This window comes from Vitis riparia, chromosome 12 (genome assembly GCF_004353265.1).
Source record: "Vitis riparia cultivar Riparia Gloire de Montpellier isolate 1030 chromosome 12, EGFV_Vit.rip_1.0, whole genome shotgun sequence".
In the NCBI taxonomy this organism is placed as follows: Eukaryota; Viridiplantae; Streptophyta; class Magnoliopsida; order Vitales; family Vitaceae; genus Vitis; species Vitis riparia.
Genome location: NC_048442.1, coordinates 8,607,003 through 8,673,197, shown reverse-complemented (window position 1 = coordinate 8,673,197; position 66,195 = coordinate 8,607,003). Strand labels below are relative to the sequence as shown.

Below are 66,195 nucleotides of genomic sequence, written 5' to 3'. Positions count from 1 at the left end.
ATACCATTTGTCACAGACTTAGTCGTTTCCTAAGCTCGTGCAACACTTAGATAAGTCAAGACGTTTGATCTTGCTAAGTTAGCCTTACTCCCAACGCTTAGCTTGCTAGGCTAAGATGCTCACGACTCGGAAGCTTGAGAAGGCGTAGTAGGCAACTCTTAAGGAATGGAAGCTTTTATTACTCAAGGAAGCCTTTACAAGTGCTTTAGGAACTCACTTGCTTGGTGCCTTGGCCAAATGAGACCCTCACCTATTTATAGGAACCAATGGAACTCTTTGGAACCTTGGAGGGTTCCTTACAATTCAAGAATATTCTAGAACACCCTACACCATTCTATGTACAAACCTATGTACAAGAATATACAAGAGACCTCTGGAATTCTCTAGAAAGATTTGGACTTCTCTCATGCTTTCCACCATAGTGTAGAGTTGTGTGGACTTCTCTAGGCATCTCTAGAACCTTCCACACTCTTCCCACTAATGGCTAAGTGTAGGAGTCTCCAGAAGTTTCTTGGGCTCTATATAAACCCATGGGGAAACTCATTTGAAACATCCTGTGACAATGGGCACCGTATGGGCCAATGTAGACATTTGAAACATCTGGTTGAAAGCATGATCTAGACTAGAAAGTTAGCATAGTGCATATAAAAAACAAGCATAAAGTTTGCTCAAGAAGCACTTGACAACGTAGCCCAAAACACAGTTGAGCAATGACTGGTTATCAATGTTATTTTTGGGAGAAAACCTGAGCATCCTTCAAGTGAGCGAAAAGATCATGTTTGGAGTGGGGTCTCTAATATCATTCCTCGATCATTGGTATCCAGTATCCAATACACTTTCACAACTAATAGCATCAAACTTCGATGCTATGTACCATTAGAACTCCGCATGAAGATGCTTTGGTTTTAGCTCTAACAATAGGAGGACATACAGTACAACACATTCTCGTCGATCCAAGAAGCTTTGTAGATTTGTTGCATTTCCCCGCACTTATCTAAATGAGATTCAAAGCTAACGTCCTTTATTCTTTAAGAAGAATACTAACTGGCTTCAATGGGTCCGAAACTATTTCCTTAGGGAAAATCGTCCTATCTATTACAACAAGCCTGGTTACTATGTTCATTTTGTTTTGTGTAGTAAGTGACCCATTCTCATTTAATGTCATACTTGGGTGAATGTGAATCCATAAAATGAAGGTCATTTTATCTACTTATTATTAGTAGATAAGCTTTCTAAAAAGAGAGAGTACAAATCGATCTATTTGGCAATAAGAAAACCTCACGAGAATGTTACAACATAGCACAAAAAGGTTCGGAAAGACGAGAGAGGACCCCCGTAAATAAAGCCAAATAGAAATTACAAAATGGAGTTTGGGATGGCCTAGAAAACGAGTCTCATATGGCCGAACCTTTACCCCCTCACTAGCTATTTGACTCAAATCAGAATATGCAAGTACTACTTGGCTCTCATCTATCAAATTTTGAAGTAGCTTTGTTTTTTTCTTTCCTTCGTAATAATTTGGATGTATTTTCTTGGCAACACTCTGACATGGTGGGGGTCGACCCTTTGGTTTCTGAGCATCGATTAAGCATAAAATCGAGCAGTTGACCTGTGCGACAAAAGATAAGGAGATTTCATCCTCAACGATAGGAAATAATTCGAGAAGAAGTTAAACGACTCCTTAATGTCGAATTCATTTGGGAAATACAATACCTTGAGTGGATTTCAAATGTTGTGGTGGTACCAAAGAAGAATGGTAAATGAAGGGTTTGTGCAGATTATTCAGATCTAAACGATTCTTGTCCCAAAGACTATTTTTCTCTACCTCGAATCAACCAAATTGTGGACGCGACATCCAGTCATGATCTGCTGTCCTTTATGGATGCGTACTAAGGTATAACCAAATCCCCTTGCATCCCCCTAATTCAGAGAAAACAACATTCATTACAACAAATAAAATCTACTGCTATAATGTTATGCCATTCAGTTTGAAGAACGTGAGTGCAACCTATCAACACATGGCAAATCTTTTAATCCTTAATTGACAAAATAATATAAGTGTACATAGACGATATGTTGGTAAAGTCGTAGAAACAAGAAGAACATTTGAGCCATTTGCACGAATCTTTCGAACTCCTTCGAAAATACAAGCTAAAATTGAACCCTTTAAAGTGTGCCTTTAGAGTCCAGTAAGGAAAATTCTTAGGCTTTCTAGTGACGAAATGAGGTATTGAGGCAAACATCGAACAACTTTAGACTATCTTAAATATGCTTTCACCTACCACGAAGAAGGAAATCTAGGCACTCACAAGGCGACTTGCTGCACTCAATTGATTCATCTCATGATCTTCAGATAAGCTGCGCTCCTTCTTCATGATACTTAAAGGATCCTCGAGTAAAGGATGGTCGAAACAATGTGAGTAAGCCTTCATGGCCATAAAAAAAAAAGTACTTAACCACCCACCTATACTAAGTTAGCCAGTGCCTGGTGATGATCTGTTCATGTATTTGCCTATTTCTTCATTCTTGATAAGTGTAGTCTTGCTCAAACAATAAGATAGACATCAGAAGCCCATCTATTTCATCAATAAAACCTTGGTAGAACATGAGACACGTTACATGAGCCTTGAAAATTTGGTCTTAGCTTTGCATAGTGCCAAAAAATAGTTACGTCCATATTTCCAGGCCCATCTGGTAAACGTCCTCACAGATCAACCTATATGGTCTGTGTTGCATAAACTTGACATCTTGGGGCGAATGATGAAGTGGGCTATTGAATGGGAGAGTGTGGAATCCTTTATTAAAGTCGAATTTCTTTAAAGGGGCAAGTATTAGCTCACTTCATCTCTGAATTCTGCTATAACAGAGAATCTCCTAAGGATGGCTTGTTAACACCATGGATTATGTTCATTGATGGATATGTTAGGAAGGAAAATGGTGGTATTTAAGTCATGCTGAGATCACCCGAACAAATTGAAGTCCTACAAGCAATTCAATTTGGATATCCGATTTCAAATAACGAAGTCTAATATAAAGCATTGATAATTGACTACTCCTAACTTTGAGCCTATCTGCCACACGACTACATGTCCACAACGATTCTCAACTAGTGGTATCTCAAGTAAGAGGCATCTTCGAGGTAAAAGATGAGAGAAAAGTTGGTCGGATCCCTGGTTGCTCGATTTAGCAAATTCGAAATCATCCAGGTCCTTAGGACAGAAAACGGGGTGGCCAATTCACTTGTCAGTCTGGCATCTTCACTTCCCCAATTACGAGCCAAATCTCTCTCGATGTACTCTTACAATCATTTGTCACGTTTAGCTCGATCGATCAAGTAAGCTCAATTGAAGAGATCGATAGTTGGATGGCTCCCATACAGCAATACGTTGGCTCGGGAACCTTGCCCTTAGATAGTAAAGAAGTAGCAAAAGTTCGTTCATGTGTCATAAGATGTGTTGGTTGGGAATGAACTATACAGACGATCCTATATGGGACCTTATTTAAAATGCCTCACAACTGAACAAGCAACACCTTATTGCAAGAAATTCATGAAGGGGTGTGCGAAAACCACTCCGAATGATGATCCTTATCTCATAGAATCACCACTCAAGGATTTTATTGGCCCACCATGAAACAAGATTCCAAACAGTATGTCAGGAAATGTGAGAAATGCTAGAAATTTGAAAATATCATTCATATTCCTGTTAGGGAACTAAACCCAATAAGTAGTCCTTGGCCCTTTTCCATGTAGGAAATCAATATAGTCGGGCCACTACCAACTACCCCTTCTCAGAAGAAGTTTTTACTAGTGGTTACTGATTATTTTACCAAGTGGGTTGAAACGAAAGCCTATGCTCAAGTTATAGTAAGCGACCTTGTAAAATTTGTGTGGAAAAATATGTTGTGTCATTTTGGTATCCTAAAAGCTATCGTATCCGATAATGGTCATCAGTTAGCTAAGGAAGCCTTCTAGCAGTTCTGCGCCAAGTACAACATCCATAATTCATTTGTCTCTCCTCGTTACCCCCAGAGTAATGGACAAGCAAAAGCCTTTAACAAGACATTGTTGTCTTACTTAAAACTGAAGCTGGGTTCAAGCAAAGGAAAGTGGGTAGATGAGCTACCAGTCGTCCTTTGGGCTTATCGAACAACACCACGACATCTTACTGGAGAAACTCTGTTTGCCATGACCTATGGAATTGAGACAGTAATCCCAATTGAACTTGGACTTCACTCATAGCAAGAGGAATCCTTAGAAACGGCAAAAAGAGAGGCCCTAGACTAGCTAGAAAAAAAAAATACTCTAGCATCTATGAACATAGAAGCTTATCAACAGCAAGCAATTGCTCAGTAGCATAAAAGAGTAAAAAATTGTATTTTTCGACCAAGCAACCTGGCCCTGTGTAGAACCTTTGATGACGGGAAACTTAAACCAAACTAGGAAGGGCCATACAAAATAGCATCTATTGGACCCAACAGAGCTTATTACATACAAAATTTGTATGGGGTTATGGAACCCCACCGATGAAATGTTTTTCATTTGAAAATTTATTATTATTGAGTAAAAAGATTGTACAAGGAAAAATGCCTACTTAGGCAAAATACTCACTTAGGTGAAATGCCCATGAAATGCTTAGACAAAACAAAATATGACAAACAAATAGGCAAAGTAAACATAAGGATCAAATTGATTGATATAAATGAAATCCAAAAAGTAGATTAGAGGAAAGAGAAAGCTAGTAAATGGTGTATATGACATAAAAAAAAACTAGTAAAATTGTCTATAGTAAAATAAGGATCAAGTCTAATTGTTCACTTGAATCACAACATCTATCACATCCTTCTTGGATCCATGTGCATTCGCTTATTCTTTGTCCACGGTAGTATGATTGGTAGTCGGGACCTTTCCAACCCTATCCTCTTCATCATCATCCTCATTTTCTGCTTCACCAGTCTTGATTTTATTCTTTTTCAAAACACTTGTATATCCAAGGTTGAAAGCTTTTTTGGTTTGAGTTTGCATCTCTGCAATGTACTTAGCTTTTAGATCCAATGGTGCTTTCATTTTTTCTCGACTAGCAAAATCGGTCAGTTCGCGAGGGTTATAATTAATGTACACTTATCAAATTTATATTTTTTATTGACACGTACAATATTATATATATATAAAAATTTATTAAAAAAATAATTTTAAAATGCATATATACTTTTAATTTCATTTGTAAGAGTTTTATTCTATATTTTTATAAGTTTTGATCAATTTTAGGTTTACCGATATTTTTTTTCTTTCCTTAATATTTTCCGGAAACCAAACATAACCTAAATGATTTGGTTTGATTCGGTTTTCTTGATTCAAATTTATATCTCATATAAATTGATTATATTGGTTTGATTGATTTTTTGGTCCAAAATTGACCAAGCCGATTTTATATATACTTCTAATAAATGATGCCTTTTTAGGATAAACCGATATGATGTGATGTGAAATGATATAAAAGGTTGTGCATCCACACTTACAAATAATTGATTTTAACACGTATAAATAATTAATTTTGAAGTAAAATGGTGTCCAAGAGGGTCATGGTGAGTCATCGGAGTCTCGTGTTGGGCAGAGTTTGATGGCTTCCTACCCGCACCAATTGATTTTTACATGAGAAGATCAAAACCCCAAATTTGTACTCATCTTTTGAATTTTGATTGCAGTGAGAGCTTTGAATTCTATATTTCAACATTGGGGAATCTCAGCATCAAACCAATGGAACACAAGTGGGGAACCATGCACCGGAGCTGCCATTGACTCAACCAGCATTGATAGCTCTGACTATAATCCCGGAATCAAATGTGATTGTTCCTACGACAATGCCTCTGCTTGCCATATCACTCAACTGAATGTTCATGTTTTTGTGCTTGGATTGTTGAATATTACTCAGTTTGATTTTGAACATTTTTGGTATATTTCCTATAAATGCAATCTTTCTGCTTGATATTTGGTTTGAGTGGTAATTTCCCAAGTGACATTGAGGCTCAATCTGATGCTTAGACCACTGCATCCAAGTTGGTTCCCTTAAACCAACACTTCAAATCTATATTCCATGTCTGGGTCTTTTTCATCTTCTTAGAGCTTCTTAAGCTTAGACTTCATTTAATGATTCTTTACAGGAAAGTTTATGCATTGGACGTCGTTGGTGTAATCCCAGATGAGCTACGGAATTTGACTTTCCTCACTAATCTGTATGAGTTCATATCTCATTTATTCGTTGCTTGTAGTTATGGTTGTGCATTTTTATCTCTTCATTTTCTTTGATATTATTAATGCAGAAAATCAACCCATTGAAATATTTTACTAGGGTTCCAATTGCGTTTTGTGTTGTTGTTAGTAACACTACTTTTCTCCATTTTTTTTACAGGAATTTGGGTCAAAATTATTTGACAGGTCCCCTGTCTGCATCCATTGGCAATCTAACCAGAATGCAGTACTTGTAAGCCCATCACTAGAAAATTTTATTTGAAATTCCTAGTACACTGAAATTTATTGTTGTTTTTTTGGTGTTTAATTTCATGTTGTTAGGAGCATGGGAATTAATGCACTATCAGGGGAGCTTCCTAAGGAACTTGGACAGCTTACTGATTTACGATCATTGTAAGTTTTCCATACTCTTACTTTGTATAGATACTATGTTTCTTTTGTAATCTTCAGGTACTATTCTTCAATCCAAATTTCCCTGTTCAACACCATATAACTTTCGATTTAGGAAGATGCTAGTCTTACCAACTCTTTTACTTGCCCCCCATCCAAGAATTTTTTTTTGCTTCCATTTGACATGTTGATTGGCTTGGTGCCACCATGTCAGAACAAGTTGTTACTTTGTCAAGTTTTAGCAACCATGTTCATGTACTTTTTCCTGATGACATGGACTTATAAGAAGATAATCTTTAAAATATTATCAATTGGAGTTAACCTGATGCTATTTACTTGTTGAATTTGCAGTGCCTTTGGGACAAACAACTTCTCTGGTTCTCTGCCGTCTGAGCTTGGGAATTTGGTGAAGTTAGAACAACTGTAAGTTCTAATATAATTTTGATTTTTTATCATCTGTCTATGAAACATGCTGAAAATCTTGTTAGGTTACATTAGTTATTTGGTCTTACATTATGGAAATGGTTCTTGAGAATTTCTAGTGATATTGTTTCTAGCCGAAGATGATAACCCTTTGTGACAACTGTAATTTAGCATCAAACTAATATATTGTCATGATCGACAGCATAAAACAGGCATAAGCTATTTGGTAGGGTTACAAGGGCATTTGTAGTCATAATGTAGCAATGTACATGCTTGTCTTGGGGGCATGGGGAATAGGAGTCCTAGGGATATAGAACCTATACATAGGCTTTCAGACAAGCAAGATCAAAACAAGGTATGAGGAATACCATTTTTGTGGTAAGGAGTGGAAATGAGATAATAATGAAGATGGGTACCCAAAATATATCAAGGAATGGCCATTTTTTAATCCTAGTAAGATTTAAGGAAGGATGATAAAGATAGGAATTTGCCTATGGATTTATAGGGCTATAGTTGAACTGGAGAGATTTCTCTTTTTTTTGATAGTCTAATGCAATTTTTTCAGACCTACTATCAAATTAAGGCTAAAGAGGATTTGTGATAAAAGGATGTATTGTAAATTGATCATGTTCAGTCAGATGGGTAGCACCAACCACCTATTGTGGGGAAGATTAGATAACGTTGGTTGAGATGGTTGTTCATGTGAAACATAGACCAGGAAGAACAATAATAGTAGAGACATGTTTGGTTTGAATTGAAAGGACTATGAGGTGAAGGGAAGGATAGAAAAATGGACATGGTTTGAATTAATAAGCACATAGATGACAACCTATGATATAGAAAAACAAAACGAATGCTGTAGATAGGGTGACATAGCTTAATAGGATCTCAGTAGTGTAGCTCATACAAATGTTCAGGATATGTTATTATTGTTTAACCAATCAATGGTTTCACTATGGTAATGTTTTCAAAATTTGGGAAAGGGTTGAAGCATTCTTCTTCTAAGATGACATACTCACTTTGTTTCGTTTTAGGTTTTTCCTTACGCATGATTATCAAATCAATTGAACCTGGTGGTTTTGGCACTTATAAATTTTGTCTTTCAATGATCGCAGTCTGGAACTTCCTTCTCTTTTTGCCCTCTGTTTTTCCATATGTATCTCCTCACCAAATGCTAGAAAGGTAAAAATTATAGGCCACATTTTGTTAGCTATAACTGTTGAAGTTCTTGCACCTGTTATGAGATTTTAAAGTTTAATAAATGCTCGGTTCACACCATAATTTGGTAACAAGTTTGGGAAACAATTGCAGCTGTTTGAACTAATAGAAGTTCCTTCTGAATTAGGTCAGGTAGAGGATGGGTAACTATTTCTATCATTTCCACCTAATTTGAGTGGTTTATTATTATATGTTGAGATTGATCAACTGATGAATAGATCTCTTTCTATCATATGGCTGATTTTGAAGGTGTATTATTGGTTTATTGATCCCTTAGTACAACATAAAGGCAAATAGTAGTACAATTCTAAAAGAGGAGTACAAACAAATATCGAGATTTGCTCCACAGAAAATGCAAAAGTAAACTTGATTTTATGTTATTTTAACATACCTCCTTGGTTTTTGTTGGTAGATTTCTCTACACATGCATGGGTATCAAATTTGAGTTGTTTCTAGGGCACACTGATCATGTTTTATTAACTTCTTCCAATAAGAAGGTGGTACCTGCTTTTTCATCAGTTACAAATCTATTAGATTTTTTTTTTTTTTTTCCTCAAGTTCCCCTAGGACAGAATTTTAGTTCTGAGGTCTATTCTTTTGTTTGATTTGGTTTTTCCCCCTCTCAATGCAGAATCATTCCCTATTTCTTGATTTCAATGGTGGAACATATTATTAGGTATTATGGCATGAAAAGAAGAAAAATCTACTATGGTATCAGTGTCACCAAAAAGAATACTGTCAATATTGGAAACTGTGTTTTGCATTTCTATAAACTTGTATGAGCTAGGAATAGGAAAATCCTTTCTTTACTTGTGTGCCCAGTTTAATGCAGACTGGGCAAGTCATGCTGGTGGTTGGTGTTCTTGCCTTAGGTTTTGTTCTTTCTCCAGGACATGTTTATTGAGGTTTGTTTCTTGTGAGTCAAGAGATATGATTAGTTAGGTCGAGGGAGAGCCTTGTAATAGATATCATAGCACAAGTTTCTCCTTTGGTGGAAAATTCACAGGTCATCAATTTGAGGGGTGAATTGGGATGAGAGAGTTGTAAAATGATATCATGAAGTATATATCAAATGTCAGAATTTTTTTTGGAATCACCACTCAAACAGATATGAAGGTTTGCTGCTGATTCATGTCAGTTTTGAGCATTGAAAAATGACTTTATGCATCCTTCAAGTATGAATTATTTCTTTAATCGTAAATATTCTTGAGCATAACCATTTGAAAACAAAAAGATAGAGATGAGTTTAACTTTCAATTGAAAAAATCAATTCACTTCTTTAATTTTGATAAGTGCTGCTTTTTATATTGGTGTAGAGATTACGACTTCGCAATCAAATGTGGTGGTCCTCAGATTACTTCTTCTGATCAGATTGTGTTTGAGAGGGACGATGAAACTCTTGGTCCAGCTACATACTATGTGATTGCCACAAATAGGTGGGCAGTTAGCAATATTGGATTGTTTTCTGGAAGCAACAATCCTCAGTACACGAGCACGTCTTCATCTCAATTCACAAATACTTTAGACTCAGAGCTGTTCCACACAGCAAGGATCTCTGCTGGATCATTAAGATACTATGGCTTAGGCCTTGAGAATGGAAACTATAATTTTATCCTCCAATTTGCAGAGACAGCAATTGTTAATTCAAATTCTTGGAAGAGTCTTGGAAGGCGTGTCTTCGATGTTTATATCCAGGTTAGTATTGAAATAAGGACTTGCACAAGAAACTGTGTTTTGACTGTTCTTTGTTAAACTCAAGCTTCAGAGTAACCAACATTGTGTTTATTTCCTAGTAGTAGGTTATGATTCATCATTACTTTGAATCAATTTGTAATTATTTTGAAAATTTTCGACAGATCTTGATATTGCAATTTATTTTTATTTATTTATTTATTTATTTTGGTGATTTATTGATTCAGTGGGTACTTAAAGTACCAGAATATTGAGAATAACTCCTAAAAGTTTTCTTAACAATTATAGAATGAAAATTCCAGCTTCTTTCTTATACAAAATATGTTGCCTCAACCATCAATATCCTGATTCCTTCATGATATGATCTCAGGTTCTGGCATAATGAATGAAACTTAAATGAATTCTTCTATTCCCAAATTCCTAGGAAGACATTCTCCAATATGTTTCCCTTTTTTTTATCTAAGTTTTAATTCATTTATTCCAGGGAGATTTGATTTTAAAAGATTTTGACATAAGAAAGGAGGCAGGAGGGGTCTCTTTCCAAGCTGTTAAGAAAGAATTCAGGGCTCAGGCATTGGAAAATTACATTGAAATCCATCTCTTTTGGGCTGGAAAAGGGACTTGCTGTTAGAAGCCCAAAACCAAACTTTTCTATATTGTGATTGCCTTGACAGCTGCTACAATGCTGCAATACTTAGACAACTCAAACAAAAGGAATGAAAGAGAGGTGGAGACAAGGAGAGAAGGGCGCCTTCAGATGGATCAGTGGTAGCATTGGCTTGAATGGTTTGAGCAGCAGCTGTATGAAAGAGCCCAATCACATAAACACCACACAAGGCAACAAAGACCCAGCTGGCTGATTGAGCTCGGGCCTCCGGGCATCAACTTCATCATCAACCAATGATAACCAATAACGGAGAGCGGTAGAGAAAAAGCACCTCCCGCAGACAAGCCCAGGCCCCACGCCAAAAAGACTTTGGGGGAATCATGAAAGTCGTACCATTACAAAATTTGATAGAGACCACATTTTGGATGAATTGAAAACTTAAAAAGAGTGAGTTTGACAGAGAGCATATTTTGGGGAAAATAATCCCTATATAAATAGTAATTTTAGGCATTTTTTACATGGACACTGGGAAGAGAAAAAACACTTTCTTATTATAATAATTATCTGTAACGTTTCAGATATAGACACCTCCCGCAAACAAGCCCGGCCCCCACGCCCAATTAAACAAAGAAATTAATTATGAACACAGTGTTGAGACGGACGGGGACGGCTGTTACAGGCTATAGCATCCGCACTGGATTGGTTACTCTTTTGACGGGCGTGGGGGCGGGGGCGAAGGAGGGTGAGGATCAATGTTCAGAAAAAGCGTCGCCCAGGGTCCTCTTTGGCGGCACTCGTGTTGTTGGCCCAGGATTACTTTTTCCAAAACTTTTGACGCACGTCTTCTCTTGTTGTCTTTCACTCTCCTGTGATTGTACGCATTTTGGGTGGTTTCCTTTAAGGACCACTTATACATCAAAAGTAACGTGTAAGTTGAGTTTGGAAAAAGTATTCCTTCTTTAACGGCGTCAACTTTTATTTTATTATTATTTTTAATGATAAAACCACAATTAAAACCACACCACCAATTATGGTTTTGTCATTAAAAAAAAAAAAAAAAAAAAACTCTGATGTGACATAGTCGGTGGCGTTTGTTTTTTTTACTTAATTCTAATTAATAGAATCTTAATATTTAATAATATTAAATATTAGGTTATTTATTTTTATAGTATTTTATTTTTATTAAGTATTAAAAAATAAAGAAAATCTAATATATTATTTTTTTATGTAAAAAAAGTTACATATTTTGACTTTTTTTATTTAGTAAAAAAACTATAATAAGTCATAAAAAAAGTAGAAAAATAAACAACATAAATTCTAAAAATAAATTATTTTCAACAAAAAAAACCAAAAAAACAAACACGTGACGAATATTTTGAAAATAAGCCTAGATTATTTTTTCACTCACCGGGAGCAATAATAGCCGATTAGAGTGTTGATATGACATAGATGTAGTACTTTAAAACAAATCTAGATTATTTTTGGGAGAATTGTATTTTGGGCCCAGTTGGGTCCAAAAATTAACATTTGATCCATATATAATACATATTTAAACCCAAGACCCAAACAAAATATGAAAACTAAGATGAAGGATATTGTTTTTCATTAATCCCGAAAATGCCCTTAACCTTTACATAGGCACAAGTGAGTGTGAATTTCAATTTTTTTGTATTTTTTTTCCCATTTTCTATTCCCTATTAAGTATTACTCATTTCTAACTTTTTTTTTTCCTTTCAATCTATATTTCTATTTTATGTCAAATAAAAAACAATAATGTTCTTTTGTTTTTCATTTTTAAAGATATTGAATATTTTTGCTCTTATGATAAGCAATGATAAAAATTTTGGGATTTTTCATCCAAATATTTTTTATCTTTTTGTATTTATCTTTTAGTTTAATTTTCATTTTTTATTTTAAATTTATATTACCCTTTCAGAAATTAAATTTCAGATAAAATATATTATATAAAATTTTATCTAAAAATGATTGAAAATGGTATTTAATTTTTTTTATTGACTTTCAAACTTATCTAATTTTTTACTTGAAAGGTAATAGAACATGTTGAACATGATTTTTAGTCATAAGTTAATTTTTTTTTTTTAATGATTTGAATTAATTGAAAATTTATTAAAATAAGAAAAAGAAAAAAGAAATAAAGAGGATGGATGGGGAGTTTTTATTTTAAGTACTCAATTAAAATGTTTTCATATGACCTAATTTTAGAAGTTGATTATATCTATACATAGTAGAAATTGAATTTTTCTTATATAAAAGGTGTTAGGAATATTAGGCTAATCCAACCTATGGTAATCACCTTGGGGGGGTTGAATAGGGTGATAGTCTCTTTTCGCAAATTTAAACAAGTGAACATAAGAGAAAATTATATGCAAGTAAATAATAAGTAATATAAAAACAATTGCATATAAATTAAAGAGTAGGGAAGAGAGAATGCAAACCCAAGAGTTTATAGTGGTTCGGAGCAACCCGACCTACATCCACTCTCCTCTAGCTTCAATCCCAAGCTTGAGGTTCCATTAGTTCAAGGCTTCCAAACCAAACCTTCAAGCAATACAATTGGATTATGGTTCCAATACACCCTCTTGAACTTTTGGCTCCAAGCACCCTTTACACTTCTCAAGAGATACTACACTCTTAAAAAACTTATTCTCAAAGGTTTACAAATAAATGATCTCACAAAAATCCTAACACAAGAATTTTAAGCTCAAACGATACAAGAAAACTAGGATTGAATGGTGCACTAAGGATATGCAAGTTTTAAAACAATGGTGCACTCAAAAATACTCTTCCAAGGCTCAAATATAATCAAGAAAGATTTGGGAAGGTTAAGCTTTTTAAACAATGAAGATTTGAGCCTTTTTATAGAAGAAAAAAGCCAAACTAGCCGTTGGGGGTTCGACCGGTTGACTAGCCGTTAGCATTTAATGCTTGGCAGGTGACCGTTGAACCTAGACAGGACCTCAACCGGACCTCGACCAGTTGAGATTCAACCTTGACCGGTTGAACAATCGTTTTGGAAGAAAGAGAAAGTTTTTTGCACCTTCGACCGGTTGAGCTGAGGGTCTATCCGGGCCTCGACCGGTTGAGCTATGGGTCGACCCGAACCTCGACCAGTTGAGCTGGGGGTCAACTTGGATCTCGATCAGTTGAGCTGGGGGTCGACCCGGACCTTGACCAGTTGAGCTTGCGGTCGACCGATTGCTCATCCGGTTCAACCGATTGAGCCGTTTTTTGGCTCAACAACCAACTTTTTCAACTTAAAACCTTTTAAAACAAGTTTGAAAAACATGAAATCATCAAATTCTTAAAATATTTAAAACAAAGTAACTCTTGGATGATTTTGGTGCATAAGTAAAGAATGTAATGCATGAAAATTCTAGTACACCAACAACCTTACAAAGAGATCTTATGAATCTTGGATCTTGAAAAACACTTTTCTTTGAGGTGGTCTTCTTTTTCATGATTTCTCATTGGCTTGATTTGTCTTTGTGATTGTCATTTTGGAAATCATCTTGCCTAATCACATTTGAAATATGATCATTAGTTCTAAACCTTGTTTTATTATCATCAAAATCAAGATTAACCATACCTTGGTTTCACAAAAGGGTTGAAAGGTATATTTACTTATTTTAGATAAAAACAAGTAACTAAAAATTATATAGATTATATAGATTATATTTGAGTTTGGTTTTAAAATATTTTTCTAGTTTTTTTTTTATTTTAAAAATAATAATTTTATTTTCTATATTGTCTCTTTTTGAAAATACGTTTAATTAAAAAATGAAAACTATTTTTAAAAATGAAAATTGAAAACCTTGTTTATTACTATTTTTTTTATATGAAAAAAAAATATTTATTCATTTATTGCACCACTGTACAATTGTATTACAGTAACTGTACAAGGAAAATGTACTAAGTGTACAAAGGCATACAAGGCTACCATTTGTGAAAGATTATAATAGATTATGAGTCATTCCTTTATTTTTCTTATCACTCATGAATTGTGCATATATGTCATGCACTTTATTTATTTCCCGCATGGAAATTCCAATACTTTCTCCAATAATTATATTTGGGGAAATTTTTTTTCACATTAAGTCATCCACCATCTTCTCAATTAAACCATTGGAAATATGGTTAAACACTCCTACGTGGACATGAACAAATAACTTAGGAGGGATATGAAATTTGTACCATTGTACAAGGGTATTACACTAACTATACAAGGGAAATGTACTAATTGTACAAAGGTGTACAAGATTACCCTTTGTGAATTATTTTAATCAATTCTAAACCACTTTTTTATTTCCCTTGTCACCCAAGGATTGTATGCCTATGTCATTCATTTTATTTAACTCTCATGTGGAAATTCTAATATTTTCCCCAATTTGGGGAAAAAAAAATTGGTCCTAAGCCATCCACAATTTTCTTAACCAAACCATTGAAAATATTATTAATACACCTACATGAACATACAACTTATGAGAAATATGAAATTTGTGTCATTGTATAAGAGTATTACACTAACTGTACAAGGGTGTACAGGGCTCCTAATAGGTTTTGTACAATTTTTAAACAACTTAAATTTGACATTAAGACGATTATTGATAGTTTTTTTTTTTTTTCTTTTTTTTACCAAACTATGTCATTAAGACATTCCCTACAAAAATTAACACTTAGGAAATAAAATTAAAATCAATCATGTCTGAATTGTTCATTATAAGTAAACTAAATGAAATATATATATATATATATTTGCTAGTTTACCTTTATAAATATAATTTCATTGTTATCAACAGAGATTAAAAAAATCACATTTAAATGGAATTAAAAATAAAAAAAAATTATTTTTATAACATTTTTTTAAATCATTAATTTAAATTATGAAATTAGTTTTTAAATTAAAAATATTTGTTGTAATTATAGTTTTGAAGATTTCATGATTTTTATCTTATTACTTTGAAAAAAAATGCTTTAATAAGAAAATATTTATTTTAATGATTTTAAATATTTAAATCTTTATTAAAAAATATTTAGGATTAGTGTAGAGAGAAATTAGGTAATTTTGGAATGGAGAAATTTTGAATATTTTGAAGACTTTAATTAGGCCAATTACCCTATTTACACTTTCAAAATTATTGGAAGGTTGGTAAATTAGTATTAAAAATATTGTCTTCTTGATTAATATATATATATAGTGTTTGCATTATTTTCAAAATAATAAACACCATGTGTCTAATTTGCAAGTTAGAAAAAAAAATATTTTATGAGGTATTTAAAAAGTATTTATTATATGTTAGAACAAACAAATAATAGTAATATTTTAAAACAAATTTGTAACATTTCATATAACTTATTACTAAAAGTCATGTTCAAAAAGTTATTAAAATAAGAAAGAAAGAAGGTTAAAAAAAAAATTAAACTTTTTATTTTATAATAGTAAAAAAAAACTTTAAAATACTTTTTAGTATAAAAAAAATTAAAATAGTGAATATATTTATTTTAAATGGTATTTTAATCATTAAATTATTTTCTTCTAAAATGTAAAAGATAAAAATAAATGTAAAAGATAATTTTTATTTATTTAAATTAATATTTTTTTAGAAAGTATTTTCCAAAATAGTCTTTGAATCATTAATATAATTTTTGTTTATTTATAATTTTAAAATAAAAATAATGTTAAATTTTCAATTATTTATAAAAGAGTTTAAAAAAATAATGAAAAATCCAAAAATAGTTAAATAAAAAAAGAATAGTGACAAGTAGTAGAATAAAGACAAAAATGAGTCAAGTGGGTATTTTTGTCAATTACTATCCCATATCCTTATCATCAATTATGGGTGGTTGGAGGATCTTATCTTAATTATGAACCCTATATGGATTGAAAACACAATTTTCTCGTTATTTTTTAACTCATTGGCATAGCTGGCTAGAGTGAAAGCAATAGGAGGAGTCTTAACCTTTGTTATTGTGGAAAAAAACCCTAATTTGATTATTTTATTGGCAAATTTTCTATCTTAAATCATGAATGAAACTATAATTATGAAAATCATTATAATTTTTTCTTAATATAAGAGTCTTAACCTTTGTTATTGTGGAAAAAAACCCAAAAACTCTAAGGCTATGTTTGGTTCCCGGAAAATGATAAGGAAAGGAAAATTATTTTCTTTAGTTTGGATGACATGGAAAATATGATGGAAAAAAAAACCATGAAGGAAAATATTAAAGAAAATATTGTAATATTTTCCCTACTATTTTCTAGGGGATGACTTTTTCAAAAGAAAAATTATGATTTGTAATTTTTCAAAGAAAGACTTTGGTGGTGATTGTTTGTTTGCTTGTTTTGTTTTGTTTTTTGTTTTTTTTTTTTAAATTTCTCTAAATAAAATTTAAGACTAAACAATGTTTGATAGTATTGACTATTAAGTTGTTTGTTTTTTAATATTGTATTTCTATTAAGTATTAAGAAGTAAAAAAAATAAAAAATAAAAAATTAACAAGTTGATCGTGGTTATGGTAGTTCACTTTTAGCATTGAGAAAAAAGCCAAATATTTTACTTTTTTTCATTCAATAAAAAAAAAAAAAAGAAATAAGTAATAAGTTAAGAAAAAGTAGAAAAATAAACTACTTAAAGTTCAAAAGCAAATTGCATTTAGTAAAAAGTTAAAAAAATAAATACTCTGTTGATGTCCTCTTTATATTTCTATATATATAGTGACAATTTATGAGTAATTATAAAACTCTTGCTTCCCTTTTTTTTTTTTAATTTATTGGGTCAAGTCACTATGGCATTCAACTCATTTCCAACATCTTCCACCCACACAAGATAGACTAAAATAGCCCAATCAACACATCCAAGTTATCACATTTCACTTTTGAAGGTCATTCATATATATTTCATATTTTGAAAGTCATTCATATAAACAAATGTTTCATGCAATCACACGAGTGCATTTGCAATTTGGGAGCTATGAATGTATGTATGTGTTATAAATACATAAGAGTGTAACCTCAAAATTTAAGAGCAAATAATAAAAATCATATCTCAATCTACACCCAAACTTATTTTGTTACAATTTTAATATATACACTTGATCCCTCAACATTATAAATGTATTCATATTATATCAAGTACAACAATGATATAATACGTTGATTGTAAATATAATTTCTTCATGTTGAGCTCATATGTGTGAGATTCAAATTAATCATTTATTAAGTATGTTAAAGGATAGTCAAAATTAAGGATGAAAATTTCTCGAAATATTATGAAAATTTTAAAGGAATTTTGTGTGTCAACCATTGCCAATACTATCAAATGGTGGAGAAATATCCACCAAACCCTTTCAATCAATTTTTCTATGGGTTCCATAATTTTGGATTTTCATCAAAATTTGGTGATTTTCCGATTTGACTGATCAAAGTCAAAGTTAATAAAACTTCACAAATGAGAGGATTTGAACTTGAACATATGGTTATCCCAGAAAAGAAAATGAGTTAATATATACGTGATTGTAAGACAAAAATGGTAGCAAAATTGCTAAAGAAAGAGGAATTGCAGTGTGATAGTTGGAAGAAAATGAGGCTAGGGTCAAGATATTTATATAAATGGAATTGATGTAATTAATTAGAAAAATGTGAATAACAACGTAAAACCATACTGTATCCACGATGTAACCATCTAAACCCATTCTTAAGGGGTGTTTAGTAAAATTTAATACTTATTACTTAATGACTTAAGTTGACTTTAAGTTAAATTATATTTATTAGAAAAATTGGGTTAATCCAATCTATGGTAATCACCCTAGAGGGAGAATGAATAAGATGATGGTCTCTTTTTGAAAATTTAAATTATGTGAAAGTAAAAGACAATTATATGCAAATATATAATGAAACAATATAAAGACAATATAAAGACAATTACATATAAAGTAAAAGAGTAGGGAAGAGAAAATGCAAACACAAAATTTTTATAGTGGTTCGGCTCAACCTGACCTACGTCCACTTTCCTCTAGCTTCAATCCTAAGCTTCCACTAATTCAAGGCTTCCAAACCAAGCCTTTAAGCAATACAATTGGATTATGATTCCAATCCACCCTCTTGGACTTTTGGCTTCTAGCACTCTTTACAATCTTCAAGGGATACTTTACTCTTGAATAACCCTTCAAGTAATACCCCACACTTGAGAATCCCTAAGTGATATCTCATACTTAGATTTTTCCTCTCAAAGATTCACAAATGAAGATAAGAAATAATATCACAAAATCTTAGTACAAAAATTTAGGCTCAAATGATACAAGAAAACTAGGATTGAATGGTATACTAATGATATGCAAGTTTTAGAACAATGGTGCATTAAAAAACACTCTCCCAAGACTCAAATATATTCAAGAAATGTTTAGGAAGGTTAAAATCTTGAAAAAATGAAGATTAAAGTCTTTTTATAGAGGAAAAAAAATGTTAAACTAGTCGTTGGGGGTTCATTTAGTCGAGTTCCGGTTCGACTGATTCACTAGCAGTTAGCATTTAATGTTTATAAGGTGATCGTTGGACCTCGACCGCCCCTTGACCGGTTGAGGTTCAACCTTAACCAGTTGAACAAGCATTCTAGAAGAAAGAGAAGAGTTTTTGCACCCCTCAACTGGTTGAGCTAAACAGGTCGACTGGTTCTCAATCCGGTTCAACTAGTTGAATTGTTTTTGGCTCAACAACCATCCTTTTCAACTTAAAACCTTTTAAACAAGTTCGCATATCATTTAACATAAGGTTTTAGTTGAAAATATGAAATCATCAAATTTTAAAAGATTTAAAACAAAATAACTCTTAGATGATTTTGATGCATAAATAAAGAATGTAATGCATGAAAAACCTAGTGCATCAACAACCTTACAAAGAGATTCTATGAAGCTTAGGTCTTGAAAAACACTTTAACTGCAAAATAGGAAGATCTCTTGCATCTTTTAACACAACATTCAAACTTTCAGCAATCCCTATGGTCATAATGTTATATCTTTTTTTGGTAGAATGTGAATGTGCCCATCGCTCAACATTTGCATCTATTATATATGTTGCCGCTCTTGGAGAAATCATTTGTAGTTGCCCAAATATAACATTGAATTCTGACAAGCGGTATGTATAAGCAGCATTATGTAACAACTTATGGATTTCGACATTTTTAAACTTTGTTTTGAGGTTTTGCTTCATGTGATAAGTACATACATCATGGCTTTATGAGGAAAAACTTTTGGCACAACTTTTTCAATGTTGTTGTGATGATCTAAAATCACCACGAGATCATCAACATGGCCAATTGCTCCATGCAATTTTTTTAGGAACCATTCCCAAGAAGGATCATTTTCAGAATCATCAATTCTGAAACATAAAGGGTATGTATGATTGTTTGCAAATTCTCTAGCTTTCCATGCCTTATCATAGATTATCCCCACACCGTACTTGTTTCGAATATTGACTATTATGTCTTTTGGTCGATATTGACGACCAACCCCTTGTGATATTTCTCTTATGCTTTCACCAATCAACAACAAGTGTGTGTTGAATGATATTTCCTTATTCGAAATAGATCAAAATTTTCCAATTTGATTGCACGAAGTCGCTACTTGCATTCTTTATCGTCACATCCAACATATAATAACTTGGTCGAAGATTTTAATGTTTTGAACTGAAACTTTCTTTTCAAAGCAATCATGCACAACCTTTTCTGCAATTCTTTCTTGTTGGAGTATATTTTGTGCTCTTCCATGTAGTCATCACCAGTTTCACTATAACCAACTATAAATGGTTCCTCTATGCTTTCTTTTGCATGACTTTCATATTCCATTACTGCCTTTTCCATTACATCAATTTGCATTACTTGGCTATCCTTGTTCGGGTTGACATTCATTCCACCATTTTCATCATTCTCGTTCATATTCAAGTTATGAGAATCAAAACAATTAAGTGGATCATAGCTTAACTTTGTTCTATTTTCATCATCAAAACCACTCAAAGATTCACTACTATTTATGAATATTGGGTCCATATTGATTTCTTTCTCAACCCCAGATAAAGTTTGAGAGCCAAAATCAGTGTTCATGATTGATTCATACCCATGATTGCTACTTCTTTTCTCTATTGTGATACATAATGAAACTGACGACTTACCATTAGTACAATTTAAACAAATGAAAATTTTTACATCTCCATCATCTCTTAGCTATATAGGAGTGGATGGTATATTGCCATCAAATACATACTTCATCGAAAGATTGTGCTCTGTTGGGTCTGCTTTCAAAATGTGACAACAATCTTAAATAATTATTCATATGTTGTACTCTTCTTAAGTTCAACACCTTTACCTTAGCAACCTTCAAAGTAGTACATGTTTCCATTTTGCACCCAATCTCCTTCATTTAAAAGCATTATTCCTACTTCATCAATCACTGTTACAAAAATAAATAAATAAATAAATTGAATTATTGATACAAAAAAACAATATTAAAATAGTAGTTATTTGGATAAGTAACTCAATCCTGCAAAGTTGTCAATTAACATGTTGAACTGTACTCAACTATCTTCAAGTTTTATATATAAAGAACTTAACACTAGTTATGTCGAGTTTTTACATGTTAAATACAAACTTTACTCTTTTCATACAAATCTTTTTAACAAAAAATTTCACTCATGTTTACTCTAAAAATTTCATTTTTTTATCCTACAACCAAATAATGTTGAGAATAGCAAAACTAAGGTAATTTTTTTTTTTCCCAAATGGGTTTACATACCTTCATTCGACCTCACCATATGTTTTTTTTAAATCTACTTTGCTTCTATTACCTCAATTTTGATTGTGGGTTGCAGTAATGGTGTATAGGGACATACTCACAATGTTAGTGAGAGATATGTAGTACTGATGACAAAGGTAAAACTAAAATATTTTGCTTTTGAAGAGATATCATGTCTTTGGTGGGGGATCTTACTCTTCTCTGTTTCTCTACTCTTTTTTGCTTCTTTTCACTCAGTTTTATTGGTGGGTTATAGAGATGGTGTATAGAGATGTACTTATAGTGTTGGTGAGAGAGATGTAGTAACGATGAAAGAGCTAAAACTAAAGTTTTATGCTTTTGGAGGGATATTATGTCTTTGGTGGGGATCTTATGTGTTTTTGAAGGAAAATAAATAAGGGTAAAAATGTTCAAATTAGATAATCTCTCAAAACAATTAACTGGTGATGTTACTTTTACAATTTTATCTTTATTTTGAGTCACCTGTCCAAATAACCCCTTTTTTTTTAATGTAAAATGATCCTTGAGAGCCTATAGGCAATTTTAAAGGCCGAAGATGACATCCACTGGTGGGAACTTAGGCGGTTTTTAATTGAAAGAAAGATAACAACATTTTATTGGCGTGAATAGGGGCTTGGGCGGTGGTAGCAGCAAGTGAATTTGGAGAGAAGAAACGACAAAAAATTGATTGTTTGGTTTCTCAAGAATGAGAAAAGAATGGTTGTTTGCCGTCTTTATAATGGGGATGGACCCCACCACCCCCTAACTATGTCTGAGTCTTAAACAAAAGAAAGAATCAGTCCAAGAGAATTGACACTGAATCAGTCCGTGTAAAAGTCTGCGGGGTGGACCTTGTCTGCGGGAGATGTCTATAATTGAAAAGTTGCAGAGATATTATTATAATAAGAGAGCTTCATCAGGCTTTCAGCTTCTGTGTCTGATTGTGCCTCTCTTTTTCTCTTTCCTTCTCGGTTATCGGTTGCCATTGGTCGATCATGAAGTTGGTACCCGTAGCTCATTCAGTCAGCTGCGTCTTTGTTGCCTTGTGTGGTGTCTATGTGATTGGGCTTTTTCATATAGCTGCTGCTCAAACCACTGAAGCCAATGCTACCACTGATCCGTCTGAAGGTGCCCTTCTGTCAGTCTTACACCTCTCTCTCTTAGTTTTTTCTCCTGTGGTCTCACCTCTCTCTCATAGCTTTTGATTAAAAATCTCAAAACTTGATTAATGATAAGCATTCTAGGAGCTGTTATACTGTTATGCTGTTAGCCGTTAGATTGTTTAATAACTCGAATTAGGACGGACTTAATCAAATTAATTATATATATATATTCAACTTGACAGCTTGACGTGTATATTTATGTAATTTTTTAGGTGACAAACTATAGGAGTGTTAGTCAAATATTCAAACTAGATCAAAAATAAATTAATATTGATCAAATTGGTTTGTTTTTAGATTGTGAAAATGTTTAGTTTGGTTTGATGAAATGCAAAATCGATTACGTCAATTTGATTAACTAAACCTAAATAAATAGACAAACTCAAAATAAAATAAATCCGTTTTAAAATTTAATTGGGCCTAAATCCCAACATGAGTTTTGTTGTTAAGCCAAAAACTAATAAAAAATATCTAATCAGACAAACCTTAAAAGATTCGGTTTGATTCGGTTTTCCATTAAAATAATGGCTAATTTATATTGATTTTATTGATTTTTTTGTTCCAAAATTGACCAAGCCGGGTTTATATCTACCTCTAATAAATGATGGCTTTTTGGATAAACTTACATGATGTGATGTGAAATGATATAAAAGGTTGGTGCATCCAAGGAAGAAAATATCGCCGAAACTAGGCGATATTTCGGCGAAATATCGGTGTGTCGGTGGGTGCCGACACGACATATGCTAAGGATATATCGTCGGTCAACCCTTGGTCAACGCAGGCTCAAAATTGAGCCTTTTTTATCCTGCTGCTGTTGGGGGGATTCGAACCCCCAACAAAAGGTTTCAAATGCAGCTCCACTTCCACTAGGGCAAACGTGCCCTTTGATAAATATTATGCACTATATAAATATATATCAAAACTTAGGATATAAATAAAATATTAAAAAAACACTTTAAATAATAAATTAATTATAACTATTTTATAATTAAATGAAAATTTTTCATTTAATTGATTAGTAAAAAATATCATAATTTTATTCATGGTGTTTTTAATATTATTAATATATTAAAAATTTATATATTAATCATCATTTATTTTATAATATATCATAATTTTAATATTAAATAGATTTTAAAATTAAACATATTATAATCACAATATTATCATCAAATAATATTTTATATAATTAAATAATCAATATACACTTATCAAATTTATATTTTTTATTAACATATATATATATATATATCAATTTATTTGAAAAAAATAACTTTAAAATGTCTATTATGTTTTTAACTTCATTTCTAAAAGTTTTATTTTATATTTTTATAAGTTTTGATCAATTTTAGGTTTATAGATTTTTTGTGTTAAAATATCCATCGAAATATATTATAATCAAATATCACAATATAATGATGAAATAATATTTAATATAATTTAATAATCAATATATACTTATCAAATTTATATTTTTTATTGACACGTACAATATTATATATATACATTAATTTATTTAATAAAATAACTTAAAAATATCTATTATACTTTAATTTCATTTCTAAAAGTTTTATTTTATATTTTTATAAATTTTGGTCAATTTTAGGTCTACCGATATATCTCCGATATATCCGAATATATCTCCGATATATCCGATATATCCGTAAAATCGAAATACCGATATATCCGTAATTACCGACATTTTCATCCTTGGGTGCATCCACACTTATAAATAATTGATTTTGAAGTAAAATGGTGTGCAACAGGGTCATGGTGAGTCATTGGAGTCTCATGTTGGGAACGGTTTGATGGCTTCCTACCCGCACCAATTGATTTTTACATGAGAAAGATCAAAACCCCAAATTTGTACTTAGCTTTTGAATTTTGATTGCAGTGAGAGTTTTGAATTCTATATTTCAACAATGGGGAATCTCAGCATCGAACCAATGGAACACAAGTGGGGAACCATGCACCGGCGCTGCCATTGACTCAACCAGCATTGATAGCTCTGACTATAATCCTGGAATCAAATGTGATTGTTCCTACGACAATGCCTCTACTTGCCATATCACTCAACTGTATGTACATGTTTTTGTGCTTGGATTGTTGAATATTACTCAGTTTGATTTTGAACATTGTCGGTATATTTCCTATAAATGCAATCCTTCTGCTTGATATTTGGTTTGAGTGGTCATTGCCCAAGTGACATTGAGGCTCAATCTGATGCTTAGACCACTGCATCCAAGTTGGTTCTCTTAAACCAACACTTCAAATCTATATTCCATGTCTGGGTCTTTTTCATCTTCTAGAGCTTCTTAAGCTTTTACTATATCCTAAAAGACTTGATTTAATGATTCTTTTACAGGAAAGTTTATGCATTGGACGTCGTTGGTGTAATCCCAGATGAGCTATGGAATTTGACTTTCCTCACCAATCTGTATGACTTCATATTTCACTTATTCGTTGCTTGTAGTTATGGTTGTGCATTTTTATCTCTTCATTTTCTTCGATATTATTAATGCAGAAATCAACCCATTGAAATGTTTTACTAGGGTGCCAATTGCATTCTGTGTTATTTGTAACACTACTTTTCTCCAATTTTTTTATCAGGGATTTGCGTCAAAATTATTTGACAGGTCCCCTGTCTGCATCCATTGGCAATCTAACAAGCATGCAGTACATGTAAGTCCATCACTAGAATTTTTTATTTGAAATTTCCTAGTACACTGAAATTTATTGGTGTGTTTTTTGGTGTTTAATTTCATTTTGTTAGGAGCGTGGGAATTAATGCACTATCAGGGGAGCTTCCTAAGGAACTTGGACAGCTGACTGATTTACGTTCATTGTAAGTTTTCCATCCTCTTACTTTGTATAGATACTAGGTTTCTTTAGTAATCCTCAGGTACTATTCTTCAATCCAAATTTCCCTGTTCAACACCATATAACTTTCGTTTTAGGAAGATGCTAGTCTTACCAACTCTTTTACATGCCCCCCCACTTTTTTTTTTCTTTCTATTTCACATGTTGATTGGCTTGGTGCCACCATGTCAGAACAAGGTGTTGCTTTGTCAAGTTACAAAAACCATGTTCATGTACTTTTTGCTGATGATATGAACCTATATGAAGATAATCTTTAAAATATTACCAATCGGAGTTAACTTGAAGCTATTTATTTGTTGAATTTGCAGAGCTTTTGGGACAAACAACTTCTCTGGTTCTCTGCCTTCTGAGATTGGGAATTTGGTGAAGTTAGAGCAATTGTAAGTTCTAATATAATTTTGATTTTTTATCATGTGTCTATCATACATGCTGAAAATCTTGTTAGGTTACATTAGTTATTTGGTCTCACATTTTGGAAATGGTTCTTGAGAGTTTCCGGTGCTATTGTTTCTAGCCAAAGAAGATAACCCTTTGTGACAACTGTAATTTAGCATCAAACTAATATATTGTCATGATCAACAGCATAATACCAGCATATGATATTTGGTAGGGTTAGCAGGGGATTTTTAGTCATAATGTAGTAATGCACATGCTTGTCTTGGGGGCATGGGGGATAGGGGTCCTAGGGATATAGAACTATATATAGGCTTTCAGACAAGCAAGATCAAAACAAGGTATGAGGAATACCGTTTTTGTGGTAAGGAGTGGAAATGAGGTAATAATGAAGATTGGTATTCAAAATATATCTTAGATGCAAGGAAGGATGATAAAGATAGGAATTTGCCTATGGATTTATAGGCTATAGTTGAACAGGAGATATTTCTCTTTTTTGGTCTAATGCAATTTTTTCAGACCTACCACCAAATTTGTGATAAAAGGATGTATGATAAATTGATCATATTCAGTCAGATGGGTAGCACCAACTACCTACTGGGGAGAAGATCAGATAAAGTTGGTTGAGATGGTTGTTTGTGTGAAATATAGACCTGAAGAACAATAGTAGTAGAGACATGTTCAGTTTGAATTGAAAGGGCTATGAGGTGAAGGGAAGGATAACAAAATGGACATGGTTCGAACTAATAAGCACATAGATGACAACCTATGATATAGAAAAATAAAACAGCTGCTATAGATAGGGTGACAGCTTAATAGGATCTTAGTAGTGTAGCTTACACAAATGTCCAGGATATGTTATTATTGTTTAACCAATCCAATGGTTCACTATGGTAATGTTTTCAAAATTTGGGAAAGGGATGAAGCATTCTTCTTCTATGAGACATACTTTGTTTCGTTTTAGGTTTTTCCATACGCATGATTATCAAGTCAATTGAACCTGGTGGTTTTGGCACTAATAAATTTGGTCTTTCAATGATCCCGGTCTGGAACTTCCTTTTCTTTTTGCTCTCTGTTTTTCCATATACAGCTCTTCACCAAAAGCTAGGAAGGGAAAAATTGTAGGCCACATTTTGTTAGCTATAACTGCTGAAGTGCTTGCACCTGTTTTGAGATTTTAAAAGTTAATAAATGCTCGGTTCACACCATAATTTGGTAAGAAGTTTGGGAAACAATTGCACCAGTTTGAACTAATAGAAGTTCCTTCTGATATAGGTCAGGTAGAGGATGGGTAACTATTTCCATCATTTCCACCTAATTTGAGTGGTTTATTATTATAGGTTTAGATTGATTCAGATGCAACTGATGAATAGATCTCTTTCTATCATATGGGAGATTTTGAAGGTGTATTATTGGTTTGTTGATCACTTAGTACAACACAAAGGCTAAAAGTAGTATAATTCTAAAAGAGGAGTACAAACAAATATTGAGATATGCTTCACAGAAAAAGCAAAAGATCCTTGGTTCTATCATATGGGAGATTTTGAAGGTGTATTATTGGTTTGTTGATCACTTAGTACAACACAAAGGCTAAAAGTAGTATAATTCTAAAAGAGGAGTACAAACAAAAATTGAGATATGCTTCACAGAAAAAGCTAAAGTTCCTTGGTTTTTATTGGTAGATTTGTCTACACATGCATGGGTACAAAATTTGAGTTGTTTCTAGGGCACACTGATCATGTTTCATTAACTTGACTGATCATCTTTGAAGAAAAGTTTTTGCTGGTATTAAGGAAAAGAAATTCGATATTGTTTAAATTAATGAATGCTCTTTACCTCAACAGTTACTTTGATAGCTCTGGGGTAAGTGGTGAGATTCCTTCAACATTTGCTAATCTACAGAGCCTGACTACAGTGTAAGAGTTTTCTTGGCCTTCTGTCTGCACATTTTGGGATTGTTGTACTATATCTTGATGAGAAAAGGTCTCTTCATATAATTTTCTAAAAGAATTTTTGGGGCTCTCAGGTGGGCATCAGATAATGAACTCACAGGAAACATACCTGATTTCATTGGGAATTGGTCAAAGCTCACTGCTTTGTAAGACAACGTTATCAGTTTTTTAATCATTATTTTCCTTCACTTATGCTTAGATTACATGTCTGAATTTACTTTATGCTATAAACTCAAAGTAAATGTACATCTTTTAAGGGATGTGAACCTTTCATATTTACCATGATATTCAGCTTTATAGAGTACTTCCACATATTTATAATCTGCTTCTTCAAACTGTTTCTGTAGGAGGCTTCAGGGGAACTCTTTTGAAGGTGCCATCCCCTCATCATTTTCCAATTTAACCTCTTTGACCGATTTGTAAGTGTAGAGTCTGTCAGTTATTTCCATTCATATGTAGCAGATCTGTATGATTAACCTTTTCTCGTGCTATATAAAATCCAGGATGGTAAGTGATATATCTAATGCAAGCTCTTCTTCACTGGAATTTATAAAGGATATGAAGTTGCTAAGCATCTTGTAAGGCAACATGCTTCTAGCTTATAAAACAGTTGGATTTTATTTTTTCCTTTTGCTCTTAACCTTCTGATATGGGATTTCAATATAACAAGATGGTTGTTGTTTGCAGAGTACTAAGGAATAATAATATCTCTGATTCCATTCCATCAAATATTGGAGAATATGGAAGTTTGACTCAGCTGTAAGTTATTCACGATTATGGTTGTTGCTTTTGTGCATGAACAACATGTCAGGTTAAATTTTGGATTGGCTCCAAAACATCCAACTTTCTGGAGCACAACTCATTTTATAGTCACCTGGAACCAACCCAACAATCCATCTTTAATACAAAGTTAATTTTGGTAAATTCTAAATGGGTAAATACTTGCCAAGTAGGTTTATCTGGGGTCTAAGTGGAGCTCAGCATGTTTGCGATTGCATTAAAAAAAAGTTAGCCATCAACCTAAGCCCATTTTTCATGGTTTGATTCAGCTGAGCTGATGGGTTTGGGGTAGATTTGATTAGTTTTAGCCACATGAAGATCATTTTTCTTATCTATATTTATTTTTTCATTGTCAGATACTCCGTCTTTTATTTATGTTATAGCCTTTGGATTATTTTTGCAGGGATTTGAGTTTCAACAATCTAAGTGGACAACTTCCAGAATCACTCTTCAATTTGAGTCAACTCTCTCGCTTGTAATGGTTCCTGCCTCCTTAGTTCTTTCATATGCATCCGAGAGATATTCCTTTGCATTGTGAAGCATGTATTGTTGTCTTTTTTATCAGGTTCCTTGGAAATAATCAGTTAACTGGTACTCTACCTTCACTGAAAAGTACATCTCTTCTCAGAATGTAAGTAAATTCAACATATTTATGTTCGTAATCATTAAAATGTATTCCAAATCGATGTATCTAGCAAATATCTTCATTCCTTATTTCACTATTATGCTAAGTCTAGGGACTAGGGCTATGAATTCTGGTGAATGGCAAGTTTCATTTCTAAAATATTTTATGTGAGACAATGAAGATCTATATATTGTAGGCCCCAAAAATCATTTAGTACTTCTCCTAAAATAGAAGTTTACATATGGAAGAAAGGGTTATAAATTCCGATGTGCACTAAGAACTAGTCTAGCTGCTGATATGTGATAATACAAAAATAAGAATCAGGATCCTACAAGCTGCTGATATATATTGTTTGTATTGTGATGTGGAAGCAAGTTTGGAGAAGAAAAAAAAAAAAAAAAACTCTGCTTCAATTATATGTGGTATCTTATTTTATGTCTTTGAAATTAAACAATGAAGGTGAAAAATTTAAAGCTACTTCTTCCAATAAGAAGGTAGTACCTACTTTTTCATCAGTTACAAATCTATTAGAAAATTTCTTTTCCTCAAGTTCCCCTAGGACAGAATTTTAGTCCTGAGGTCTATCCTTTTGTTTGATTTGGTTTTTCCCCCTCTCAAAAGTATGAGCGTTCATATCTTGTTCTGTATGTAACGTAGCATTATATAGGTTTAGGTGTCATTTTTGCTAGTTTGAAAGAATTATGGTGCATACAGATGGTTATCAGGGGTCACGATGTGGGCAACAGATCAAAGACCAAGCCCAGAAGAATAGTACAGTACCATTGTTTTCATTTAAATATTTTATGCATATGAAAAAAAATGGAGAAACATACATGAGGATTCTGGATTGAGATTATTGTAGTGTGAAAAAATCACTTCTTTAAGCTCAATTTGACCAATCTTATATAGTTCCACTGACTAAATTAACATTTTCCAATATCTAAATTTAAGACTGACCACAATTTTGGCTATCAGTTGGTGGACTACATACTTAACATTCCCATTATGTTATGCCTGCAGTGACTTGTCATACAATGGACTATCAGGGAGCTTTCCTTCTTGGGTTGATGAAGAGAATTTACAACTGTATGTTTGAAAATCCTATTCTTCCTAATTTTTATTTTATTTTAATTTTTTTTCCAAAATTTTGTAGCTCAAAAGTTTCTAGTTTGATATTCAAATTGCAATGCTGTAAAGCCTGTAATATTTTAACCAACCAGCTTTCAGGTTTGGCATATTTCATTGCTTCTTCAATGATCATATGAAACTTGCATTTTGTAGCATGAGCTATGTTCTGTATCAATTGATATTGAAACTAACATTGTACTTTATGATTCTCTATGGGGTTGAATATGCAGTAATTTGGTCGCCAACAACTTCACACTAGACAGTTCAAACAGCAGGTGATTTTTTTCAATTCCATATTTTAACCCATGAAGATATGCTTATTCATTAAAAATATGCAAATGTTTTCTCTCAATGCTTAATGTCTGAAAATTGCAGAATATTCTAAAATAGTGAATGTATGGTGCTCCAATAATTTCATTACATTTCTGGCTTAACTAAGTATGTTCTTCTTCTTGTGTTTACAGTGTTCTTCCTTCAGGATTGAACTGCCTTCAACAAAATTTTCCTTGCAATAGAGGTTCCGGAATTTGTAAGTTCAATGCAGAACCATTCCCTTTTTCATGATTTCAGTGGTGGAACATATTATTAGGTATTATGGCATGAAAAGGAGAGAAATATACTATAGTATCAGTGTCACCAAAAAGAATACAGTCAATATTGTAAACTGTATCTCTCATTTCTATAAACTTGTATGAGTTAAGAATAGGAAAATCGTTTCTTTACTTGAGTGCCCATTTTAATCTAGACAGGCAAGTCATGCTAGTGATTGGTGTTCTTGCTTTAGGTTTTATTCTTTCTCCAGGACACATTTGTTCAAAGACTCAAGAAAGGGAAACTAATGAGGTTTGTTTCTTGTGGGTCAAGACATTTGATTAGTTAGGTCCAGGGAGAGCCTTGTAATAGATATCATAGCACAAGTTTCTCCTTGGGTGGAAAATTCACAGGTCATCAATTTGAGGGGTGAATTGGGATGAGAGAATTGTAAAATGATATTATGAAGTATATATCAAATGTCAGAATTTTTTTTGGAATTACCACTCAAACAGATATGAAGGTTTGCTGCTGATTCATGTCAGTTTTGAGCATTGAAAAATGACTTTATGCATCCTTCAAGTATGAATTATTTCTTTAATCGTAAATATTCTTGAGTATAACCATTTGAAAACAAAAAGATAGAGATGAGTTTAACTTTTCAATTGAAAAAATCAATTCACTTCTTTAATTTTGATAAATGCTGCTTTTTATATTGGTGTACAGATTACAACTTTGCAATCAAGTGTGGTGGTCCTCAGATTACTTCTTCTGATCAGATTGTGTTTGAGAGGGACAATGAAACTCTTGGTCCAGCTACATACTATGTGACTGACACAAACAGGTGGGCAGTTAGCAATGTTGGATTGTTTTCTGGAAGCAACAATCCTCAGTCCACAAGCACGTCTTCATCTCAATTCACAAATACTTTAGACTCAGAGCTGTTCCAAACAGCAAGGATCTCTGCTGGATCGCTAAGATACTATGGTTTAGGCCTTGAGAATGGAAACTATAATTTGACCCTCCAATTTGCCGAGACAGCAATTGTTAATTCAAATTCTTGGAAGAGTCTTGGAAGGCGTGTCTTCGATATTTATATCCAGGTTAGTATTGAAACAAGGACTTGTGCAAGAAACTGTGTTTTGACTGTTCTTTGTTAAACTCAAGCTTCAGAGTAACCAACATTGTGTTTATTTCCTAGTAGTAGGTTATAATTCATCATTACTTTGAATCAAGTTGTAATTATTTTGAAAAATTTCGACAGATCTTGAAATTGCAATATATTTTTATTTATTTTTTTTTTTTGGTGATTTATTGATTCAATAGGTACTTAAAGTACCAGAATATTGAGAATAACTCCCAAAAGTTTTCTTAACAATTATAGAATGAAAATTCCGGCTTCTTTCTCATACAAAATATGTTGCCTCAACCATCAATATCCTGATTCCTTCATGATATAATCTCAGGTTCTGGCATAGTGAATGAAACTTAGATGAATTCTTCTATTCCCAAATTCCTAAGAAGACATTGTCCAATATGTTTCCTCTTTTTTTATCTAAGTTTTAATTTGTTTATTCTAGGGAGATTTGGTTTTAAAAGATTTTGACATAAGAAAGGAGGCAGGAGGGGTCTCTTTCCAAGCTGTTAAGAAAGAATTCACGGCTCAAGTATTGGAAATTACATTGAAATCCATCTCTTTTGGGCTGGAAAAGGGACTTGCTGTGTACCTGCTCAAGGGACGTATGGACCTTCTATTTCAGCAATCAGTGCTACCCCAAGTAATGCAATTAGAAACTATTTGATGCAAATCAGTAACTAAAATGTTGATCCACTTTCATACTGATACTGAGTGATTGCTAAATTTACACAGATTTTGAGCCTACTGTGCCTAACACTGCTCCAAATGGGAAGAAGAATTGGACTGGTTTGATAGTGGGAATTGCTGTTGCCCTTGGACTTGTGTGCTTTCTAGCTGTTTTCTCTGTTTATTATTTCGTTCTAAGAAGAAAAAAGCCATATGAAAACCAAGACGAAGGTAATGCAAAAGGTTATGTTGTGTTCATATTGTTAGTGCTCTGACTTCTGAATTGGGTTTCAGAGCCCACTTTGACATTATTTGCAAGTACTTTTTCTTGTTTTCCCTGGTGTTGGTGTATAGATGCCCGTTATTTGCAAGTGCTTTTTCATGTTTTCACTGGTGTTGGTGTATAGATGCTTGCTTAGGACATTTAACATCTAGTGTGTACCTATGTTTTTTTTTTTCTTTTTCTAATTATTGTTTTAGATATAAAACAGAGGTGTAAACCACTGCTGTCTTTGTGGAACATGTTTTTTTTTTTTTTACCAAAAGTCGGAGATAAAAGGCTGTTCAAAGAACCCACTTGTTTTTTGACAATTAGAGAGGGACATTAGTTACTTCTATCTATTTATCTCCTATTGAACTACATTTAAGCTAAAGACCAGTTCTAGAATTAAAATATTTTGCAATAACGTGTATTCTGATGCATGTTAAAAAGAGGCATCCAAACATCTTGCCAAAGAATATACAAGTTCTTGCAGATCAACATCCAGTTGTCAAAGATAATTTTGCATTTGCAAAGACATGTTGTTGATTAGGTAAGAAATCAGTGAACAGATTCACAATTGATTGTGCTTTGTTTGGAATTTGCAGAGCTCCTAGGTATGGATGCTAGGCCATACACTTTCAGTTATGCTGAACTAAAAAATGCCACTGGAGACTTCAGTCCTTCTAATAAGCTTGGAGAGGGTGGATTTGGACCTGTCTATAAGGTAGGTCATTATCCTATCGAGCTTATATATTTTTTTATGATTATGAGTATGATTACAAACATGGGATTTTTCTCAATCATTCCTTTTTTTTTTTTTTCTGGTAATAATTTTATATCCAATTCGTTAGGGGACACTTTCTGATGGAAGAGTTGTTGCTGTAAAGCAACTATCTGTATCATCACACCAAGGAAAGAATCAGTTTGTAACAGAGATTGCAACCATATCAGCTGTGCAACATCGTAACCTTGTGAAATTGTATGGGTGCTGCATTGAAGGAGTAAACCGATCACTTGTCTATGAGTATCTTGAAAACAAGAGCCTTGATCAAGCACTATTTGGTAAGAGTTAGCACCTTAGCAGCTCTAGCAATCGTGACATTTTCTTAAGAAAACAAAATGAATACAGTTATGCTTGTTATTCATGAACAGGAGAGGGAAATTTGGACCTTGTTTGGCCAACCCGTTATGATATATGCTTGGGTGTAGCCAGGGGTCTAGCCTATCTTCATGAGGAATCGCGACTTCGCATTGTACACAGAGATGTGAAGGCCAGCAATATTCTGCTTGACTATTATCTCAACCCTAAGATTTCAGATTTTGGTTTGGCCAAACTGTATGATGACACGAAGACTCACATAAGCACCCGTGTTGCAGGCACAATGTAAGATCCTTGAGAGTCAAGGCCCTTAGTCCCTTTTTTGTTCTGTTTTTTTTTTTTTTTGGATTTTTTTTTTCAGGTATCATCAAAGTTTTAAAACTGAGATTTTATGCTACTGATGTAGTGGGTATCTTGCACCGGAGTATGCCATGCGTGGTCACCTCACAGAAAAGGCCGATGTGTTTGGTTTTGGTGTTGTAGCTCTAGAGATTGTCAGTGGAAGGCCAAATTCTGATACAAGCTTGGAAGAAGAAAAGACTTATCTTCTTGAATGGGTATGATATTTTTACCCCTTGGACTCTGTTTTATCTTATGAAATGTCTTCATACCAGTAATCGTTATGGTACTCATAGTGATTAGGGGCTCTACCATACTTAAGCATACATGTTCTGATTCCCTGATAATTTATAAAGAAAATTAGGCTTCATTAGATCTCTTGGACATGTTAAGGTCATTTCTAGACAGATTGTGGAAATTGGATCTTTCCATTTTGGTTCAGAGATCATTTGAATTTAGTCCCTTTTCAAATTTAATAGGATCTAAGAAATAGTTCTTTTCCTTATTCATAGGCTTGGCAGCTACATGAAACCAACCGTCAAATTGAACTAGTAGACTCAAGATTATCAGAATTCAGTGAAGAAGAAGCACGAAGAATGATAGGAGTCGGTCTTCTGTGCACTCAGACATCACCGACACTACGCCCACCAATGTCCCGTGTGGTGGCAATGCTTTCAGGAGATATTGAAGTGTCCAGAGTTACAACAAAGCCCGGATACTTAACAGATTGGAAGTTCAATGATGTATCCAGCTTTATGAGTGAAAATAGCGATTTGAATTCACCAAGTATCAGCATGGAAGTTGATAGAGACTCTTCTCCATTAAGTGTCAATAAAACTGAACTCCATGAGATTATTGGAGAGGGCAGGTGAAGAATAGTGTTTCTTTTCTGCTTTAGTGTGATTTTTACTGTTTCACACAACTCTGATAAATTCTCTGGTTTCTTACCATGTATGTGTGTTTAGTATACAAGTATGTATAGGGGGTTGTCTCTTAAGTCAGTTCTTTATATTTTCATACATTTAGGATTGAATGTTTTTGTATGAACTTTGGTTGAAGTTGTGGGTTTTGTTTTGCTCATCAATCATGTAATGAAGTGGTCCATGCAGTGGCCAAATGCACCTTATATCCAGTTTATAGGAGTCATGAAGGAGAACTTTTCACTGTGGCTTCTTGAGTTGCTATCAAGAAATTGTATGACTTTTAGTGCCCTGATTAATTTGGTGAAATAAAATATCAATGGCAGATCCCGCTGGAACAAACCAAAAATGAGCAAGTTAAGCTTAATGTAATTTGATATTATACACACTACCATTAACCTACCTTTAATATCCTAACCACATACCTTACTTGATGCTCCAATGCTCCTTTGCAATTTGGCTCTGAAAGTAATAAGTCTCATGGAAATACATAAATTTAGACTAACATTATTTGAAGAAAAATTGCCAACCTAGCTATAAGACAATCAAGTTGTTTTAGGTACCTATACCCTTTGTGTCCTTAAGGTTGGGCCTCTCTCTTTTGCAGCCAAATTGTTTTAGATTTTGAAGCAACATATGAAGATTTCTTAAAAGATATGTGCTAGCAATTTAATGTCATCTCTCATGAAGTTGCAAACACCTCGTGCGGCAGTGCGACACATCAACTCTGGCAAGGCACCATCAGCGAGCTCATTAAGAGCACTCCTTCCAAAAATAATAAAGCTGGATTTTCCAAGGTACGATGGGAAGGAAGTTCCAACGAGCTGGGTGTGTCGTGCAGATCAATATTCCAAATCCATGGCATTTGGCACTCTAACCGAGTCTCCTTGGCTTCATTCCATTTGGAAGGAGATGCCCAGCCATGGTTTCAAGTTCTCAAACAAGAAGCTATTTATATCTCATGGGATGAATTCAAAAAAGGGCTTTATTCCAAGTTTAGTCCAAACCAATTTGTTGATTATTTTGGGGAGCTAACCAAACTTCAACAAACAGGTATAGTTTTGGAATACCAAAATAAATTTGAGAGATTGTTAGCCAAGGTGGGTTCACTTCCGCAAGCAACCCAAGTTAGTTGCTTTATCAGTGGCTTACAAACTAACATTCGAATTGATGAGCAAGCTAACATGCCAACTTCGCTATCCTCAATTGGACTTGCAAGATTGTTTGAGGCAAGGAATCTGGACCATAAACTATAGTCCACAGCCTTGAGATCGATATGGGCTCAATGCAATGTCAGTGGGACCTCCTACCAAGCCCCTCACCAACGACTCCAATCAAGAGAACGACTATTGAAGAATTGAAGGAAAGGAGAAGGAAAGGATTGTGCTTCCGCTGCAATGACAAATTTGGTCTTGGACATGTGTGCAAGCGTTTGTTTATGATAGAAGCAACTTGCGAAGATAGTGAAAATGATGAAGATATGAAGATCGTGAGTGAAGTTCAACAAGAAGATGTGAAACCCGAAATTTCGTTGCATGCAACTGCTGGATTAAAGGCTCCAAACACAACGACAATGGCTGGAAGCTTCTTGTTCCAGCCCATGGAGGTCTTAATAGATTCGGGGAGCACACACAACTTCATTAGTGTGTTAGCTGAATGTGTTGGGTTGAATCTGAAACAGGATAGAAAGATGGAAGTCATGGTTGCATCAGGTGAAAAGTTAGTGAATCTAGGGAGGTGTTCCAATGTACAACTCAAGCTGCAAAAGGTTACCATTGTTGTAAAATTCTTGGTTCTGCCTCTGGATGGTTTCGACGTGGTGTGAGGGACTCAATGGTTGATAACATTAGGCCCCATTCAATGGGACTTTTCAAAGTTGCACATGACTTTCAATTTGGATGGTGTGACAATCGCCCTCCAAGGGCTCTCTAGTTTAGATAGTAAAGTTATTCAGTCCTAAGAGTTGGAGAAGGCCACCTAAAAGTAAGGAGTTCTTCTGCAATTGATCCCAATTACAAATTCTGAGGTACCTTGCTTACCTATACCTCCCCAAGTGCAAATACTCATTAATCAATATTATGATATAGTTGCTAAGCCAAAAGAGCTTCCTCCAAGGCGTGACCAAGACCATCAAATTCCTTTATAGCTGGGTTATGGTCCTGTTTTTGTAAGACCTTATAGATACCCATATTTCCAAAAGATAGAGATAGAAAAATTGGTGCTAGAGATGCTTTCCATTGGAATTATTCGACCTAGCAACAGTCACTACTCAACTCTGGTGCTCTTGGTTAAGAAAAATGATGGCTCTTGGCGCATGTGTATCGATTATTGTGCTTTGAACAAAATCACCATCAAAGACAAATTTCCCATTCCAGTAATTGATGAGCTAGCTGATGCACAATATTTTTCCTATGTAGATCTACACTCAGGGTATCATCAAGTGAGGATGTATCCATTGGATGTGGAAAAGATTGCCCTTAGAACTCATCAAGGCCATTATGAATTTCTAGTAATGCCATTTGGTCTCACCAATGTACCCTCCACATTCCAATCTCTCATGATTGTGGTATTTAATTTTTTTTTTTGAGAAAGTTCATCCTGGTGTTCTTTGATGATATTTTAGTTTATACCAAAAGTTGAGTTGAGCTCTTAGAACACTTGAAAATTGTCTTTTCTATGCTAAAAAAATCATCAGTTGCATGTGAAGTTAGAAAAATGAGAATCTGGTCAAACAAAGATCAAATACTTAGGTCATGTCAATCTCAAAGTAAGGAGTGGATGTGGATCCATCCAAGATTGAAGTTATGCTGAGTTGGCTTAAACCACATACTTCGAAGGCAGTGCGAGATTTTTTAGAACCAACTGGATATTACAGGAAATTCATCCCAAATTATGGGAGGATTGCAGCGCCTCTCACCAACATGTTAAAGAAAGATTCCTTTGAATGGAGTGGGCAAGTAGAGGAAGCCTTCCAAAAGCTCAAATTAGCTATGACTCACACATCGGTATTGGTTTTACCAAATTTGAATAGAATCTTTGTGGTTGAATGTGATGCTTCTAGTTTTAGCATAGGTGCAGTTCTTTTGCAGGAAAGACCCATTGCTTTTTTTAGTTGTGCTCTTCAAGGAAAACATTTTTATTAGTCAACTTATGAAAAATAAATCCTAGCATTGGTTTTAGCAGTTCAAAAGTGGAGACCGTACTTGCTCAGAAGACAATTTGTAGTGCGAACTGACTATCAAAGCCTTTAACACTTACGGTCTCAAAGGATTACCACAACGGCGCAACAACGATGGCTCTATAAACTGATGGGATTTGATTTTGTGGTTGAATATAGGAAAGGGCATGAGAATATGGTAGCTGATGCATTATCACGAAGACAAGGTGAGGAAGAAATTCAGGGGAACTTGAATGCATTTACTCAGCCCATTCCATATTGGATTGATACTATCAAAGAAGAGATAGAATCAAATTCTTCACTTAAAGCACTAAGTTAATGAATTTATGATGATGAAGCGATCGATCCATGGAGTTTTCAGAACGGGGTAATTTTCTATAAAGGGCAGATATATCTGACAAAAGAACGAGAGCACTCATGAAGGAAGGGTATGTGAAGACTTTGCAAAGGATTGAGGTCAATTTCTACTAGCTAAGAATGAGAAATCAGATAAAAAAATTTATTTGCAGCTATGACATTTGTTAGAGGCATAAAACAAAACAAATCTCTCCTACCGGGAGTTTTAACCTCTCTTTGTACTAGCACAAGTTTGGGAAGATATATCCATGGATTTTATTGATAGTCTACTTTATCCAATGCTAAAACTATTGTTTTTGTAGTGGTAAATAGACTATCAAAATATGCACATTACCATTTCTCGTCCTTATACTACTATTGGAGTTGCTATAATATTTTTTGATAGCATTTTTAGATTGCATGGAGTACCATAATCCATTGTTTGCAATAGAGACACAACATTCACTAGTGCCTTCTGGAAAGAACTGTTCAATCTTCAAGGGACAACTTTCAACTTCAGATATAGCTATCATCCCCAAACAGATGGGTAAACTAAAGTGGTGAACCAAACCTTGGAGATGTATCTAAGGTGTTTTATGAGTTCAAGACCAAAGGAATGGGTGAAATGGCTTCCTTGGGCTGAATATTGCTACAATACCAGCTGGCACTCCACTCTGAAAAAAACCGCCTTTGAGGTGGTTTATGGAATAAGCCCACCAAGTCTTTATATCTTACATTCCGGGTACTTCCAAGTGTAATTGCAGTGGAATAAGAGTTAATTACGTGATCAAGTCCTTAAGGAAGTGAAAGAAAATATTCAGAGCCAAGCTAGAATGAAGTAGGTGTATGATTCAAAGCACAAGGAAAGGGAATTCAATGTTGGGGAATGGGTGCATTTTAAGTTGCAACCTTATAGACAATTGTCCATCTCTACAAGAAGAAATTTCAAGCTGTAGGCAAGGTATTATGACCCATTTTAGATAGTGCAGAAAGTGGGCAGGGTTGATTATAGGTTTAATTTACCGACTCATGCTTGGGTTCATCTAGTGTTCCATGTATCCCTTCTTAAGAAGCATATTGGGGAAGGCAAAGCGATTCAAGCTACTCTACCTGATGCGAATATGGAAGAAAATGGCAAAGTTTCCAATACCACAGGCAATTCTAGATAGGAGAGTAAGGAAAAAAAGAGAAAAAGTTTTGATCCATTGGCAAGGATTATCTCCTATGGAAGCTAAATGGGAAGAAAGAAAGCTATTGAAGAACCGGTTTCCAGACCTCACCCTTGAGGACAAGGGTGCCCTTGGAAGGAAAGGAGAGATGATACAACCCAAGAAATGCTAGATAATTCTGGAAGTGGATCCCTTTAATTTCGCGTACTGGTGGACACTTCGAGGGGTAGCCTGGTTGTCTTATATGTTGTTTTGAATTTCTGTTTCTTTTGAATAAGTCAAGGAAATTTTGTTTTGAATTAGGATCCATTTGCATCCATTTTTTTCCAACTTCTCTCATGATGTATATATGGACTTCAAAATTGACTAAAAATATGAAAAATAACCAGCAAAATAATGTCACTAAACTAGAGATCTAACACAATATGTATGAACAAATGTGATTTGTGTTACTAAGGACATAATGGGGGCTCTACATTAGCAAACCACTATCACGTCTTCTTGAGTTATTTATAGGATTCCATCTCTTTCCATTGTTTGACACTAAGGAAAGAAATTGTTGTCAAATGTAGTTCTTTTAAGTTTATTCCAAGTTATAAGACTTTGTTTAGTATGAAGTCTCTTTACTATCTTCCACATTGTCCTACTCTTTAACATGAAATCAGCAAAGGCTAATTTTTGAGTTTTGAACAATTCATAACATCAAAGTATTTTTCAGTTTGCATAATCCATGCCCTAACAAAATCTAGAGAGGATTCTTCTTTGAAAAAGGAAGATCCAACTTTTTGAACTACTTAAAGGTTGGGCATGAGGAGGATGATGATTGGCTCTAAGTCAAAGTCTTAACCGAGGATGAAAATATCGGTTTTGACGGTGATTTTATCATGAATATATCGGGATATATCGTGAAATATCGATGGATATTTTGACACAAAATATTAGTAAGACGAAAATTGATCAACACTCATGAAAATGTTGGAAAAAATCTAAGAAATGATAGAAAAAATAATAATAAACATTTTGAATTTGTTTCGTTGAAGAAATTAATATATGTATAATATAATTTATCATATTCAACAATAATATCTTGCGTGTTTCAATATGAAATAGGAATTTTGTGAGTGTACATTCATTATTAAGCTACATTAAATTTTATTTGACTGTTGTAAATGAAAAGTAATGAATGACCACATTGATGGCCATTATGAACTCCATTTACTCATCTTTAAGATGAGTAATGGGAGTTTATATTATGAAGCCTATAAAAGGCTTCTTACCCCTCCATGTAAAAGCATCCCGAGAAAAGAAAGAAAATTCTTCCTTTCATTCTCTCTCTCTCTCTCTCTCTTTCTTTCACTTTCTCAATTCTCTTCCTTGATTCCTTCTTCCATATTATATATCAAAGAAAGATATATTTATCTCTACTACTTTGATTTGCATTATATTTGTTCTTGTTTTACAACACGTTATCAGCATGAATTGCTCTGAAGGTAATTCTCGTATCTTAAACTTGAAGTTATTTATATAGAATAAAATTTTACATAATTATATTATTGTTGATTTGTTTTGTTACATATTGTTAAAAGTTATAAACAAATTATTTGATTTTGTTTATAATCAAAATTATACCAATGCTATCAAGTTATTATAACTGATTTTAATAATATTGTTTTGTCATATATATGAAGTTATTTGACAATGTCGAATATCACAAAACTCGAATTTGTGGCACTTGACATTTCGGGAAAGAACTATCTATCTTGGATCCTTGATGCTGAATTACATCTTGATGCAATGAACCTTGGAGCTACGATCAAACAAGGAAATCAAGCATCCCTGCAGGATCGCGCAAAAGCATTGATTTTCCTTCGCCATCACCTCCATGAAGGTTTAAAAAATGAGTATCTTACGGTAAAGGACCCTTTTACTCTATGGAGTAATTTGAAGGAAAGATATGACCACCAGAAAACTGTGATTCTCCCAAAAGCTCGATATGATTGGATGCACCTAAGGTTGCAAGATTTTAAAACTGTTAGTGAATACAACTCTGCACTTTTCAAAATCAGCTCTCAATTAAAGCTATGTGGAGAAAAAATCACAGAGGAAGACATGTTAGACAAAACTTTTACTACGTTTCATGCCTCGAATGTGCTCCTACAGCAGCAATATCGAGAACGTAGGTTTACAAAATATTCTGAATTAATATCATGTCTTCTTGTTGCTGAACAAAATAATGAGCTTTTGATGAGAAATCACCAGTCTCGTCCAACTGGATCTGAACCATTCCCTGAAGTGAATGCAATATTGTCCCAAACTCGTGGACGTGGACGAGGACGAGGACGTGGTCGTGGTCGTGGAAGAAATCCCCGATACCATGGTTCTTATAGTAATAATTCTCAGAAAATGAAAGTCTCATTGCACCACCAGAAGTGGAACAATACTGAGACAATACAAGAAAATGGGAAGCGTTTACAAGATAAACCTCCTAAAAACCATGAGAATAATTATTATAGATGTGGTATGAAGGGGCATTGGTCGCGTACCTGTCGTATGCCCAAACATTTGGTCGACCTTTACCAAGCATCAATAAAAGCTAAAGGAAAAGAGATAGAGATGAACTTTACCGATGGTGATGGATTGGACCTAACCTACTATGACATTGATTTCTTTGGAGGTCCCAATGAAAAAACAGACCATTTGATAAATGATGAAAAAATTAACATTGATTGATGTTACTTTATATATAAAATAATATATTATTATGTCTTATATTTACATCTGATTTACTTTGTTATTTACATTATGCCCTGTTTTTTTGTTATATCTGAAATCCATGTGTTATTTGGTCTCAAGATGAATGAGGATGATGTATGTCTCGCAGACTGTGCGACCACGCACACAATTCTTCGAGATAAAAGATATTTCCTCGAATTGACATTAATAAAAGCTAATGTAAGTACCATATCTGGTACTACAAACTTAGTTGAAGGCTCTGGAAGAGCAAACATAACGTTGCCAAATGGAACTAGATTCCATATAAATGATGCGTTATATTCTAGCAAATCCAGAAGAAATTTACTCAGTTTTAAAGATATCCGCAGAAATGGATATCATATTGAAACTATGAATGAAGATAATGTAGAATATCTTTACATTACTTCCATTTATCTGGCCAGAAGCTTATAATGGAAAAACTCCCGGCTTTCTCCTCTGGGTTGTATCATACAACTATAAAGCCTATTGAATCATATGTTGTCGTGAACCAGAAGTTCAACGACCCAAAAGTTTTTGTCCTTTGGCATGACAGACTAGGTCACCCAGGGTCTTCAATGATGCGTCGAATAATTGAACACTCACATGGGCATCCACTAAAGAACCAGAAGATTCTTTCGCCCAATGAATACTCATGTGCTGCCTGCTCACAAGGTAAATTGATAATCAGACCATCTTTTACTAAAGTCATATCTGAGTCACCAATCTTTTTAGAAAGAATACATGGGGACATATGTGGGCCTATCCATCCACCATGTGGACCATTCCGTTATTTTATGATCTTAATAGATGCTTCTACTAGATGGTCACATGTTTGTCTCCTTTCTACATGTAACGTTGCCTTTGCTAGACTCCTTGCACAAATAATCAGATTACGAGCACAATTTCCAGATTATCTAATTAAGACAATACGTTTTGATAATGCTGGTGAATTTACTTCTCAAACATTCATTGACTATTGCATGTCAGTAGGGATAAATATTGAGCATCCTGTTGCTCATACTCATACCCAAAATGGTTTAGCAGAATCCTTCATCAATCGTCTCTAGTTAATAGCTCGACCATTACTAATGAAAACCAAATTACCTACTTCCGCCTGGGGTCATGCTATTATGCATGCTGCAGCTTTAGTCGGTATTCGACCTACAACTTACCATGAATACTCTCCTTCACAACTTGTGTTTGGAAAACAACCAAATATCTCTCACTTACGAATCTTTGGTTGTGCAGTATATGTACCAATTGCACCTACACAACGCACTAAAATGGGTCCCCAACGAAGACTTGGGATTTATGTAGGTTTTGATTCTCCATCTATCATAAGATATCTTGAACCTTTGACATGCGATGTTTTTACAGCCCGCTTTGCGGATTGTCATTTTAATGAGAGTGTTTTCCCGTCATTAGGGGGAGAAAAGTCGATTCCTGAAGAACGACGAGAAATTAGTTGGAAAACATCTACTATGACCCATCTTGATCTTCGTACAAATCAATGTGAACTAGAAGTTTAAAGGATCATTCATTTGCAAAATCTTGCAAATCAATTACCAGATGCATTCATTGATACCAAGAAAGTGACAAAGTCACATATCCCGGCTGCAAATACTCCAGCACGGATTGATGTCCCTGTAGGACAGTTAACAAATGAATCTAAGATACGCCTGAAGCGTGGTAGACCTGTCGGCTCAAAGGATGTAACTCCCCGGAAGAGGAGAACCCAAGAAAAACTTGGCACTCTAAAAGAGACCATCAAAATGACTGATCAGTTTAAAATTGATAAATCTATAGCCCTAGAAGAGGCACAAATAATGCAGAAAGCCCATGAAGAGGCACAAATTGAACAAGAAGCCCCCGAAAAGGCACATATCGAACAAGAAACCCCTGAAGATCCACATATTGAACGAGAAGCCCCTGAAGAGGCACAGGTACCTGAAAATTGTGAGATCTCAGTAAGTTATGTACAAACGGGAGAAAAATGGGATCGAAATAATATTGTTAAAGTAATATTTTTACTTTCCAAGTGGCCTCTGATATCATAAGAAATGATGAAGATCTCGAACCACGAAATGTGGAAGAATGTCGACATAGAAATGATTGGCTAAAATGGAAAGAAGCTATACAGGCAAAGTTAAACTCATTAACAAAACGAGAAGTTTTTGGACCTGTAGTCCAAACACCTGAAGATGTAAAGCCTGTTGGGTACAAATGGATATTTGTACGAAAGTGCAATAAGAATAATGAGATCATAAGATATAAAGTGTGATTAGTAGCACAAGGTTTCTCGTAGAGACCTGGTATTGACTACGAGGAAACGTATTCTCCAGTCATGGACGCAATCACATTTCGTTTCTTAATTAGTTTGGCAGTCTCAGAAGGACTGGATATGCGTCTCATGGATGTTATTACAACATATTTATACGGATCCATGGATAATGATATATACATGAAAATCCCCGAAGGATTTAAATTGCCTGATGCAAATAATACAAAGCCTCGTAGCATGTACTCAATCAAGTTACAATGATCCTTGTATGGATTAAAGCAATCTGGACGCATGTGGTACAATCGCCTTAGCGAATACTTGCTAAAAGAAGGGTATGTGAATAACCCTATATGCCCATGCATCTTCATTAAGAAATCAGAAACCGGATTTGCAATTATTGCAATGTATGTTGATGACTTAAATCTTGTTGGAACTCCTGAAGAGCTCAAAAGAACAACAAATTACTTGAAAAAGGAATTTGAGATGAAAGATCTTGGAAAAACAAAATTTTGTCTCGGCCTGCAGATCGAGCATTTTCCAAATGGAGTTTTAGTACATCAATCAACATACATTAAGAAAGTTTTGAAGCGTTTTTATATGGATAAAGCGCATCCTTTAAGTTCTCCAATGATTGTCCGATCACTTGATGTGAGAAGGGACCCATTTCGTCCTTGCGAAAATGATGAAGAGTTACTTGGTCCTGAAGTACCATATCTTAGTGCTATTGGTGCACTTATGTATCTTGCCAATTGAACACGTCCAGACATTACTTTTTCTGTCAATTTATTAGCAAGATACAGTTCCGCTCCAACTCGAAGACATTGGAATGGTATCAAACATATATTGCGTTATCTTCGCGGAACTACTGATATGGGTTTATTTTACTCAAGGGAATCAAAGCAACAATCGCTTGGATATGCAGATGCAGAATATCTTTCAGATCCACATAAAGGCAGGTCACAAACAGGGTATGTGTTTAATTGCAATGGTACTGCTATTTCATGGAGATCTGTCAAATAAACAATGGTAGCCACATCATCAAATCATTCAGAAATACTGGCAATTCATGAAGCAAGTCATGAATGTATATGACTAAGATCTATGATCCAGTATATTCGAGAATCATGTGGACTCTCCTCTATCAAAGGTGACCCGACAATATTATTTGAAGATAATACTGCATGCATTGCACAAATAACAGGGGGTTATATTAAAGGAGATAAAACTAAACACATTTCACCAAAATTCTTTTATACACATGAACTCTAGAAGAGTGGTGAAATTGATGTGCTACAAATACGCTCAAGTGATAATCTAGCAGATTTATTCACAAAATCATTGTCAACCTCAACATTCAAGAAGTTAATACACAGGATTGGAATGCGTCAACTCAAGGATATCAACATGAGGGGGAGTATGCTTGTAAAAGGGTGTTAGTGTACTGTACTCTTTTTTCCTTTGTCCAGGTTTTGTCCTACTGAGTTTTACTGGCAAGGTTTTTAACGAGGCAGTCCTAATATACCAAGAAAAGAATATTGTACTCTTTTTCCTTCGCTAGGTTTTTCCTATAGGGTTTTTTTACTAGCAAGGTTTTAATGAGGCATATTCTTTTAATATGGTGGTCATCCAAGGGGGAGTGTTGTAAATGAAAAGTAATGAATGACCACATTGATGGCCATTATGAACTCCATTTACTCATCTTTAAGATGAGTAATGGGAGTTCATATTATGAAGCCTATAAAAGGCTTCTTACCCCTCCATGTAAAAGCATCCCGAGAAAAGAAAGAAAATTCTTCCTTTCATTCTCTCTCTCTCTCTCTCTTTCTTTCACTTTCTCAATTCTCTTCCTTGATTCCTTCTTCCATATTATATATCAAAGAAAGATATATTTATCTCTACTACTTTGATTTGCATTATATTTGTCCTTGTTTTACAACATTGACAACAATATTATAACATTTGATAATAACATGTCCAACTTGAAAATATATTTAATATTAAAACTATGATCTATTTAATTAAAATGTATTCAATGATATAAAATAAATGATGGTATATGTTTGAATTTTTTAATGTTTATATTTTTTAATATTTAATTATCATATAAATGATATAAAAGAAAGATTTTTTAAGAAATTTATAATGATAGTTTATATATTTTTGGCAATCAATTAAATAAAATAATTAATATTGATTTATTTATTAAAATATTTTTTAAATATTTTGTATTAGGATGGACTTTAGTGTGTGTGTCTATATATATATATTATATTTGAGGATAGATTTGCCCCAATAGTTGCCCAGGTTAAAGGTGATGTCTTGGGTTTGAATACCCTTTTCTACAAAGTGAATCAATTTTTAAGGTTTGACTGAGTTAACCAGGCAAGAGAAGCGGCTGATTGACTGACAATATGATAAATACCAAAATATCAATAATATTTTTAAAAAATAATCGAAAAATAGCTATCGTGTTGACATGGGCCGATTCATGAAATATTGATGAAATATCGTCAATAAATCATGACATTTCGAGCTTGGTTCTTGTTGCTTGGGCCTTTATGGTGCCATATTGTTTTGATAAAACATAAGACACCACTTGATAAATAGATAATTAGTGGATTAATTAGAATTAAATACTAAGTTGAAAAAGAAAAACACAAATAAAACAGTGGTTAACTATTCATCTCACATCTAGCCTAACTCTTGTTGTAGGAAAGGATTCTACATGATCAAAACTATGCTCCCATACTACTTTGTGATTCCCCCAAACCTAGAAGTAGTTGAGAATAAGGGTGTCATAGTTTTCCATCAAAATATAGTAAAATTCTAGTAACCCTAGCACCTCTTAGAATTAACCATTGTTTTTATAATCAAGTTGACCATTGATGAATTGAAAAAATTACTAGTTCACAGTTTAATGATTGGATCAATGGTTGAATCAATAAGATCATAAATATATAATTTATATATTATATAAATTAAAAATAATTATAAGAAATTAATAGGTATAATAAAAAATTAGTAATATTTCATTTTTTATATTTGATATTGTCAAGTTAGATGATAAAGATGAATATAAATATATTAATATTTTTAATTTTATTAAATAAGTGTAAAGATATATTTAAGATGAAAGAAAAATTATAATATTTATTTTTATCTATATGTCAAAAGTTTTATACATCTTATTATTTAATAATTTTAAAAATTATTATATTATTTAATTTATATTATTTTCACTGTTATCATTATATAATCATTATAAAATCCAGTATGAAGATAAATATTTATGTTTATTTAAGAGTTAAATAATGAAAATTTGAAAAACAAAATCAATATTCCTATATCATAGTCCTTCATATCTTAGTGGTCGAACTATCCTTTTAATAACATGGAGATCCAAGATTGATTCATCCTAGTTTGAAAATTGTAGGCTAATCTCATTATCATTTTCATTACGATTTTGGGTAAAACAAGGCTTGACCTATTTTTAGAGAACCAAATAGGAAAATTAGTGGGCTCTAAGCAATAGGCTAATGTTGTAGCAACTCATTTTCATTTTCATTACCATTTTGGGTGAAACAAGGTTGACTAGTTTTAAAAGAACTAGATGGACCCTATTCAATTTGATGGTTTAAGTGTCACTTCAAATGGTACAATAGTGGTCCAACCCATGATAATTCAACTAAGCTAGCTTATCAAAAGAGGCTGACAATCTGGTTCGATTTTTAAAACCTTGGGTTTTATAAATACCTTGGAACAAATATAAGCCTAACTCAATTCCTACAAGTATAAAAATTGGTGGGTTGTAAGTAGTAGGCCAATGTTGGAGCAATTCTTTACCATTTTCATCATCATTTTAGATAAAACAAGGCTTAACTAGTTCTTATAGAATAAGTTGGGGTTCATTTGGTTCGATCGTTTACTATCATTTCAAATGGTTCAATAATGGTCCAACCCTTAAATGATTCAACTAAGCTAATTAGTTTAGAGACGATGGTGCTCTAGTTCGATTTTTAAAACCTTAGGTTGTATAAATTTCTTTGAACAAATATAAGCCTATCAAGTTCATATTTTGGTGGGTTATAAGTAGTATTAGACCAAATGTTATAGTAGCTCATTGACATTTTAGGTCAAACGTAACTTGGCTTGTTCTTAAAGAACTAACTAATCCATCCAGTTTGACAATTTAACTATTGGTTTGAATGTTTCAACACTGGTCCTACCCATAAATGATTTAACTAAGCCAACTAGGCCAAAGAGGTTGTTGGTCCACAGTCTAACTAGATGGATCGGCTAGTCTCATCCAATTTTTAAAACTTTGGGTTGTATAAAAAACCTCATAATAATTGTAAGCCTATCAAGTTGGTGTTTTGGTGGGTTACAAGTAGTATTAAGTTAAATATTGCAGTAACTTATTACAATTTTCATTATCATTTTAGGTAAAACAAGGCTTGAGTACTAGTCGTAGAGAACTAAATGGACCTCGTTTGGTTTAATGATTTAACCATCCCTTTAAATGGTTCAACAATGGTCTAATCCATAAATGATTCAACTAAGCCAACTAGTTTGGAGAGGCCGACGACCTAGTTTGATTTTTAAAACTTTGGGTTGAATAAATACCTTGCAACAAATGTAAGCCTATCAAGTTAGTGTTTTAGCAGGCTATATGTAACATTGGGCCAAACGTTACAACAACTTGTTACCGTTTTAAGTCGAACATGGGTTGACTTATTTGAAAGAACAGACTTGTCCATCTAGTTTGACTATTTAGCCATTGATTTGAATAGTTCAACATTGATTTTACCCATAAATGGTTCAATTAAGCCAACTAGATTGAGAGTTTATTGGTCCAAGATCCGACTAGTAGGATTGGCCGACCTTGTTTAATTTTTAAAACCTTAGGTTGTATAAATACCTTACAAAAAATGTAAACTTATCAAATTGGTGTTTTAGTGCACTACAAGTATATTAGGCCAAATGTTATAGTAGCTCATTACCATTTTAAGTCAAAAAAGGCTTGATTGGTTCTTAGAGAACTAGTTGGTCTGTTCGATCTGATTGTTTAACTTTTGGCTCAAATGGTTTAGCACTAGTCCAATCTATAGCGATTCAATTAAGCTAATGTTGACATCTTAGATCTAAGCAATGAAAACAAAATCAATTTTTTTTTTAAAAAAATAAATTAATTTTTAGGGTTAAAAATCCAACCTTTAGGTTTGGATGTTTCCAAACCTTAAATTCCAAGTGTTGAAGTTGACCTCGAAGTTGTTAGAAGTTTCGTAAACCCACAATCTTCGACTCGATGGCTTTTCTTTGATCTTAGCACACTTCCAGTGAGGAGGAAAGAAAGGTGGAAGTTATGACTCTCTTTATCTATGAAAGTAGAAGACAAAGTGATATGAGTCCTAACCTCTAAGGGGGTGTTTATAGGGTTCTCTAATTAGGCTTAAGTAATTTGAGCCACTAAGGATGGGGTTACTTAATCCAACCCAAAATGAACCCTAATTAATTAATTAACCTAGTAGGGCCTATTAATTAATCAATTAGTCTAGAGACCTTGTTCACTTATCCCTGTGCAACCTTGCATAATTACCAAAACACCCTTATACATAAAAGTGAACCTAGAGCCAATCCAACCCTCATAGCCCATTCTAACAAGGTGTATAAGCTTGAGCGGGAACCATTGGGACTCATAGGATAGTGTTGGTTCCCTTAGAATCCAATTCTGAAGTTGATTCTACACCTCATTATAAAAAATCAGTTGCACTCTAATACCCTATGTAAATAATAATGAGACACTATGTGCTTAAGTCTATGACCTACTATCCATTGTGCTAAGTCTCCATATGAATTGGTGTTCATAGTTTAACATGTTGAAAACTATTATCCTTTCAAGACTACCTTTACTATCCTTGAGTTACAAATCCTCCTATTGTATGTTCAACAGACATGTCTTAGCTTTTAAAAAACCTATGTCAAGTTCCACTTAAGAAACTACTATGGTCATAGTTTTCATGAATATACCATCTTAGAATCACCCAATGAGACACTTTGTCTCAATCCCATAAGATATCATGGTGTTTTTATTGTTAATATCTATTGTTATTGGCTTCTATCAATAGTGACCAAATCTATACAAAATATATGAGTAGCTTACGATCTCACTCGTATGTTAAAACTACCACTAACTTTAGCAATGCTCAATATTTTTTCAAGGTTGATAGACAATACAATGAAACAACTTAGTATGACCATGACTACTTGATAACCTTGTGTCATGACTCACTTAGGTCCTGTTTAATGTGTAACTATACAAACTAATACACTCACCATGGGAAACCCATCTCGATGACTAAGACCAACCATCTCTTCAACTAAGAGGTAAGCCTCTAATGGATTACCTAAGTCCATGAACTGACTGCAAACAAGTCATTCTATGTAACTTCTAATGCACCTTAGTCATGTATAATGTAAGAGATGCTCAGTGAGAATGCTCATAAAGTACAATGCAAGGAATAATGATAGATAAAAGTGAAATTGAAATATCATCTAATAAATAATGAGTTCCAAATCTGTTACATCATGTCTTGCTTTTAAGGTCTCCATCCTAACAACTAACTATGCCAAAGAGGCTGTTAGTCTATGTTCCAAATAGTTCGATTGGTTGGTTTATTTTAGTTCTTAAAAGCTTGGGTAGTATAATTATGTTACAACAAAAGTAAGCCTATCAAGTTTTGGGTAGTTCTAATGGGTTGTAAGTTGTTCCGATACAACAACTCATTACCATTTTCGGTCAAACAAGGTTTCAAATGTTCTTAGAGAACCAATTGGTTCATCTTGTTCAACGGTTTAACCATCAATTTGAATGGTACAATATTGGTTCATGCCATAAATGATTCAGCTAAGCTAATCAAACTAGAGAAATAAATGATTTGTAGTTCGCTTGGTTAGACTAGTCTGGTTTGTAAAACCTTGGAATTAACTATATAAGAGATGAAAAATAAAGACATCCATTGCTTAAATTGAACTCCAAAGAATTTTGAAGATTAAAATAGATAATTTAAACTCTAAGTCTAACATGCTAATAATTTGATCTAGTTAAGAATCTGAGTACACAATCTAATAATAAAATTAATAACATAAAAGTTTTAACCATAAGTCAAGCATTGATCTTGTGATCAAATCCCATTACTCTTTGCACAACCCAAATGAAAGTCAACAAATGAGTGAGCTTGAAGGCTCCCTAAGGAAAGGATAGTATATGTATGGATCAAATGTGTATGTACTCAAAAAAATAAAACACAATGATATGTCATGTGAGTAAGCTATAAGAAATTAAACATATAGTAATTCATGTGTAAATATGACCAATTTAGAAATAAATTCTCAAGCATTCAAAATATTATCCTTTGGAAATTGTTTTTATATGTAAATTATAAAGAAATCTCTGGTTTGTAGAGGTAGCCTAAGCATTGTAAGACTTACAAAAGTTACTAGCTTCATGTGTTCCTTTAACTGGTGGGAGAAACTAAAAATTATTTATGGTATACTATAGTTTAGTACATAAAAGCTCCAGTAGTTGGGCTTCCAGATCATCACAATCTTTACCAAGGACGGTTAAAGTTTACAACTTATTCCTAGTTGACTAAAGCCATAATAACTAGAGTTTCATATAATTTATTCTAATTTCATAAACTTTCAAAGAAAAAATAATTATACAACGACAATCCTAACATCATAAATTTCATAAATCATGCAAATGTGTATGTATATTTGATCATTTTCATAAATGTTTTTGTAAACAATTAATTTAGACATTCAATTAAAATATACATGCATATACTATAATTCCCTTAATCAATAATGTTGCTAAGTATAAAGATTAGAGCTAGGGTGACTCAAAATGCATTGCTTAGTCTTAGCTTTAACACAACATAAGCGAAGGTTCCATTAGGTTCATTACATAATCATTTTCAAGGCATGACTCTCATTCTAAGGTTTTTATTTTTATTTTCTAAGTATTGCATTCTAGTTTTATGGTGTAACCTATTCTAATATTGCAATATAATGCCCTAGTATACCTATTTAGTGAGTATCATAATGTGCGAGTCAATGCTAAATGGTAATCATTTCGACAATGCACCAAAAAAGAAAAAAAAAACACTCTCCTAGTAACACTGCTACAAAATTCAACATTTTTGTCTATCAATAGCATGCAATAAAATAAATTCATCGTGTAACATGCTACCCATAATCAACTTTTTGTGAAGTTGTTTGTGAACTTGTACCAAATTTAGCATGTAGTTCATTAATAACACTTCTGTAAATTCAACTTAATGCTCATCAAACTTATACTTCTAAAAAAAATTTATACTTTCATGTTGGGAATCCTTTGATTTAATGTGGTAGGTAGTTTAATATTCTATAATATCTTATCATTGGAAAAAAATAATAACTTAGTTTTCTTCCTCTTAAGAACCTCAAATCTTTGGCCTAAAACAATCCTAGTTCCTTTTAGGATTTCTTGCCATAGTTATACTACAAAATTTCATATATGTCAACCAAAATTTGCAACCCTTAAGTCTAGTAGTTCATGAATTTGGGACTTAATTAAGGAAATCTAACATAAATGATAGATTAGTTACTTAAGAGGATCTAATTAAGGGACCCAACATAAATGATAGAATAATTACTTAAGAAGAAGTGCCCCTTACATTGGTTTAGGGTACTACACTATGTAACTTCACAAATTTGCTAGTATAACACTTATGTTAGAGTGACCTTTCCTATGATAGTATGACATAAAAAATGGCACTAAAAAATGTTTTCATTAGGGTACAACATATGCCTTAACTAATTAATCTCTCTATTATAACTAGTCAAAGCCACAATAACATATTGAAGTGTGCTTTCGTTTGGAAACATTTTACATCTTCAAGAAGCTTGTATAAGATTCAAAATTAAAAGTTGTGCACATTTTAGGGATTTTGTTCTACTTCTCTTGGTGATACTCTAAAGTAACTATTTTGAAATGTATCATGACCTCTATACGATCCCTTATGTACTCGTCCTTTATTTGGAGGGTAAGTTCTCAAAGGTGGTTCAAGAAGGCTAGTGGTTGCATGCAAGGTTAGCCTTATTAAAGAGTGAAATTAGTTCACATCATCATTAATGATTGAAGATCCAAAGTGCAAAAGCGACAAAGTCCCCTAGGTTTTGGATTGAGTCTTATTATCCTAGTAAAACTTTGTATTTCATTTTCATTCTTTACTAAAAATTTCTTGAACTTCTTCTCTATGATTGTTCCATCAGAGAGTAGTCAATACTCGAAAGGATTCCCATGTGCATCTTATCTTCATTGTGTGATTACTTGATGCACTTTTGGCATTTAATTTTTCCATATTCATGTTTTAAAATTTTGGTAGAGGTAGGCGTAGTTTTAATTATTTAACAAATTAATGGAGATTAGATTTTTATTAGATTTACCTATTCACTCCAATATATAGTTTTGTAGGATTGACAACCAATTTTTCCACAGCCTTTAACTATTAAATATTAAGTGTTGGCCTTTAGTCATTATGTGTTTCTCTCTTTAAGATAGTTCCATAGGTTTGAGAATGGTTTTTCGATAGTTGTTTGCCTCCAACCATTAGCCTTTAACTTTTAGGTTATGACCGTTACTTGTTTCATTCCCCAAGGTAGTTATATGGGATTGAAAAGTAGATTTTCCATAGCTATTAATCATTAACCATTAACCATTAATTGCTAACCTTTAGCTATTAAGCATTACTTGCTACCTTTTTTCACTCCTTCTGGAAGTTGGATTGACAACCAATCTTTCCATAGTCTTTGACCATTAAACATTAACTATTAATAATTACTTGTTCGCCTTTAGTTGTTATGTGTTTCATTTTCCAAGGTAGTTCTATAGGATTGAGAATGGTTTTTCAATAGTTGTTTGCCTCTAACCATTAGTCTTTAGCTTTTGGGTTATAGTTGTCACTTGTTTCACTCCCCAAGGTAGTTATGTGGGATTGAAAAGTAGATTTTCCATAGCTATTAACCATTAACCATTAATTGCTAACCTTTAGCTATTACCCTTTAGTTGTTTCCTTTGTCACTCTTTTTGGAAGTTGGATTGACAACCAATTTTTCCATAGCCTTTGGTTGTTAAACATTAACTGTTAATAATTACTTGTTGGCTTTTAGCCATTTTCACTTTCCAACACGATTCTATGGGACTAGCAATGGTTTTTCGATAATAGTTTGCCTCCAATCATTAGCGTTTAGCTTTTGGGTTATAGTTGTTAATTGTTTCAATCCTTAAAGTAGTTATGTGAGATTGAAAAGTAGCTTTTCCATAGCTATTAACCATTGACCATCAATTTCTAACCTTTAGCTATTAAGCATTAGTTGTTTCTTTTTCACTTCTTTTGGAAGTTGGATTGGCAACCATTTTTTTCATGGCAGTTGGCAATTGAACACTAACTTTGAATAATTACTTGTTGGCCTTTGGTTGTTATGTGTTTTACTTTCCAAGGTAGTTATATGAGATTGAGAATCTTTTTTCGATAGTCGTTTGCCTCTTACCATTGTCCTTTAGCTTTTGGCTTATAGTCATTATTTGTTTCACTCGCCCAATTATTTTTATGAGGGATTGAAAAGTAGTTTTTCCATAACCACTAATCATTAACCTTTAGCTATACCTATTTCGCTCCTTGCAGAAGTTCTATGGAATTGAAAACTAGTGTTTCTATAATTGTTGGCCTTTAGTCATTAATCGTTAGTTGTTAGGATATTGTCATTATTTGTTTCACTCCCCAACATAGGTCTATGGGATTCAAAACTAATTTTTCATAGTCGTTAATCATTAACCACTAACTATTAGTTGTTTTTCGTTAATCGTTACATGTTTCACTCTCCAAGGTAGTTAAATTTTTGCTATTAAAAACTAATTTTTCCATAGCGATTAACCATTAGCCATTAACTGTTTGCAGTTGGGCGTTAGTCGTTATCCAATATTGGCCATTTTTTGCAAGTGAAAAAGCCATTAATACCATATTTACACTAGTAATTAACTCTATGCTTCACAATAAACTTCATGGATGCTACTTTTCTTCTCTATTTCAAATCCATCTACTATAAACATTTATCAATTAAATGAAATAAAATATAATTTTCAAAATTTGTTCCTCTTAAGCTTATTTTATTTATAGTAATTCTAGTATCCTTGTCATTTTTCTTTGTTGTAAGAAAAGTAATAGGAATTGGATCTCTTCTCAAAATTTTTATTTTCCATGATTTAGCTCTCAAAAGATGGGTCTTTTGATTATTGATCATGGTATTTGAAAGATGGTTCATGATATGAACTAGTATCAGATTAATTTTTTCATATCTTCAACCTTATTTACCTATTTATATGTTCACTCTTACATGGAAAGGCTTTTTCCCATAACAATTACTTGCCAACATCTTTTAAGTACATATCCTTGTAAAAGTAATTTTGATTAATGGAAAAAGCTTCATGCGGTTTGACTAAAATTTAAGGCAATCTTATTTTCTTTGAAACCCATGAATGAAGTTCTAGAGTTCCTACAACTCTGCCAGTTCCTACAACAAGAGTGCGTTTGGTAGTGATTCTAAAAAATGTTTTTAACATTTTTATAACACTTGAATGATAAATATTTGTAAGTGTTAGAAAGATTAAAAACACTTCCAAACAAACTCTAAGTAAAAAATATTTTTTTATATCTCGGAGAGAAAGAGATAAAGCAGTGGATTATCATCATTTAATTTAGGTTATCATATTTGTATCATTTGCTTTTACTTGTACTCATTTATTTAAGTCCATGCTTATCTCTTATTCATTGACTCTCCAAATTGAGGTAAAAGGGATAATTTGTGAATAAACTATTCTTGTTTTCACATTTTGTTAATTAATGGCCTCATATAAAAGTTACTATTTAAGAGTCAACTTATGTATTTCTAGTATGTGTATAATTAATATTCTTAATACTTAGTAAATTGGGGTTATTTTTGAACTTTTTCTATTTGGTGTTAAGTATTAGAATATACCTTTATTAGGGGTGGAAAATTTTTGAAAATAAAAAGAAATTTAAGAATGGATTTATATGTTTTAAATGTCTGAGGCGGTTTTCCACCCTCTTATCTATATATAATGGGCTATTGCACTATCATCAACCACAGCTATAGGTTCTTTCTGCTTTGCTTGATCTCTCCGCCTCCCTGATCTCCCCCCTCCTCTCCCTCTCTCTTCTCCTCCCCCTCTCCCTCTCCCCCTGTCAAATGTCACTCTTTGGGTTTGTCTAATTGTTGATTGGTTTTTCTTTTCACGGTACTATCTCCTTTTCTCTATCTCATTGTCTAAATGGCTTTCAAGATTCCTCTGAGAGAGCTACTCTCCTTCCATTCTGTTGACAGACAAATATTTTCAAGACTCATTCTGAATTGTTTGAGAAAACCTTCGGAAACACTCTTGGTCATGGCCATGTGGCTATGGCTAGAAGAAATAGGATACCCCAATATCGTGGCAAAAATCTTGATACTCCCAGACTCCATAGTGAATGCCATAGCCAATGAAGCTGTTCTCTGTTTGAAGTGTCTTTCTTCTGATTCTCCTCCTCCTTGTTTGCCCTCTGGCAATCTTCCTCTCTCTTCAAGAGCCACGGAAATGGAGATTTCTCTGCAGATGTTTTTCCAAAATAAGTTCACTGCAATAAGTGGGATAAAAAAGTTTCTGAACAGTGTGTGTTCTTGGGCTTTTACTGACATTTTAGTGCAGGTTTTGCCTTCTGCCTCGCAGGTCCTCCTGAACCAACCTGTTGCTGTCCCGGGTTTCCCGCATCCGTTGTTTGGCAATGTCACCATTGTGCTACGATCTTTGGATTATTCCTTTCCCATAGGAGGTTTACATGGGTGGAACCCAACTACTGAGGCTCCGGTGGATGACAGAACTATGTTCTTGACTTTCTCAAGAGGTAACAAAGTTAGTGAGAGTGATGTGAGGGAGCTTTTTACAGGACTGTTTGGAGATTGTGTTGACAGTGTGAATATGGAAGAGGTCTCTAGAAACAGACAGCCATTGTTTGCTCGATTGGTTCTGCGATCTGTCTCCACTGTTGATCGTATTTTGAATGGGAGCTCCATAGCGAAATTTACTATCAACTCCAAGCACGTTTGGGCTAGAAAGTATGAGCGCAGAGAGTAGTTTGCCTGCCAAATTCCGCACACATGTTTGTCTTATGGTAGTTATTGTAATAAAAAAGCATTGTAATGGATCCTCTTATCTCTTTTTTCTTAGATCCTTGAAATCTTGGCAGTCTTTATTTTCTCCTTTGAAATCTATGGATCTATTTTATTTTCACATGTCACAAATATGTCTGATATTTTCTTCTTCTTTTTTTTTTTTTCATTTTTAGTCATTGATATTGTTGTACTTTGGCTGTTCTTTAACATGTTCGCCGGTTCTATTTGCCTCTAAGCTTTGCTTGCTTGGCTGAAAATTAAAAATGGAATGAAAAGAAAATAAAGATGAAAAGTAGAAATAAAGAAAAAGTAAAAGAAAATAGAAAAAAAATAGATTTAAAGTTAATAAATTATTTTTATATGTTATTTCAAATTCATTTAAGTTAATTTTTTCTATTTTATAAAAATTAAATAATTTTAAAGTGCATAAATTTATAATTAATTCTAATTATATTTAATTTTTTTTTCATAGTTTCTACAATGAAATCAAATATGAAAAAAAACCATTTTCCTTAATATTTTCTAAGAGCCAAACATAGGCTTAGTATTGGATTAATAATTCATATTATATATATGCAATTAGTTCTATACTTCACCAAGGAATTCTCAATGGATGTTGCTTTTTTTCTATGTCACAAATCAAGCTTAACATGAACATTTTTGCAATATTCATATGAAATTAACAAGATATAAACTTCATAACAATTGCCCTTAATTTATTTACATCACTCCTATTGTTTTCTTCATTTTGCTTTGCTAAAATGGAGGGTGATAAAATGCCCTTTCCAATTTTTATTTTATCATGAGCTCATTGTCACAAGGGGTATTATTTGATATGGTCCATAAATGGGGTGTGATATGAAAGCAGTTTTAGGATATGAAAACCTAGAGGAAAATCTTTGATTCATTCAAAACTAATTTTTTATTTATGTCTTCCTTTCTTTTTTTAAATGAAACAAATATTGCTTAAAATCAACAAATGATCAACATCTTATAAAAATAGGAACTTGAAAATGAAGCTTTTAACATCACATGGGAAGCTTGATGAAAATCTACTAAGATTTTCTTGTAATAAAAATATATTGCCCTAATTATATCTCTTTCTTTTACTTGTGTAATTTATGTGAAGATGTCTTTGTTTAGAATTAATTTACATATCATATTGAGATATTTTTATGCATAAAGTTGCTTATTTTAACATTATGTGAGTTAATGTTCTTTAATAGATAATAATTTTTAGAAGTTAACTTGCATAATTTTAGATACTGGCATAATTAGTTTTCTCTAATTCTTAAAAAAATTAGTATTATTTTTGAACTTTTCTAACTATTGCCTTTATGGTGGAGGAAAATACATATGCATAAAAATGTCATAATATTTTAATATGGACTAAATGAGTGGTTTAACTTTCTCATATTTTTCACACATCTCTTACCTTAAATAAATTAAGCTACTGGGTCATGGTACAAGTACTCTCTCTCTTTCTCTCTGTGTGTGTCTGGAGAGGTCATGGTATCTTTTTTTATTTTTTATTTTTATCCTTTATTGTTAATTTAGATTGGAGTGATTCACTTCTTGATTAATTATTTTAAAAAGAAAAATAAATGTTTAAAATATAATAAACAAAGGGGTCAAAATTATGTCAAATTTTATATATTAATTTGAAAAAGTTCATCCAAAAATCACCTACAATTTGTTTGGCCAGGTTTTGAGGATGATGTTTAAAAGTTTATTTTGAACTGCCAGTGAGATATAACCCAACTCACCCATATTGCAATCCTAGTAAGAGATATTTGAATTTGAAATACATTTTTAACATAGATATGGATAGTTTGTTGAAGCATATATAAATCTGTTAATTAGTTATATTAAAATTTTGAGTTATGGAGGTTCCATTAGATAAGGTTCTTGACGATGTTTCATTTTCTTATGAACACCCTTTAGGTGTATGAAAGTCACATTAAGTAAGGTTCTTAATAAGGTTTTATATTCTTGTGAACAACTTCATGTTTTATGTAACATATCATTGGAGCATTACTATGCACAACAACTTATTCTAGGTTGGCTTGGGCATGCCTTAGGAAATTAGTGAAGAAAGGTCCGGAGCTTATCTCCTCTTTGCTTGCTATTGAAAATTTGAAGAGAGACAATGGTAGGATCTTCAATAAGGAGTTCTTTGACATGAAATTGAAAGGGTTTTTATCCTAATGGTGAAGTGTTCTCGTAGGCTTTTATTATCTTTTTTCTGTCTTCCTTGTTTTTTATTTCTTTCTTTTCGATGTTCTCTTATAATTCTAATGTACTTGGGTTGCTTCCCTTTTTTAATTCCCAACTCTCTAAAAAACTAAACATGCTATATTTTTTTGCATTCTTATATTTATCTATATTCAGTCAAGTGCACAACATATTTCACATTAAAATTCCAACCACACTAGCATAATAATTTTTGCCATTTTTCATTTTCCTCATTTTTATTACGGTAATGATCAAGGGTAGTTAAAGTGTACATTTGCACTTTTGAACCTAGAAGCTAATTAGTTTTTTGGGTAGATGGCTAAATCTTTGATTCCAACAGGTAGTATCAAAGCTAGGTCATGGTTCAAATTACAAGAGTCACATATTGGAGGAGGAATTGTTAGGCATGTAACAATGTTGCTCTTTAGGAAAACGATGGTTGAAAATGACCTTGGGATGACTGTGTTGGGATAGAACCCTTGAAAACATGACCATATAACATAATATAGATTCATTAGTAAATTTATTTATTATGATTCTGGTCCTCTTTTTCTATCTTTATTTGCATTAATTTTTATTTGAGCATTCACACCCTTATTACTTGCATTATACATGACTTGAGTACATTAGGAGTTGTACAAAAAAAATCTAAGTCATTGGTTTCTTTCAAAATAATAAATAGTTCACAATTAATTCATGGATTTAGGCAATCTATTAGAGATTGTAATGTTCTATCTTCTAATTAGAGAATGACTTGTTTTGATGATTGAGATGGTTTTCCGATGGTGAGAACATTAGTGTGAATGGTTATACATTAAATAGGGCCTATAGTGAATTATAACATTATCTATTAGGTAGTTATGATTCACTAAGCTATTATATTGTACGAACTCTCAACCTTGAGAAAATACTAAGCTTGTGCTGAAGTCATTAGTGGCTTTGTCTTATGGGTTAGACCCTAAGGTAGTCATATGTTCTTTATGGATTAGGTTACTATTGATCAAAGCATATGACAATATGTATGATCAATAAAGGTACCATGATATCTTATGGGTTTGAGATAACATGCCCCCTTAGGTGATCCTAAGGACATGTGATTAGGAAAACTATATTTGTAGTAATTCCTTAATTGGAATTTGACCTAAACTCTTTGTGAGCTAGGGTATTGTAGACCTTTTACTTTGTCCTCATATCACATGCTATTCATTGTACTTGTTATCCCTCACTTTACATTTTTATGTTGTATCTTTTTTATTCACTATGCTCCTTAGTGGTCTATCTATTACTTGGATTTAGCATTGAATCTTGGGCCACTTTTTGGAGACCTAGGGAGTTTTTGGATCCACAACATGACTTTAGCGACACCCAGGTTTCTCCAAAGTTTTGACGTGTTTGGAGCTTGATCAGGCTCTTTTCGTTTGACTTGAGACATTTTGTAACTCAAACCGATCTTTTTGAACTATTTCAACCAATTGAGGGACCCAGTTTAATCGTTAAGCCAATTGGTTCAAATAGTTGATCCAATCAGTTCAATCGATTTGAACTTATTCAACAATTTCTTTAGTTGGTTGATTGAGTTTTACTTATTTTAGCCCTTTTTTGAGCCCCATCTTTTTTTGCCCTTCTTTGTGGGTTCTCAAGAGTGGTTTAAGTCAGTTTTTGTGGCCTTTAATCGTGGGTTAGTGTTTTTTTGGGTTTGAGTTTAGTTTTAAAGTGAATTTGAGTCTTGGTGGAGATGATGACATGTGTCAAAATCTCCACCATTCCTTGGCCTATAAATAAGGGTCTTGAGACTAATTTTTAGGGGACTTTTCTCTTGGTTTTGAGAGAAAACTTTGCCCATTTTTTCCAAAGGAGAACTTCTTGGAGAAGAAACTTGGGTTGGAGAAATTATGCATACTAAAAAGTAAGTGATTTCACTTGTGAGGAGATTTTAGGGTAAGTTCATCTTCATTTTTATTTTCTTCTATTTATTTCTAGTTTATTCTCATTTTCTTTTGATTCTTGAGATGATGAGTATATTGGATATGGATAATGAAGACCACATGATTGATTTTTGGGTTTTTGCTCTTTATCTTTGGATTTATTTTTCTTTTTTTCATTGCTCACTTTGGATGCTGAATGAGATACTTATTCTCTTGATTTTTATCCTTGTTCAACTCTGTAATTTTTAAAGCCTTACTTTTGATTTTGTTTTTTTCATGGGTTATTTTCCATTTTTGAAGCCTATTGATTTAGTTATGACATAAGGCTATTTGGATTTGAGATCCTTGATTTTCTTTTGATTTTTTTTTTTTTTGGATTTCATTTTCCCTTTTATTTTGAGGGCTTAGAAAGTGCTTCATGATTGATTTTAAATAAACTTTGAGAGCCAAAAAGTGTTTGATATTTTGTCAATGTAATTTTCTCTATAAAAGGATTTTTAGTGTCTTTATTTTTTTATTTTTTTATTTTTTATTTTTTGCTTCTTTTGCAAATCTAGTTGTAGATCTTTGTTTCAAACTCTTTTTGATTGAATTTCAAGTATATTTCAATAGCCAATTTCGTGGCCAAAGGTCAAGTCCCATACCATGGCCTTTGGTCTTTCCATCATACTTGAGAAAATAGATAGTTGCTCTCATTTTCTTGTGATTTTCAAAAGCATTTTCAAACTGATTTTTAGAGGACCATCTTTAGCCCTTTTAAATCCTTTTCAATGATCATGAGGGACTTGAGATTATGGTCATTAATGGCTGCCACTAGCTTTGACAAACATGATTTGAATTACATAGGAGCTTACCTCTCTATGAATGCTTTCATGTATATTTCAACCTTCTTTTTCAAATGTGAAATGTGACATTCCATGCCTTATGTGAACCTAATCTCATGTTTATTTGAAGGTTGAGAAGGAGTGTTAGCCCTGTAGTTAATATATGACTTTTTTTCTTACCCTACATCACTCATTTTCAAAACTTGTGATTTTCATTTTTTTTTCATTTTTAGAACACTAATTGTTCTTGAAAACCTTATGCTAATGGGATTATCTCCAAACCTTTTGAATTTCTTTCCATAATCATTAGAGGTTTGGGATGTGAATTAATCAATGGAAATTAATTTAGGCTTATATCGAAGCTTACATATCTTGATTACTAACTTTTGACTCTTTGTTGTCTTATTTTTGGCCTTTAAGTTGTTTTTTTGCAAATCTATACCTTTTTGCTTATCCTAAAATATTTTTTAGCCTTGAGTTTATTTTATATTTCTTAAATGTGTCTATTATTATTATTATTATTATTATTATTATTATTATTATTATTATTATTATTTTATTTTTTGTTAAAAAAATCCACTTCCAAGTTTGTTAAATGAACCAGTTTTTCCTGGTATCCAACTATTGCCCTATTTTTTACCCATAGAATGTTTTTGTAAATCAATACTAGTTATTTGGTTTTTAATTAAATTTATGATTTTTTTTTTCTATATTTTAGACTTCTTAAATAAGTCTGTGAGCTTTAGTCCCTAAATTTGTGAATTAATTCAACCTTTGCATACTTGCTGTGTTGACCTAATTTGGAGTTGTGTGATGTTTAGTTAAATCTGTATTATTTGGTGCATGTTTGAGCTATTTAAGCTTTTGAATTATGATCTAGACATCTTAAATATCTCGTATAATTTTTATTTAGATTTTTATCTCATCTCTAACTTTATTGACTAATTCAATCTTTGCATGCTTATTGTTGCCTTGTTTTCTGAGTAATAAGATGTTTAGTTAAATATGTACTATTTCATGCATGTTTGAGCTCTTTGGGAATTTGAAATGTGTTTCAGATATCTTTTATACTTTTTAGATTTTTATTTTTTATTTTTATTTCATCTCTAATTATTTTAAATAGATTTATTTTGTAAATGTTTGTTTGTTATCCTATTTTTATACCTCTTGTATATCTTGTTAAATCAACCTACTTTGTTATGCTTTTAGCCTTCTTTAACTCTTGTTTTGTATTCTAGAAATCTTTTGCATGTTAGACAAGCCCTCCCTTGTACTATGTCTCCCCTTTAGCTATTTTATTTGGATTTATTTTGTAAGTGCATGTTTGTAGACCTATTATGATCCCTTTGCATGTTTAGTTTATATTAATCCACTTTGATGCTAGTTTAGCAATCATTGACTCTTGATTTTGGTTGTATATATCTTGTACATAATGTTTAGTCCCTACTTTGATATGATATCATTCCTTATCATCGCCGTAAGGGCTTTGAGGTACACTTCCTTTTTCCTTTGATTGTTTGATTTCTTTGATATGCATGTTATACCTTTAAGTGATATTATTTGTTTAGTCTTGATCTTTTGGTTTTCCAATTTACATAGCTCATATACTCATCTTTTGTTTCTTCCTTATTATCACCATGTCTTATTGTATATCGCTTCTCTTATTTCTTGGTATCCATAATTTATTAGTCAATTGCCTTAGTTTCCTCCACTTGTTAGAGATCTTTCTAGGTCTTAAAGGGATGCTACCCTATGGTACCTTTCCAATAAGTAGATTGACCCTAAAATCTAATTCAGTTTTTGTAGATATGCTTTTCCATTTAAAAATGAGTCAAGGGTTTTATTTTTTTTATTTTTTTTCCCTTTAAAAATAAGTGGCTACTCTAACTTCTTTGAAAATCAGTTTTTTATAATAAAAAATGAGTCTCATTGTCGAGTGGGGATGCATGTGAAAAATATGGGCCCACAAGTATGTTAGTTGATCACATAATAGGAGGATCCATAACTCAAGGATTGGAGAGGTAATCTTGAGAGGTTGATAGCATATACCTCGTTAGATTATAAACACCAATTCATGGAAAGTCTCAACGAAATGGATAGTAAGTCATGGAACCCAAGTTTTATCTTGTTCTAATATCATAGGAAACTGGAGTGTAGTTAACTCTCTACGGTGGGATGTTGAGTTAACTTTAAAATTATATTCTAAAGGAACCGATATTTTCCTATGGGTCTTAGTGATCTTTGCTCTACCTTGTATTCCATGATGACACTTTTGTTAAGGGATTGTTGGGTTCTTGATTCATATGTGTGCATAATGGCATTTTGGTAAAAATATAAGGTTGCATTGGATCTTCTGAATGGTCTCTATGGATTAGGCTAATTAATTAATTGGAGTATAATAAGGCTAATTAATTAATTAGAATGCAAGAGGCTTGATTAAGTGACCCAATCCCAAGATGAACATAAATCACTTAAGCCCATAAGGAAGCTTATAAAAACCCTTTTTAGTACTTCATTTATGCTATTGCTATTTAGACTTTAGAAAGGAACCCTAGCTTTCTCCCCTTTAAAATGAACTCCATCTTCTTTAGTACCTAGATCCAAGAAAGAAGGTTATCAAATGGAAAATCGTTAAGTTTATGAGATTCACAATGCCTACGAAGTTTCTTCATTAGATTGGATATGATCTAGGAATACCTAAATCATAGGTCAAACATCTTATCTTTAAATCTAGGTTTTTAAATGCAATAATTTTTGTTGTGCATAGATTTAGGGAGCCTTAGGAAGTTTTTTGCATGCACCCTATTAATCCAAGGCTAGGAATAGAGTAATCCGAGTATTCCTAACACTTGATATTAGAGACTTAGGTTAGGATTTAGCATGCTAAAACCATTCTAGGATGTGTTAACCCTATCTTGTAGGGTTGTTTTGTTCATCCTATGGCTCCAAGGAATGAATGAATATTTTATATTAA

At 33.1% G+C, this 66,195-nt stretch overlaps 2 protein-coding genes and 1 pseudogene across 2 annotated transcripts; all 3 read left to right on the top strand.

The window, feature by feature from the left end:
* Positions 1–5,616: 5,616 nt before the first annotated feature.
* LOC117925944 (probable LRR receptor-like serine/threonine-protein kinase At1g56140) lies at positions 5,617–10,601 on the top strand. The gene is made up of 7 exons (XM_034845047.1): positions 5,617–5,841; positions 6,160–6,231; positions 6,408–6,479; positions 6,569–6,640; positions 6,989–7,060; positions 9,595–9,973; positions 10,455–10,601. Coding segments are annotated over exons 1-7 (816 nt in total). The 5' UTR covers positions 5,617–5,839.
* Positions 10,602–22,397: 11,796 nt separating this feature from the next.
* On the top strand, positions 22,398–35,542 carry LOC117927278 (annotated as a pseudogene).
* Positions 35,543–57,401: 21,859 nt separating this feature from the next.
* Positions 57,402–58,199, top strand: LOC117926445. The gene has a single exon (XM_034845541.1). The coding sequence runs from the start codon at positions 57,474–57,476 to the stop codon at positions 58,197–58,199; it is 726 nt and encodes a 241-aa protein (XP_034701432.1). The 5' UTR covers positions 57,402–57,473.
* The last annotated feature ends 7,996 nt before the right edge of the window (positions 58,200–66,195 follow it).

Bases quoted from the DNA above. Each gene is read 5' to 3' on its own strand.
- LOC117926445 (XM_034845541.1), top strand. From the start codon at position 57,474: ATGGCCATGTGGCTATGGCTAGAAGAAATAGGATACCCCAATATCGTG.
- LOC117925944 (XM_034845047.1), top strand. The intron at 6,641-6,988 runs GTAAGTTTTCCA...TTGAATTTGCAG, and splicing joins CTTACTGATTTACGATCATT to TGCCTTTGGGACAAACAACT. The intron at 9,974-10,454 runs GTTAGTATTGAA...CATTTATTCCAG, and splicing joins TCTTCGATGTTTATATCCAG to GGAGATTTGATTTTAAAAGA.